This window comes from Lactuca virosa, chromosome 1 (assembly GCF_052849685.1).
Source record: "Lactuca virosa cultivar CGN04683 chromosome 1, Lactuca_virosa_CGN04683_v6, whole genome shotgun sequence".
Classification (NCBI taxonomy): domain Eukaryota; kingdom Viridiplantae; phylum Streptophyta; class Magnoliopsida; order Asterales; family Asteraceae; genus Lactuca; species Lactuca virosa.
This window is the reverse complement of record NC_136426.1, coordinates 331,236,439-331,308,527: the sequence shown is the minus strand read 5'-3', so window position 1 is coordinate 331,308,527 and position 72,089 is coordinate 331,236,439.

Here is a 72,089-nt window from a genome sequence, read left to right as displayed (position 1 = left end):
AAGCATTTATGCTTACAGTGTTTTGTGTTATGTGTTTCAGGTACCAGTGAGGATCGCGGGAAGGCGCCAGCATGATCAGTACACACTATTGGAGTTTTATATATTATGATCTTGGGATGTGTTTTTATGGAGTTGATATGTGATACATTGGAATTCGAGAATATTTATGAATGAAATTATATTTTTAAAAGTGAAAAAATTGTTTTGAAATTTACGGTGTTACAAACAGCGTTGACCCACAAAGGAGCTACTTATGCTTGGAATGAGAAGCATAAGGAAGCCTTTGAGAAGTTGAAGAAGAGATTGTGTGAAGCACCGATTGTTTCGTTACCCGAAGGAGTTGATGACTTCGCAGTCTATAGTGATGCCTCTGGAGTTCGGTTAGGATGTGTTCTGACCCAAAGGGATAAAGTGATAGCTTATGCATCGAGGCAATTGAAAGAGCATGAAAAGAACTACCCCATTCATGGTGTGGAGTTGGCAGCGGTAGTATTCGCCTTAAAGATATGGACGCACTATCTTTATGGTACTAAATGCAAACTTTTCACTGATCATAAGAGTCTTCAATATCTCTTTAATCATAAGGAATTGAACATGAGGCAACGGCGCTGGCTAGAATTACTCAAGGACTACGACTGTGAGATACTTTACCACCCTGGTAAAGCAAATGTTGTTGCTGATGCTCTTAGTCGGAAGGTAAATCTTGAAAAGAAAAGGCCAAGAGCGTTGAAAATTGAAGTTGTCTCTACAATTGTGGAAAGTATAAAGAAAGCTCAAGAGGAAGCTTTAGAGAAAAATGACCGGAAGGAGGAACGTTTGGGTAAAACGTTGGTGTTTGATACAAACGGTCAAGGACTGAAGGTATTCAAAGATAGGATTTGGGTACCTAAGACGGGAGGAGTAAGAGATCTTCTGATGGAAGAAGCTCACAACACCATGTACTCGATTCATCCCGGCAGTATGAAAATGTATAGCGATCTAAAACCCTATTACTGGTGGCCGACGATGAAGCTCGATGTTGCTAAGTATGTGGCCGAGTGTGTAACTTGTGCTAGGGTTAAGTCACAACATCAGAAACTGTATGGGAGTTTAAAACCTTTACATGTACCCATGGGTAAATGGGAAGATATTACCATGTATTTTGTGACTAAACTTCCAAGAACAAGGAACGGTCACGACATGATTTGGGTGGTCGTTGAGCGCTTCACTAAGAGTGCGCATTTCATAACAGCCAACGAGAAATTGTCTATGGATAAACTTGCGAATTCTTACGTGAAGGAAATTGTGAGGCTTCACGGTGTTCCGTTAACGATTGTATCTGATCGTGACAGCCGTTTTACCTCAAGGTTTTGGAGGAGTCTACAAGAGGAATTGGGTACCAAGTTGTGTTTGAGTACAGCTTACCATCTGCAAACTGATGGTTAGAGCGAACGAATAATTCACACAGTGGAGGATATGCTGACAGCATGTACCCGGGAATTCCAAGGTAACTGGGATGAACACTTACCTCTAGTATAATTTTCCTATAATAATAGTTTCCACTCAAGCATCAAGATGGCACCTTATCTCGCTTTGTATGGCGAAAAGTGTCGAACGCCGTCATGTTGGCTGGAAGTTGGGGAAAAGCAGTTTATGGGACCTGAAATAGTCCATCAGACTGCCGAAAAGTTGAAAGTGATTAGGGAAAGGATGTTAGCAGCTCAAGCTCGACAAAAGAGTTATGCTGACAAGAAAAGACAACCGATATCCTTCGAAGTTGGACATTCGGTTTTACTTAAAGTCTCGCCGTGGAAGGGACTTATAAGATTTGGTAAAAGGGGAAAGTTGAGTCCAAGGTTTATTGGACCATTTAAAGTTCTTCAGAGGATCGGGAATCAAGCTTACAAGCTAGAATTACCGGAAGAACTGGAGGGTATTCATAACACCTTTCATGTGTGTTATTTGAGAAAGTTCACGGGAGATGTACCCGACATAATTCCCATTTTTGAATTAAGGTTGGATGAAAACAAGAGGTTGATTGAAGAACCTGAGGCAATCGTTAACCGTAAGACTAAGAAGTTGCGACGCAAGATGGTCGATTTAGTGCTTGTGCGTTGGAAACATACGAATGGGCCAAATCTCACCTGGGAAACGGAGAGTGACATGATGAGTCGCTACCCGCAGTTGTTTGTTGATGTGTGATTCTGGGGACGGAATCATCCTAAGGGGGAGAGAATTGTAAGGCCCGTGTTTCTAGGATAGGCATTAATATTGATATGATAGTCTAGGTTAATCTTTGTAACTCATTTTGAAGAAATGAAAAGGAATTATGTGAGTATTATGTGTTTTATGTGTTTTATGCTTAATTACTAGGAGTTAATTAATTAAGAATAAAAATGAGCGTCGAAAATAAATATTAGATAAAGTCGATATCTATTAAGAAAGTTGTAGTGGTCGTGACAAGGATTACAGATATATAAAGAATACCAAGATCCGAGTTATAACGAAGAAGTTATGACCTGTCGAAGTTTCACGACAAAACCGACACGGTGCCGAATGTCGTAAAAAGTGAGTTTTTGATAAACTACTTTTTGGCCTTAGTGATCTAAACGAAAGTCGTAGTGTTCGTTAAACCGAGAGTATGTATAAAAAGAACGCCCAAATCTGACTTCGTATGAGGAAGTTATGATTTTTCGAAGTTTTAACTTAGTAGTAGACAACTAAAAACTCGAATTTAGATCGAGTGATATTTAGCCGACACGACCTAAACGAGAATCGAAGGTCTCGTCAATAGTAGCACAACGGTAAAAAGACAGACGAAAACGGACGTCGGATGAAGAAGTTATGAATTTTTAACGGATTTCATGTCCCGGTCTGTTAAAAATAATAATATAAAAATTAAAGTCAAAATTAGCCGACTAAGTATAAACGAAAGTTGTAGAGCGTAATTTTAGAAGTTTTGGCACGAAAATCGAGAAATAATGTCAAAACCGAGAAAATTCGCATACGTGGACTTCGGCCACCTCATCCTTGCTTAAATCATGCCACGTGTCCGAAATTGTTGTGTAATCAGAAGCGTGTCCGAACCGGAGAAGCCATCCGAAGTGGTCCAATAAGAATGCGACGCGTGCCTTCTGATGGTCCATCTGAGCTTCGCAGGGTGCCACGGACCCCCCCTCCTCGGACCCAGACTTTGGTCCACTTAGAAGCTACCACCGAGCCCCTCGCATGCGCAGCCCACGTGACCCCTTCACGTATCTAATGCCACCGGGAAGCCTCTCAGCCGTCCGATCAGCAGCCTCGGCCCCTATAAATAGGAGGGTGCGAGACCTCGCAGGTATATTTTGGAAAATTGTCACTTTTAGCCCCTTTCTTCATATTTCATTCATTTTAACATCCCCCAAAGCCCCGGTATCAATTATAACCCCCGGAATACGCCACGAAGTGCTCGAGAAGCCCAAAAAATTTATCTTTTCGGTTTCGAAGCCCGACCTTCGCAGAGCCCGGTTTCTCAATAAAACTCCTGGTTTTATTAGAAACGAACGTTTTAGGAAACGAATTGCTGCCCGATTTTCATGAAATCATGTGAGTGTGTAGTCACTTTCATCTTACACCTAGATATGAAGTATTTTCTATAAAATACGTGTTATGTGTAATTATATTAAGTGTTTATTTGAGGTGACGGTTGAGCAGATGTTTTATACAAGTTTTAAACTGTATATATGTATTTTATCTACAAATATGTTGGGTAGAACACGGGTAGATGAAATAGTCGATGTGTGTTAAAATGGTGAGAGGCCTCGATGTTGTTGTTGTTGTTGTTGTAGTCGTCTAGCGGAGTATAGATGACGACCACAGACCTTTCTATACAGTCCAGTGGCACACTAGCAGGTTCACAACTTGTAGGTGTTGATGAACTAAATGTTCATTGGCGTACTCCATCCCCCTCATGGTTGCCTTTAGGACATGTACGGCTGAGGAGTCCCCTTAGCAGTAGTGTCCATCCCGATGATATTTCTTAGGCTAGGTCCCTTGTGATAGGTGTTTAGGGACGTAAAGTGAGGACAACGGGAATGGGTAATCAGGGTTATTATTGATTGGTGAACTTAATAAGTTTATTATTATTGTGGGTTGAAAACCCTATATGCTTACCAGGCTCCAAAGCCTGACCCACTCAGCTTTTTATGTTACAGGTAGTGGACCCCGAGCATAGTTGGAGGACGATGAGAGATTTTTGATTATAGGCCAGTAGTTGTAAATAACTGTTGTAAGGCTTATAATGTCTTGTTTATGATTTTGATCTGTATCGGAACATGACATCCCGAGGTTTTGATATGAAATGAAACTATACATTCCTAAAGAAAGGTTTTGATAAACTTTTATCATGTTTTGTTTTGGGGACGAATTCCGCAACATCTTTTAAAAAGATTTCTCTGATTTTATTTTAAAAAGCATAAATTAAATCGGTCTTTTCTGGCCGAGAAATTAGGGGATGTCACACATGGTAAGCCCATGCATCTTATAAACCCCATTTTATAGCCTTTTGAGCCAAAAACCCCATGCATGGACATCAAGTTCGTAGGTTTACGTATAAAAGGGGCCCTAGGAGGTTAGATCTATGATTTGGATGCATTAAGACCCAGTATAATCGACTGTTTCGTCTTGGACAAAGAGGGACTCGACAAGTCACTTGGGTGACTCGGCAAGTCGGGATGCTTTTTCCCCCAAAACGTCTTCTGGGAATGGTTTTGGTTCAGTAGAAGGAACACTCAGCCTGCTAGGGGTTTGTCTTGGACCTGGAAATCATAGGACTTGGCGAGTGTATGAACAGACTCGGCGAGTCCAAGGCAATCTCCCAACTTATGAAGACGGACTCGACGAGTTCAATGGGAACTCGGCGAGTCATAGACTGAACATCTTCTTATGGATGAAGATGAACTCGGTGAGTTCAAGAACGAACTCGGCGATTCGGTTGAAGATAGTCCTATGTGTTGTTGAAGGCGAACTCGTCGACCTCTTGCCAGACTCGACGAGTAGGAACGGGGTTATGGCATTTTGTGTGTCACATCCCCTAATTTCTCGGCCAGAAAAGACCGATTTAATTTATGTTTTTTAAAATAAAATCAGAGAAATCTTTTCAAAAGATATTGCGGAATAGGTCCCCAATATAAAACATGATAATGTTTATCAAAACCTTTCTTTAAGAAATATATAATTTCCTTTTATATTAAAACCTCGGGATGTCATGTTCCGATACAGATCAAAAGCATAAACAAGACATTATAAGCCTTACAACAGTTATTTATAACTACTGGCCTATAATCCATAAATCACTCATCATCATCATCCGACTATGCTCGGGGTCCTCTACCTGTAATCATAAAAAGCTGAGTGGGTCGGGCTTGGAAGCCTGGTGAGCATATAGGGTTTTCAACCCACAATAAATAAATTTATTGTACTTAAACATCAATCAATCAACCAAATTACCCCAACCCCATTATCTTATTAATTTCTTAAGGGTTTACCCTAAGATTCAACTATCATTCCTTCCTAAGGATTCATCCTAAGGAATAGGCACAAGGTCACACCATCACCAAGGTTTATACAACAGGGGCTAAATTCATAGCTATTATTTATTAACAGTATTCACCCCTGTCATACATGTCAATGGGTTTTTAGAGTACTCCAAATGAACATATAGTTCATTACACCTACAGGTTGCGGGCCTGCTAGTGTTCCACAGACCATCTAGAATAGTCCATGGTTGTCATCCCTACTCTGCTGAATGATGGGGGCCAACATTTTGGGTAAGTGATTCTCTCAAATTTCACCACTCACCCTCAACTCATGATCAATATTACTGACCATCTTCTTTATCCAACTCACCTATCATCACAAACCCATTATTTCATCTACCCATGTTTTACCCAACATTTTTGTAGATAAAAATACATATACAGTTTAAATTATTTAAAAACATGTATAAATCACACCTTCAACATCCAACTCAAATAAACAAACAATAAATATTCACACATCACATATTTTATGTAAAATACTTCGTATCTATGTGTAAGGTGAAAGTAACTACACACTCACCTGATTTAATGAAAATCGGGTAGCAATTCGTTTCTTAAAACGATCGTTTCTAATAAAACCAGGAGTTTTATTGAGAAACCGGGCTCTGCGAAGGGTCGGGCTTCGAAACCGAAAAGATAAATTTTCCGGGCTTCACGGGCACTTCGTGGCGTATTTCGGGGGTTATAATCGATATCGGGGCTTCGGGGGAAGTTAGAATGAAAGAAATATGGGTTTAGGGGCTAAAATTGACAAGTTTTCAAAATACCCCCGGGAGGTCTCGCACCCTTCTATTTATAGGGGCGAGCCTCCTGATCCAACGGCTGAGAAGCCTCCAGGTGTGCTGATCCGAGGACTCGTAGGGGATGGCTCGCATATGGCTCGCACATGGCTCGCACCTGCGAAGGCTTGCTGGCAGCTCCTTACTGGACCGAGGTCTAGGGTCCGAAGTAGAGGCATCGTGGCATGCTGCGAGGTTTCGGTCTCGTGCAAGAAGGTACGTGTCGCACCGCTATTGGACCACTTCGGATCAGATCAGGTGCTCGGATGACTCAGCAGCTCAGACACGTGGCTTGCCTGATTCACCCATTTCAGACACGTGGCACGTTCTAAGCGAGGGTGACGTGGCAAATCGTGACTATGCGAATTTTCTCGGTTTTTGTGCAAAAACTTCTAAAATCCATAACTTTCGCATACGAGCTCCGTTTTTGACGTTCTGTATGTGCACGCGTAGGTAAAATTACGCTCTACAACTTCCGTTTAGACTTCGTCGGCTAATTTTGATTTAATTTTTATATTATTATTTTTAACAGAACGGGACTGGAAATCCGTTAAAAATTCATAACTTCTTCATCCGACGTCCGTTTTCGTCAGACTTTTTACCGTTGTGCTACTATTTATGAGACCTTCGATTCTTGTTTAGGTCGTGTCGGCTAAAAATCACTCGATCTAAAATTCGAGTTTTTAGCTGTCTACTGCTAAGCTGAAATTTCGAAAAATAATAACTTCCTCATACGAAGTCAGATTTGGGTGTTCTTGTTATACCTACTCTCGGTTTAACGAACACTACAAATTTTGTTTAGATTACTAAGGCTAAAAAGTAGTTTATCAAAAACTCACTTTATACGACATTCGGCACCGTGCCGGTTTGTTGCGAAACTTCGACAGGTCATAACTTCTTCGTTATAACTCGGATTTCGGCATTCTTTATATATCTGTAATCCTTGTCACGCCCACCACAAGTTTCTTAATAGATATCGGCTTTATCTAAAATTTAATTTTTGACGCTCATTTTTATTCTTAATTATTTAAACCCTAATAATTAAGCATAAAACACATAATATTCACATAATTCCTTTTCATTTCTCCAAAATGAGTCACAAAGGTTAACCTAGACCATTATGTTAATATTAATGCCTAGCCTAGAAACACGGGCGTTACAACTCTCTCCCCCTTTGGATGATTCCGTCCCCGGAATCACACAACGACAAACAACTACGGGTAGCGACTCACCATGTCACTCTCCGATTCCCAGGTGAGATTTGGCCCATTTATGTGTTTCCAACGCACAAGCACTAAATCGACTATCTTACGTTACAACTTCTTAGTCTTACGGTCAACGATTGCCTCAGGTTCTCCAATTAACCTCTTGCTCTCATCCAACCTTAATTCAGAAATGGGAATTATGTCGGGCACACCTCCCGTGAACTTCCTCAAATAACACACATGAAATGTGTTATGAATACCCTCCAGTTCTTCCGGTAATTCTAGCTTGTAAGCTTGATTCCCGATCCTCCGAAGAACTTTAAATGTTCCAATAAACCTTGGACTCAACTTTCCCCTTCTACCAAACCTTATAAGTCCCTTCCATGACGAGACTTTAAGTAAAACCGAATCTCCAACTTCGAATGATATCGGTTGTCTTTTCTTGTCAGCATAGCTCTTTTGAGCAGCTAACATCCTTTCCCTAATCTCCAGCAGTCTGATGGACTATTTCAAGTCCCATAAGCTGCTTTTCCCCAGCTTCCAGTCACCATGACGACATTCAACACTTTTCCCCATACAAAGCGTGATAAGGTTCCATCTTGATGCTTGAGTGGAAACTATTACCCTAGAAAAATTCTACTAAAGGCAAATGTTCATCCCAGTTACCTTGGAATTCCGGGGTATAGGTTCTCAGCATATCCTTCAACGTTTGAATCATTTATTCGCTCTGACCATCGGTTTGCGGATGGTAAGCCGTATTCAAACACAACTTGGTACCCAATTCCTCTTACAGACTCCTCCAATACCTTGAGGTAAAACGGCTGTTACAATCGGATACAATCGTTAACGGAACACCGTGAAGCCTCACAATTTCCTTCACGTAAGAATTCGCAAGTTTATCCATAGACCATTTCTCGTTAGCGGCTATGAAATGCGCATTCTTAGTGAAGCGATCAACGACCACCTAAATCATGTCGTGACCGTTCCTTGTTCTGGGCAGTTTAGTCACAAAATCCATAGTGATGTCTTCCCATTTGCCCATAGGTATAGGCAAGGGTTCTAAACTCCCATATGGTTTCTGATGTTGTGCCTTAACCCTAGCACAAGTTACACACACTCGACCACATACTTTGCAACATCGAGCTTCATCGCCGGCCACTAGTAATAGGGTTTTAGATCCCTATACATTTTTGTACTGCCGGGATGAATCGAGTACATGGTTTTGTGAGCTTCTTCCATCAGAAGACCTCTTACTCCTCCCGCCTTAGGTACCCAAATCCTATCTTTGAATACCTTCAGTCCTTGACCGTTTGTATCAAACACCAACGTTTTGCCCAAACGTTCCTCCTTTCGGTCATTTCTCTCTAAATCTTCCTCTTGAGCTTTCACAATTGTCGAGACAACTTTAATTCTCAACACTCTTGGCCTTTTCTTTTCAAGATTTACCTTCCGACTGAGAGCATTAGCAACAACATTTGCTTTACCAGGGTGGTAAAGTATCTCACAGTCGTAATCCTTGAGTAACTCTAGCCAGCGCCGTTGCCAACTCCAGACCTTTAAGGCGAATACTACCGCTGCCAACTCCAGACCATGAGTGGAGTAGTTCTTTTAATGCTCCTTCAATTGCCTCAATGCATACGCTATCACTTTATTCCCTTTGGGTCAGAACACAACCTAACCCAACTTCTTTAACAACGAATGCGTTACTTCTATTGATCGCTTTGATCAGCTTTTACTTCAATTCGGCTTAAGTCAACTGCTACATCGAACTTGGTTCTCTGAACCACATAACAAACTCATCGTAGTGGGACTCAATTCGATATGACCACTAGGGTCGGAATAACAATCATCTTCTTAGTCATTACCGAAACGATGGTAACGATAGACTAGAATAAGAAGGAATCAATTACGAGTTCCTTGGTAACCTTGTGACTTTCCCTGATCCAAGTGTGAGTCCTGTGCTTCCAGTAGTATAGATCTCTACTACTATTCACACCTACTCATACTCGTCCCAAGTACTGTCTCGCAGTCCCCAAGTCCTAAAATCACGAAACAATTTAACACATAAGAATGTGTCCAATTAATCATAAAATTTTCCTAGACTCTACTAGGACTTCTTCCATGCGTATCTTCAATCATCAATTCTTCTTCAACTTGGTTGGTGATGGAAATTCCAGACGATTGGGACAACTTCAAAAATTACACCAACCATTCCATTCATCAGATGACAAAACTAGGGTTTATATTATTTCCTTGAAACGATTACACAAAGGTTCAAGTTTACCCTATACTATGCCTCTAATAGGATAAACTACAAGTTACTAACTACATTGCTACTTTATGTCTTAGTTTTGGGAACATAAGGTCCTTACTCATGATCCCTTATATTTCCATCTGCTTCATTAAGGATCATTTGGAATGACTTTGGTTTTGGTTTTGGTGGAACATTGGGCATTGCTGCCTCCTTCTTCTTTGGGCAATCCCTCAAAATATGCCCTTCTTCATGGCACCCATGACAGACATTATTAGTGCAGGTGCATTTATTGGAATAATGCCCTGGCTTTCCACATTTGTAACAAGTGAGTTCCACGCTGCATTTCCCAGCATGTTTCTTCTTGCACCTGTCACACCACTTGGCTTCGGCTTCACCTCCGAATTTTCTCGAACCAGCCTTCAAGAATTTGTTCTTCTTATTGGAACCTGAAGTTCCTTCAAACTTTCTCTTTTCACCAACTTCAGCCTTGCTGGCGGCTCTCCCCTTTATCATATCTTCAACAAACTTGGCAGCCCAGATAGCTGCCTCCAAAGTAAGTGCCTGACGTATTGGCACCGCATACTCCCATGGAAGTCCCTTTGCGTACCTGTCAATTTTCGCCAGCTCATCTGGGACAATACGCAAAGCAAACTCCATTTTGTCTGTGAAGTTATTCGTATACTCGTCAACGGTCATACTCTCCTTCTTCAACGTTAGAAATTGGTTTTCTAACTCAAGTACTTGCGCTTAAAGTGCACCAAGAACTCTGCCCAAGTCATTTGCAATGGCTCATTAGGGCTTAAGGTTTTCTCCAATGTATTCCACGAACGAGCAGAACTACCCCTGAACTGACGCACTGCAAAGGTAGTTTGTAACTTGCCTTGGCAATCACAAGTCATGAAAGCCAACTCCATTTCCGAGATGCAGTCCATTACTCCGACAGGATCTTCTTTTCCAGTGAAGGTCGATGGCTTGCAAGTCATAAAGTCCTTATACTTGCACCCATTTCCCTCCACTCTACCCTCATGGTTATTCCTTCCAACCATGAGCGGTTCACTATGACCAACCGATCTGCTGTTGTTCCCTTCTTCATATCGATCGTCATTTAGTTCACGTTGTTCAACAGGAACTGAAGGTTCATCCCTGTTGTTCAGCAACATTTGCCTCAACTCCTCCCTCTGTTCAGCCATCATGGTCTGAATCACAGCTCGTACTCTAGCCATGGTGATGGGTTCGGGTGCAGTTCCTACTATAGGCACCTGTTCCACCACTTGAGGTTGAGGTTGTTGGTTTCTGTTTGCATTTCCTGCTCCACTTTGAGTTCTTGCCATTACAATCTATATACCGAATAAGGCGAATTTAGGTATTTATCCTTGTTAGACGTGTCAATTCCCTTATCACTCCGAAACGTTTACATGTTAGTTCTAATCTCGTAATCATACGCTTAGAATCCTATACACATAAGGTTCCCAGATCCGGTCGGCAACAGACCATAGATCCGAACAAATAATGGCATAAATGGCAACATATAGCATTTAGCACATAAAGGCATTTTAGGCACCTTTCCTAAAATAAACTAGTGCTCGTGTCTAAAATATGGTAGACACTCATCTCACAATCATCACTTAGCATTCTAAGTTTAAGTCTAGAAATCCTACAATTTCTTAGTTCGCTTAAACTAATGCTCTGATACCAACTGTGACATCCCCCAATTTCTCGGCCAGAAAAGACCGATTTAATTTATGCTTTTTAAAATAAAATCAGAGAAATCTTTTCAAAAGATATTGCGGAATAGGTCCCCAATATAAAACATGATAATGTTTATCAAAACCTTTCTTTAAGAAATATATAATTTCCTTTTATATTAAAACCTCGGGATGTCATGTTCCGATACAGATCAAAAGCATAAACAAGACATTATAAGCCTTACAACAGTTATTTATAACTACTGGCCTATAATCCATAAATCACTCATCATCATCATCCGACTATGCTCGGGGTCCACTACCTGTAATCATAAAAAGCTGAGTGGGTCAGGCTTGGAAGCCTGGTGAGCATATAGGGTTTCAACCCACAATAAATAAATTTATTGTACTTAAACATCAAGCAATCAACCAAATTACCCCAACCCCATTATCTTATTAATTTCTTAAGGGTTTACCCTAAGATTCAACTATCACTCCTTCCTAAGGATTCATCCTAAGGAATAGGCACAAGGTCACACCATCACCAGGGTTTATACAACAGGGGCTAAATTCATAGCTCTTATTTATTGACAGTATTCACCCCTGTCATACATGTCAATGGGGTTTTAGTGTACTCCAAACGAACATATAGTTCATTACACCTACAGGTTGCGGGCCTGCTAGTGTTCCACAGACCATCTAGAATAGTCCATGGTTGTCATACCTACTCTGCTGAATGACGGGGGCCAACATTTTGGGTAAGTGATTCTCTCAAATTTCACCACTCACCCTCAACTCATGATCAATATTACTGATCATCTCCTTTATCCAACTCACCTATCATCACACACCCATTATTTCATCTACCCATGTTTTACCCAACATTTTTGTAGATAAAAATACATATACAGTTTAAATTATTTAAAAACATGTATAAATCACACCTTCAACATCCAACTCAAATAAACAAACAATAAATATTCACACAGCACGTATTTTATGTAAAATACTTCATATCTATGTGTAAGGTGAAAGTAACTACACACTCACCTGATTTAATGAAAATCGGGCAGCAATTCGTTTCCTAAAACGATCGTTTCTAATAAAACCGGGAGTTTTATTGAGAAATCGGGCTCTGCGAAGGGTCGGGCTTCGAAACCGAAAAGATAAATTTTCCGGGCTTCACAGGCACTTCGTGGCGTATTCCGGGGGTTATAATCGATACCGGGGCTTCGGGGGAAGATAGAATGAAATAAATATGGGTTTAGGGGCTAAAATTGACAAGTTTTCAAAATACCCCCGGGAGGTCTCGCACCCTTCTATTTATAGGGGCGAGCCTCCTGATCCAACGGTTGAGAAGCCTCCAGGTGTGCTGATCTGAGGACTCGCAGGGGATGGCTCGCACATGGCTCGCACCTGCGAAGGCTTGCTGGCAGCTCCTTACTGGACCGAGGTCTAGGGTCCGAAGTTGAGGCATCGTGACATGCTGCGAGGTTTCGGTCTCGTGCAAGAAGGTACGTGTCGCACCGCTATTGGACCACTTCTGATCAGATCAGGTGCTCGGATGACTCAGCAGCTCGGACACGTGGCTCGCCTGACTCACCCATTTCGGACACGTGGCACGTTCTAAGCGAGGGTGACGTGGCAAATCGTGACTATGCGAATTTTCTCGGTTTTTGTGCAAAAACTTCTAAAATCTATAACTTTCGCATACGAGCTCCGTTTTTGACATTATTTATATGCACACGTAGGTAAAATTACGCTCTACAATTTCCGTTTAGACTTCGTCGGCTAATTTTGATTTTAATTTTTATATTATTATTTTTAACAGACCGGGACAGGAAATCCGTTAAAAATTCATAACTTCTTCATCCGACGTCCGTTTTTGTCAGACTTTTTACCGTTGTGATACTATTTACGAGACCTTCGATTCTCGTTTAGGTCGTGTCGGCTAAAAATCACTCGATCTAAAATTCGAGTTTTTAGCTGTCTACTGCTAAGCTGAAACTTCGAAAAATCATAACTTCATCATACGAAATCAGATTTGGGCGTTCTTGTTATACCTACTCTCGGTTTAACGAACACTACAAGTTTCGTTCAGATTACTAAGGCTAAAAAGTAGTTTATCAAAAACTCACTTTTTACGACATTCGGCACCGTGCCGGTTTGTTGCGAAACTGCGACAGGTCATAACTTCTTCGTTATAACTCGGATGTCGGCATTCTTTATATATCTGTAATCCTTGTGACGCCCACCACAAGTTTCTTAATAGATATCGACTTTATCTAAAAATTAATTTTTGATGCTCATTTTTATTCTTAATTATTTAAACCCTAATAATTAAGCATAAAACACATAAAACACATAATATTCACATAATTCCTTTTCATTTCTTCAAAATGAGTCACAAAGGTTAACCTAGACCATTATGTCAGTATTAATGTCTAGCCTAGAAACACGGGCGTTACATTGTGGATGTGGGAACTCGACGAGTTGGCGGGCCAACTCGGCGAGTCGAGTCAACCAGATGTTGACTTTAACCAAAAGTTGAATTTGACCATGGATTTGACTTTGATATTGATTGGGATTTAGTGACCCTTGTAAGGGTTACGAGTATGAGTTGATAACTTAGAAGAGTTTTCGTGTAGGGATTGAGGAGTCGGGGAGGGTCGATTTTCATACCGAGATCAGTGCAGACACTACGCGATAGTGAGGTGAGTTACCTTCCAGTAGCGGTCGGTCTACGGTCACAATGCCGGCCCACCAGAAGGAGCTGTATATTAGATTAATGTCTTTGTGATATTCATCTAGGTTTGCTACTACCTGATATGTTAATGATATGATGTTATGTGGTAGTAGTAGGAGGTGAAATAGTCCTCGTATCTCGGTCGTTAGGACCGAAGGATAGGTCGGGCACCCCAGACATGCCTGACAGTATGATTATGTTATGATATGTGTGATAGTAGTAGTAGGGGGTGAAATAGTTCCCGGAGTTCGGTTGTTAGGAACGAAGGGTAGGTCAGCACCCTAGAATGGCTTGACATGGTTAGGTCAGCACCCCATAATGGCTTGACATGGGTAGGTCAGCACCTCAGAATGGCTTCACATGGGTAGGTCAGCACTCCAGAACTGCTTGACAGGGTAGGTCGGCACCCCAGAATGGTCGGACCGGGTAGGTCGGGCACTCCAGAATTGCCCGATAGTATGTATGCTATGTGATTGTATGGTATGTGGTATGATGGGGGAACTTACAAAGCTTCGTGCTTATAGTTTTCAGTTTTGTTTCAGGTACCTCTTCAGCGAAGGGGAAGGAACCGGCGCGGTAGCGACACATCACACTCACACATGATTCTGCATCGAGTTTTCTGGAATTGTACTCTGATTTTCATTACTTTTGGTGATTTGGTTTTGAGATACGATATTATGGTTTGATGGATTGATTTAACAATGGCGATGTTTTGGTTAACTATTTTATAAATTACTTAATTAAAATGAAATTTTTGGCCTTGAAAATTGGGATGTTACATGAAATCTCTCCCAAATTTCTCCAAGTATGTGAAATCTCTCCCAAATCTCTCTATGTACCTTCCTCAGTCGAAAACAGCCCAAAACCGAAGGAGAAAACCCAAAAGGACCCTCTTGGTCCGAAATGCCCTAGTCATTTCGGAACTCCTCTTACTTCGGATAATCTCAAAAGCAAGATGTAACATCCGGATTTCCAGGGACATTATCGTGTATGTTAATCTTTACATTTGAGGAGGGACTCGATGAGTTGAGGGACTAACTCGCCGATTCGAGTCGAGTTGATCGCGTGAATTTAATGAAGGACTCGACGAGTCCGAGGAGGGACTCGCCGAGTAGGTGCTGGGCAAAGAGACCCTAATTTCCCGGGTTTGAGACCTATTTAAAGGAACTTATAGCCTTATTTACGGCTACCCTTCCCTGAGAGCAAACCCTAAACGTGTATGGAGAGCTATGAGAGTCTTAGAAGCTAAAACTTGGAGTAAGCTAGTGCATCTCTTGAGGAAAAGAGGAGATCACCCATCAAGGGAGCTAGAGAATCAGTGGATCTGGTGTAACTTCGTGCAAGGGCTTGAGTAAGAGGTAAAAGCTTGCACCTTTCTTGTTATTTGGCTTAGATCTTGTAGATATGGAAGATTAGGGTTTCTTCCACCATTTTTGGGACTTTGTATGCATAAGGTCTCTCATGAGGCCTAGACTTCAGATCTGGACCTTGTGAGGTCCAGAGAGTCCAAAGATTATAGCTTTAGTTAACCATAAAAGAGTTATTGTGGTTAATCATCCTTGTTAGAGTTATATTGGCATTATGAGCCTTATATGCCATGTTTAAACGTAAAGCTTGCAGCTTTACGTGACAATCGACCCTCAGGATGGTAGATCTAGTGTTTGGGGTGATGGATCTGCCTTAAATCGTCTGAATGAACATTTTATCTGAATGAACTCGCAGAGTCGATGAGCCGACTCGACGAGTTGGTTAGGGTTTGTCCCGAGGAACCGAATCAGGCGATAGCTCGACGAGTTGGGGGTCAACTCGACGAGCTGAGCTGGACTGTCATGAGCTTTCTGAGGAAAGTAAGTGGACTCGACGAGTCGCAAGGGTGCACTCGGCGAGTCGGGTCAGACATGGACTGTTGACTCGAGTTTGACCTCGGTTGACTTTGGGGCTTTGATCAACATAAGTAGTAGAGACCATGGAGGGATAAAATGGTCTTTTATCCACTTCAAAGAGTTAAAGAGAGGAAGAATAGCCTTTGGTCATTAGAGTTGTGATTAGAGTATCACTTAGAGATATTCATCCCTTGTGTTAGGTGGAGGCTAGTTCGAAATCCGGGAGCGGGGTCTTTACTTGCTGCTGGTCAGGTGAGTCTTCTCACTATACTTTACCATGAGTGGTAATTAGAGTTATGTGACAGAGTATCGTGTATGCTATGTATGTGATGTGCTGCACTACATTATTTCTATGTGATTTATGCTGTGTGTATTCCAGAGTTTACAGAGTTAGGACCGGAAGGTCCACAGAGTTAGGACCAGAGGGTCCACAGAGTTAGGACCAGAGGGTCCACAGAGTTAGGGCCAGTGGGCCCACAGAGTTATAGCCTCGAGTGGCTAATATGTGTTATATGTGGTATTTTAGGGAACTCACTAAGCTTCGTGCTTACCGTGTTATATGTTATGTGTTGCAGGTATCTTAGAGGATCGCGGGAAGGCACCGGCTTGATTGTACACACCAGAGAAAGAGTTATGTTTTGAGGATCCTGGCTTTTTAATGGATTTGTGTTTTGTAATTTGAATAAACGATATTTCCATACAATTTGTTATGAAAAGTATGCGATTTTAAAATGAAAAATCTGTTCGAAAAATTACGGTGTTACAAGTTGGTATCAGAGCCTTGGTTTGAGGGATTCGGATGCACCTTCAGGTAGATCTGGACTCAAACTGAGGATTTTAGAAAAAATTTCAAGGAAATGATTTTTCTAAAACGAGCAAGAGTTTCTAAAAGAGTACGAGTTGGAGCAGTGTGTACAATCAGCTAGAGCCCGAACGGTGATTTCCCAAAATACCCTTACGTTTGTATTATGAGATATTTATGAGATATGCTATGAGATATTATGCATGCTAGCTATAGTGTAGGTATTTCATATGTTAGGACTAAAGTGGCCTGATTTGTGATGCCTTAGCCTAGGAGTTATTGTTATTTGTGATGTGCTTTTGAGCATGTGTTGAGTAAGAGTATCCAGCAGGAATCCTCTAGAGAGGGATTTGAGTAGAGGAGTAATCTAGGAGAGATACCTAGATGATCATATGAGGAGTCTACTGAGAGAGTAGTCAGATGCCCGCGTGGGGTAAAGTTGCTTGAGTTCGGTGGTATCCTTTGAGTATGAGGAGAGCAAGTGGGTAATAACCTATAGTGGTTTTGCATGTTGGTAGAGATTATTCGATGCTCGAATGCTGCTTGCTTCGTGCTTTGTGGAACTCTTGATGATGAGAGTCAGCTACTAAGTGAATATGACGATATTCAGGAGGTAGATGGCTGGCATCATAAGGAGTTCTTCAGCAGCTGATGGCGGAGAAGTATGAGAATCTAGGAAGAGCCTAGGAAAGGGTGACCTTAGTCAGATGAGTACGCTGACAGAGTTGGATATTTCACAAGAGGAGCGAACACGCATGACGGGGCTAGTGATTGAGAAGGCCGAGCAGCTACTTAGGAACTCGGGGATGGTCCGTGTGGAAAGTATGGGTAGATGTGGCAGGTAGTATGGGCCCGTACTACTGAAAGCAGAGGACCCATACTCGATACAGGGAACATTCCGGAGGTTTTAAGTAGCAGATCGAGAGGTGATTTCATGGTTTGAGTACCATGATTTGTAGCAGATCGAGAGGTGATTTCATGGTTTGAGTACCATGATTTGTAGCAGATCGAGAGGTGATTTCATGGTTTGAGTACCATGATTTGTAGTAGATCGAGAGGTGATTTCATGGTTCTAGTACCATGATTTGTAGCAGATCGAGAAGTGATGTCATGGGTCGAGTACCATGACTCGTAGCAGGTTGAGAAGAGATAACATGGTTCGGGTACCAGGATTCATAGCAGATCGAGAGGTGGCCACATGGTTCGAGTACCATGACCCGTGGCGGTTAGTGTTACTGGTTCTACCAGTTATTCCATTGAAATTGGTTAGACTGAGATCAGATGTGAAAGAGTATGGGGCCAGAGGGCCATGATGAACGAGTTTAGTGGAGCATCCCTTGAGAGGGAAATTGAGTTAGCTCTGAGTGATTGTTGGTGAGATGCCAATTGGAGTCGCAAGACTCAAGAATGAGTAGAGATGGCGGTTATGGAGGATTACGGCATGAGTTGAGCAATCAGCCGATAACGGAGATGTCACCTTCTGTGACATGGATGGTATTATTTCCGTTTCCTGTGGGAAACATAAGAGGTGTTGAGAATTTGGTTTCCGAGATTGGGGGTAGAACCCTACGGGTTAGCATTGATGGTGACCTTCCATCAGAGTATTTGGGCAGTATGTCTGCCGAGAGGTAATGTTAGAGCAAGAGCAGGTTGTGAGTCGGGACAGAGATGGTTAAGGACCAGGATACACCCTATTTGAGCATAGTAGGGCATGTATTAGCTGGAGCGGCGGACGATCAAGAAGAGGATATTGGGGCGGTGGCTCTTATTGTCTATGATGAGTATTGAGTGTGGTAATGAGGACTCCACTCTTATTACAACCCATGTGATGGAACGTTGGTTGAAGAGTCGAGGATGAGGAATATGATAGTTCATTATTTTCAGACTGAGAGTCAGGGCTACGACTGGACAGTTGAGATGTCCGGTAGTGGGATAATACGAGGTTCGGAATGACTAGAGGTAGTCATGATGAGAGGTTTCTGAGGACTTCATCGGAGATTCGGGGTATTTGGAATTGCTCGATCCCATTCGGGGAGATCATCGAGCATTGCGTATCACCTTCCAAGAGTAGGTGCGATGGTAGTGGTAAAAGTAGTATGTGTGTTAGATTGTTGGCGAACCAATTGGTGATGGTTCGAACCCTGAGTGGGGGAGAACCGGGTACTTTTGAGGAGATCCGAGATTTGTTCAATAGCGATTAGAGAACTGGATAGAGAGGTCTGCGGTGCGGATTCCTAAAGACCAGGGTTTTTGGTGGTCAAGGAGAGGTGCAGAGTGAAATAGTGCATGTGGCACGTGTTTGAGAAAGGATGAGAGTCTCCACGGCAAGTGGCCGTTGGTTGGAGACCTTGTGGTGGTTAGGAATCCTTCAAGGTTAAAATGGTGAATTCGAGGTGGTTGGCTTGTGAGGTTAGTTCGGTGGTTGAGAATTTCTGGTTCAGAGTATGGTCTATTATATGCAGTATGGGAAGAGAAGAAGTTGATTGGGCAACCAACTTCAGGGTCGTTATGAGTATTCTTGCATGAGTTTTGAGCAATAGAGGAGGAAGTTTCGGATTGTCATGTACGTGTTCTGAGTCGTTGGTAAATTCTCCGTGTTTTAATTTGGGAGATAGAGTATTCCGGGGTTACAAGAGACACGAGAGAAAGACCGGTTGCGAGATTCCGAGGAAGCAATGCGATATCTGAGTATGGGATCAGTGGTAGAGTCAAGATACGACGAGGCGTTGTGATGGTATTCCGGGGTATCCAAGTTCAATGTCCTAAATCTCGGATTATTTTGAGTTTGAGTTTAAGGTGACGAGTGGTGTATCAAGTGTCTATGGTTCCGGTGGGGGGCCCTTCAGCTAATTGACATCAAATGGATTTATTTGAGAAAGTGAATTGCAGTGAGACAGAGAGGTTTTGTCACGACAATGGTCGTCCGAAGTAGTGATGCTTAGCCCGGATGGGTGTGTGTGTACCTATCTATGCTGGGCTGCAGAGCATGAGTTAATGATCGCAGTATGGTGTCAACCTGAGGATGAGATTGTGAAGTGGTAAGAGTAAGTGCGGTAAGACTTCATGGAGCTGCAGTTTCAATGAGTCAGTGCAGAGAGGTGTGGTGATGCTACGGGGAGCCGTAGTACTCACTATTCAGTGAAAGGGTGTGGTGATGCTACGGGGAGCCGTAGTACTCACTATTCAGTGAAAGGTTATGGTGATGCTACGAGGAGCCGTAGTACTCACTATTCAGTGAAAGGTTGTGGTGATGCTATGAGGAGCCGTAGTACTCACTATTCAGTGAGAGGTTGTGGTGATGCTACGGGGAGCTGTAGTACTCACTATTCAGTGAGAGGTGTGGTGATGCTATGGGGAGCCGTAGTACTCATTATTCAGTAAGAGGTTGTGGTGATGCTACGGGGAGCCGTAGTACTCACTATTCAGTGAGAGGTTGTGGTGTTGCTACGGGGAGCCGTAGTACTCACTATTCAGTGATAGGTCGTTGTGATACTGCGGGGAGCCGTAGTACCCACTAGTCAGCTTAGTCAGCGAGAGAATGTTGTGATGAAGTGCTCTCTGATCAGAGCTTGACGCAGAAGAGTTTTAGGCTTGGGTAGCCCTAATATTTGAGTGTGTGGAAGCCTGGGGTCGAACCAGGGGCGAGACTGGGGTCTCCATGTTTGTCGGAATTCGTTATATTCTGAATTGAGTAGTGGTTTTCGTGGCCAAAGAGAAGTGGATCAGTGAGGTTCGCATGGGTTGCGGGTCATGAGTCATGAGTTGAGTGGTTCGTTGGGGCGAGTGGTTCCAGCTCTGGGTCAGATTGAACTCACGAGTTTGAGTTTGGCTCTGGTAGTGCATTGAGTAGGCAGAATGAGATTCCGGATTCAGAGCTGAATTTCATTTGGAAAGGGGTATTGCTCCTATCTGGTGCCTTAGACCTGAGTGGGTCAATTCGTTGGGGTGAGAAAACCGTGAAATGCATGGAACTAATGAGTAGTAGACGACAGAGGTCGAGATTGAAACCTTTGGAGGTTCGTGACTTGTGTGTCACACTGGGCCGAGATAGCTAGTGTGAGGAAAAGCGAACTTCGTGACTTGTGTGTCACACTGGGCCGAGATAGTTAGTGTGGGAATGAAGTCAGTGAGGCATCTTGAGCTGTGTAATGGGTAACCTTTGGAGGTTCAACTGTGGAGTCAGAAGTTGACCTTGTGCTCAGTATCAAAAAGGGGTATGAAGAATGAAGCTGGGACTTGTGATTGTGATGTCTCAGGACACTTCTGAGCGAGCCTGGTTATTCTCTTGTGTTTGAAGGGCAGAGTGTTGAGGATTCTTTGTTCGGATGGGTTCTGATAGCAGTCTAGTGTATGATCCCTGGTGGGGTGTGGACCCTTCCGTTTCTTGGAGCGTGATTTGGATCATTAGCATGATTATATGAGTGAGCGGTAGCCGATTGTTGAATTTGGTCTTGTGAGAATCAGAGGTTCAGTGAGTTATCAGGGTTTGATATTCGAGGAGCGAATATCATGGTGATCGCTGGAGTAGGCGGTATGGCGGCGGTTCAGGCCACTAGAGCTTCCGGATAGTGGGAATGAGTATATTAGCGACGGGAGAGTTGGTTCAGTTATGGTCTTGGGAGTTTTGTGTGGTTTCGGGTGTCCATAGAGAAAGATATCGGTGTAGTATGAGATCCTTTCGGTGGTGCCTTTTTGGGTTGATGATTTCATTATGTGAGTGGTTAAGGAGTGATTTCGAGGGCGAAATCTAATTCAAGTGGGGGAGAATTGTAACATCCGGATTTCCAGGGACATTATCGTGTATGTTAATCTTGAAATTTGAGGAGGGACTCGACGAGTTGAGGGACCAACTCGCCGAGTTGAGTCGAGTTGATCGCATGAATTTAATGAAGGACTCAACGAGTCTGAGGAGGGACTCGTCGAGTAGGTGCTGGGCAGAGAAACCCTAATTTCCCGGGATTGAGACCTATTTAAAGGAACTTATAGCCTCATTTGCGGCTACCCTTCCTTGAGAGCAAACCCTAAACGTGTATGGAGAGCCATGAGAGTCTTAAAAGCTAAAACTTGGAGTAAGCTAGTGCATCTCTTGAGGAGAAGAGGAGATCACCCATCAAGGGAGCTAGAGAATCAGTGGATCTGGTGTAACTTCATGCAAGGTCTTGAGTAAGAGGTAAAAGCTTGCACCTTTCTTGTTATTTGGCTTAGATCTTGTAGATATGGAAGATTAGGGTTTCTTCCACCGTTTTTGGGACTTTCTATGCATAAGGTCTTTCATGAGGCCTAGACTTCAGATCTGGACCTTGTGAGGTCCAGAGAGTCCAAAGATTATAGTTTTAGTTAACCATAGAAGAGTTATTGTGGTTAATCATCCTTGTTAGAGTTATATTGGCATTATGAGCCTTATATGTCATGTTTAAACGTAAAGCTTGCAGCTTTACGTGACAATCGACCCTCAGGATGGTAGATCTAGTGTTTGGGGTGATGGATCTGCCTTAAATCGTCTGAATGAACATTTTGTCTGAATGAACTCGCCGAGTCGATGAGCCGACTCGACGAGTTCGTTAGGGTTTGTCCCGAGGAACCGAATCAGGCGATAGCTCGATGAGTTGGGGGTCAACTCGACGAGTTGAGCTGGACTGTCACGAGATTTCTGAGGAAAGTAAGTGGACTCGACGAGTCGCAACGGTGCACTCGGCGAGTCGGATCAAACATGGACTGTTGACTCGAGTTTGACTTCGGTTGACTTTGGGGCTTTGATCAACATAAGTAGTAGAGACCATGGGGGGGTAAACTGGTCTTTTATCCACTTCAAAGAGTTAAAGAGAGGAAGAATAGCCTTTGGTCATTAGAGTTGTGATTAGAGTATCACTTAGAGATATTCATCCCTTGTGTTAGGTGGAGGCTAGTTCGAAATCCGGGAGTAGGGTCTTTACTTGCTGCTGGTCAGGTGAGTCTTCTCACTATACTTTACCATGAGTGGTAATTAGAGTTATGTGACAGAGTATCTTGTATGCTATGTATGTGATGTGTTGCACTGCATTATTTCTATGTGATTTATGCTGTGTGTATTCCAGAGTTTATAGAGTTAGGACCGGAAGGTCCACAAAGTTAGGACCAGAGGGTCCACAAAGTTAGGACTAGAGGGTCCACAGAGTTAGGGCCAATGGGCCAACAGAGTTATAGCCTCGAGTGGCTAATATGTGTTATATGTGGTATTTTGGGGAACTCACTAAGCTTCGTGCTTACCGTGTTATATGTTATGTGTTTCAGGTATCTCAGAGGATCGCGGGAAGGCACCGGCTTGATTGTACACACCAGAGAAAGAGTTATGTTTTGAGGATCCTGGATTTTTAATGGAGTTGTGTTTTGTAATTTGAATAAACTAGATTTCCATACAATTTGTTATGAAAAGTGTGCGATTTTAAAATGAAAAATATGTTTGAAAAATTACGGTGTTACACAAGAACAAGATCTGGTTGAAAACTAAATTCTCAACTTCTCTCTAGAGTTTTAAGTAAGTTTCTCCACTCGTCTAATTTTTATACAATTTCCAAAATGAATCCATATTATTTTACTCATAATAATATGTGGTGATCACCTTTAGGACAACATTCCACCCAGGAAGTTCCTCATCTCAGCCAAAAGCTTAGGCTTGAAAGCTTCACTCCATCACTCCAAACAACTCATCAACCAACCCAAGGTGAGCTTCATACCCATATTTTTTCTAGATTTCTATTGTTTTTGGGGGAGAATACAAGTCAAAGTCTTGTGTAAATCATGATCTATTTGCTTTTGTGTATGCATGCCATCTTTCATATGCTTAAGTATGAAAACCCTTATAAATAGTCCAAAAACTCGAGATTTTGGTTATGTCTCAAGCGTTTGGATTATACCTAACAAATCACGTCTGGAATCAAGAACTACCATGTTACCAAGTATAAGTCACGAAATTTCATAACAACGATTATAGGGATTTGCTTCAATATTTGCCTGAACAAGTTGTTGGACAAAATATTTTGAAAAATGATTAAAATATGGGAATAATAATATTTTAGATCATTTTTGGCCAAACATAAATACAAGGGTTATCTTGGAATATTATGTCATACTCATGACTTTTTACCAGATTAACAAACTATTTGTGATTATTTATAATTATTTGATATAAATAATTTTATCAAGGAAAATATACGAAACCAGAGTTTCCGTGACAAAAAATTTTGATGGGTTTTATGTACAACAAATAAACTAGAAAACAATTCCTAAGTTCACATGCAACCTACTTTGGATCTAGGTTTTAACTATTGAACATACAACTTTGAATTGCAAAACAAGAACCCTAGAGGAGAGAGGCTAATTTCGAAATTAACAAACTAGGGTTTAGGGTTTACATACCTTTCAATTGTTATAGCAAACAATTGATATTCCTTTGGTCTTGATCTTGATCTTCTTGGAAGCTTTAGCACCACAAGTGTAATGCCTCTAATGGAATCACACCCAAACTAGCAAGAAGGAAATTAGAAGAGAGAGGGGAGAGGGAGTATGCAAAATCTCGGCCTTAGGGTTTCTTCAAAAGAAAGAGTGACCAAAAACATGAACCAGGAGGCTCCTTATATAGCTGAGGGATCTAGGGTTTAAGGGAAACCCTAGTTATCCTTTGCTTAGGGCCTAAGCAAATCCAAAGGCCTTATCCAAGCCCCTATGGACGAAATTATTAGGGTTTCCCCTAAAGATTTCGTCCACCCTCTTCCAAGGGGGTTCTAGAGCCTTCCACTCAACTATTAGATAATTGCAAACTAGTCCCTGCACCTTATAATTAATTCTTTTAACCCCAAAATCAATTTTGATTAATTTCTGGCTAACAATTAATTAAACATAATGATTTCTAATTAATATATTAATCCATTAACATATTAATAAATCATTTATATATATATATATATATATATATATATATATATATATTAATTTATTAATCTTATAAATTAATATCTCTCCTTTCATAATTTCCTTGTCCAGTTGCTAGGTTGAGGGCAACCCAAAAGGATTGTGCTGCTATCAATTCAAGTACATACCAATTATAGTTATGGGCTTAGACACCTAATCCAACAAATTTTGCATGTCATAAACTGCTGTCGTAAAACATTCAGGAACATAAGTAATGTTCTATATGTCATAAAACAGAAAATGCGTGTCATAGTCTGCAGTCATAAATTTACACAAATTATAACTTGACACTTTTTCTCTTGACTAATATGGGCCTAAGCCGACAATTTATAGAAAGGAAAGACCATTTTTATCGATTCCGATAATGTTGGGTCATTTTGATAAACGTTCAAAATGACTTATTTCTCAATAAACGAAACGGAACGAACACGAGCACCCAGTTAACAAGCACAATAAACGATATGGAACGAGAACCATATTTCTATTCAATGAGCACGAATTTCATTATTTATCTAACAAATAATGGATTACAAACGATTGCTCAAAAGGTTGTTAATATTCTAGTCAGACAAATCTCAAAAGTACCTAAATATAAAAATATTAGTGTACATCTAAAGTCCTGTAAGGAGTTATAGCTAGAGTCTCCTGGAGGGAGAGCGGGAATTTGTGTATAGATTTATACGGGGTTGACACCCCGCACCTTCGTTGTTCGCTACATCTAGACAGGCCGGTCTAGGGTGACAAATGTCTTTTCCAAAACGAGGGCGTCTGAGAAATGCCAAAACAGGCTTTCGTCATATTAGTATGGTTTTTACGACTCACTAGAATATGTTATGTTATCTAGAAATTTATGCAAGGAAAAACCTAATCAATAAATTTTGGAACGTTGTGTCTCCTGTCCTACACATGATAAGTGATGGTCTGCATTTGTTGCGTTGACTGTCCTTTTTCATGGCGTAGAACGTCCACAATTGCCATGTTGATTCTTTCATCTAACAAGTATTGAGTCCTAATACTGCTATTTTACAAATCAGAAAACGTAGGACTTATTAGAAAATGTTTGTAAACGATTTTTGAAAACGATAAACTAACACACACACACATATGCAAGTTTACACAGTTGGAAACAGAACTTACGATGTTTATTAGCAGAAAATATAGGATTTTTTGGAGAAAACAATTTTATACGATTCCGATAATGATAAACTAGAATGCACACTCGATTTTACTCGACAAGAAAAACAAGATTTACAACTATATTCTCTTTTGAAAATAGGGGATTTTCTGGAAACGGTTGACTATTACTATTCAAAAGAAATATTCTCGAACACAGCTCGCCTTCACAAATATCACTACTTTTCAAAATCACTCCTTATAAGGAGGAACAAAAGTAACGACATGCACATATATATCCATGATTTTCAAAGCAAGGCTTCAAACAATTTCATAGAAAATATCGGATTTTCTGAAAGTATAATAAGAACGATTCTAAGCAAGTGTAAACGATTTTATAAAAAAATTCTTATGAACTCACCAACTTTTTAGTTGACGCTTTTCAAAACGACTTGTATTCTCAGGGATCTATAAGCAGGTAACAAGGGACGCGGATGCAGGACTATTTAGCTGTAGTTTGGAATTTTCTGCTTATGTCTCTTTTGTATAACTCGAAGAACAAATACAATATGTAAATAATGTAAGTTGGTTATCTCAATGTATGATGTTTGGATTGCTTTGTTTCATTTATATTCAATTGTTATGATACTGCACAATGAAATCACCCGCCTTCGGACGTTTCCGCCGTCTGGTCCGGGGGTGTGACAGATTGGTATCAGAGCATTTTTTATAGTGAACTGGTATATCTAGCCATACAAGATATACAACTATAAACACAATGGGAGTAAAACACACTCTACCTGAAAGTATACTTTAAAAAGACAAGTATTCTATAAAAGTATACATACCTACTAACACAGTATCATAACGAGGAGAAAACAAAAGTAACTAAAGGTTGAACATTACAGTCAAACCTAGGCAGTTATATAATCATATCTAGGATAAATATAGCATGATCAACTATATTTATTTGAGATACGGCCAACATGTTCTTGGGAGTGATGGTGGTGTTGCAACAAACCTAAAACCTACCAACTATGAGTACAAGAGAATATTAGAATCGAATATAAAGTTTAAAATACTATAGGAGTATTTTAGGATACTATAAACCCCTCCCACACCTAAAACTTTCCCCGTATATCTCGTACCTCGATTCTCGCACAAACAACGTAGTTGAAATTCCTCGCCGAGACTTCTACTACCCTGTCACGGTAAATTGCGGATGGGGCAAGGAGAGACCAAAAGAAGTCCATGAGGAAAAACCCAGAAGTGGATCATAAGGAATACCAAGAGATGAATTGTGAAAGGGAGGATTTCGACAAAGGGCCAAACAACGATGAAAGCGCCAAGGGAACTCATAGCAAGCTTATTCCTATTGGCAGAAGACCCTTTCACCTTTCTCTTCCCAGATACATAAACACCCCATATATGTACTCCTGGAATAGACATACCTAGAAACAAAACGATACCCACGCAAAAACGAGTTGAGTAATTAACTCCTATCCAATTCAGGGCGCACCTTCGCGAAAGACACCCCGATCGACAATCGACATGCACCGAACTCCGATAGCCAACACCCTCATGAATCAAGCATCACCTCCGTTTGGGCCACGGGTAATGCAAATTGACTCCTGGTTTCCAACTCTCTGTCATGGAATAATGGAGACCGTAAACAAAGCCCAGTATGCAACAATGTAAATCCGATCCCCCACAAGTAATAAGAACGACATTCCAAATACCTTGTGAAACCCACAAGTAGAACCAGAAAACTATGTAGACCATCTACACTTCTTAAAAGAGGAGGTGGTCATTTAGAGACCACAACTCATTGTAATCAAGGCTAGGGCAGCCTTAGCAGTGTAAAGAACACAAAAAAGCACTCAGGATATAAGTAAAAAGGCCAAGCACCTTGTGCGCCATGTCGATAAAAAAGAATCACCGCACTACTCGCCTTAGATTCATAATGCTTTTAATCGCAACCAGTAGTAGTAAACCAAGAGGAGTACACCCTCCAAGAATCCATACAACCAAATCCATTAACTATATTGCTAACTATGTGCTATTTTGACAAAATTAACGTCATGCAATATCTGTTTCCACTCTCTACCATAACTGCATCGTGGGGATGTAGGTTGACACGATTAACACCAGTACGTTAAGATTATACGAGTAAACCCACATGGAATTAACTACGAATACTTACAAGCTCACTTTTCGTGTGCAACAGATTCATGTCTTCCCATGAAGATAACCAGTACCCCAATAGTGCACCGGCCCGACGAATAGACTCCACCATTTTCCAAGCCACTGTAACAGCTACCGTGGCAGCTGTCATCGCATACTTCAATGCCAACAACACGAACGAAAATGGAAGCAGTATCGATAAATTCAACCGTAACAACAACCAAGGAAACCAACGGAGGACAACTCGCCAGTGCATCCTAAAACCTAAACCTAAGCTCAAGAAACGAAAGTTCAGAACCGAAAAAGGAGGCAGTTCGACTCAGAGGCTTACTAAAAGACAACAAACGGGATCAGTTCCTACCCCTACTAACCCTACTCCTCCCACATCGAGACAACCATACATTGGGAACAATCCACCCTGCAACAAGTGCAAATACCATCATTAGGGAGCCTTCCGGAAATTTCGTTGCAAAAGGTGCCACAAGATGGGGCACACCTCCCGTTACTTTAAGGCCCTGGCCCCATGCGTCACTGCAACCCTCGACCCAGGAGTAAGTTCAGTTTGTCATAAGTACGGTGCAATAGGACATTTCAAGAGAGATTCTCCAACGGAGATGACTAACGAAGGAGTCGACAACTAGACAGGAAGAGACGACAAGAGACCCTACCGAGATTTCTGGTACGTTTCAAACAATAAACTTTATGTATCGAATTTTCACATAAAGGTTTTGCCAATTAAAAACATAACCGAAAACTATTTCCCCATTCGAGCAAATCATGTAAGTCACAGAGAGACTAGAAACCCTAGCGAATGGACCATGATGGTTCCATACGAATGATAGTATCATATGTAGTTAGGATTCCACAAACTAAGAGCGTGCGATTTAACTTATTTTCCTGTCCCTGGGATGCATAAGTGATTAGGACAGCACCCCAAAATCAATTTAAAAATCCTAAGTATGTACGGTTAGGTCATATCCGTGTATAGTGGAAAAACCTGGCAGAATTCGGATTACGAATTCCCTTGCCTTAAAGCAGCACCTTTATGTCGCAAGAACACCTAACAAGCAGAAACAAGATAGACCCAATGGTAACCACGAAAACGAAACTAGCAACGATAAGAACATAAACATCAGAACACCTAACAAGCAGAAACAAGATAGACCCAATGGTAACCACGAAAACGAAACTAGCAACGATAAGAACATAAACATCAGAACACCTAACAAGCAGAAACAAGATAGACCCAATAGTAACAACGAAAACGAAACTAGCAACGATAAGAACATGAACACAGAACATCCTGTCATTCCTAGCAACCAATACTCCCCAAATCGACGTAACGCCTGATGTAACAAGGAGTCCAATGCCATCAGTCGGCACGGACAAGCTTGATTCTCACCTTACAAACCCCGAGCATTACAAATAGACTTTCGTCCTACTTCACCGGGTAACGAAACTCTTTCAGCCGATAATGACGAATCCCTAGGAACCAGACACCTAAGTCCTGGTGTAAGAAATACCACACCCTTCCCTAGCCCCAATAAATATGGAAAAATCAAGAAGCAACATGCATCAAGGGAATCCGAAAGGCTTCCAACCTTTCTCCAGAGATTCCCAAGGATTCCCTTGGAAACCTCAACCAAGTGGTAAACATAAATAAAATCGCTCCGACTCCTGGAACCACCCCAATAATCAAGCACCCGATACTACTTAGCACAGTTACAAAAACAGATAGTATCTGATCATAAGATCGACATAGTAGACAAGGAAACATCAGACCCAGTCCCTAACCACAGGAAACACCTATCTAACTCATAAGGAAGAAAGACGAGACTACCATCAGCACCACCGACTACGAATAAGCCAAACAAACCCATCCTCAAGGATTGATACTCCCTACCCCGAATCGGAGACATGTTCAACCGACAACGAGGAACTGGCTAAGGCCGACCTACCATTAGCTCGGAAAATTGTAGAAAGAAAACTCCCAAGATAGTCTAGGACTCATAAGGTTAACTACACCACACGCAAACTCCACCTTGGTGACCATAGTACCAACTCTTAATGCTCAGAAAACCCTACTCCTAGGACACCAGGATCCCGATCCCTAGGAGACAATTCAAAAGGTCTTGCCAAGATAGGCCCGATAACTCATAGTCTCTGATTAATCAAAGGACCCAGGCTTAAACATTCACATTCCATGTATTCAACGCTCATAAGTGTCAGACCACCGAAATTCTAGAAATTCCACCTGACGAGGTCAAGGTAAACAAGAACCCACATCCCGAAGAGAAGCATGTGTAATGGACATTTACCAAGTTTGGGATACCCACATGCCTCTAATCGAGTATTCATATAACAACAACTACCACTCGAGCGTAGGAGTTGCACCCCTCGAGGCCCTGTGTGGCCAGAGGTGCAGATCATCCTCTGTTGGGCTGAGGTGGGAGATACCCAGCCGACAAGATGACAAACGCCCAATAGCACACTTACTAAACCCGAGATTATTAGAGATACCACAGAAAGGATAGTCCAAACCCGAACACGACCCCAAGCATCGTAACGCCGACAAAAGAGCTATGCAAATAGCAGATTTAAAAGCCTTGGAATCCCAAGTAGAGGATCAGCGTATTATTAAAGATCTTCCCTCGGGGAAGGATGACACGATTTGAAAGAGAAGGTAAACTAAATCCCTGATGCATCAGACCATTCGAGATCCTTGCACGGATCGGTCTGGTAGCCTACAAAATCCAACTACCCTCCGAGCTTAGTGGTGTACACCCTATATTCCATGTGTCAAACCTAGAAAGTGTCTATCGGACAACCCTCCCGGTTCCATTAAACAAGACTAAAGGGAACTAGAACCTACTAATCATTGATTAGCCTATCAACTCAATGAACGGAAAGGTTAAGTACACAAAACGAAGCCATATCCTGATTGTGAAGGTTCGAGAGAACGCTAGACGTGAGTCGGAATTCACTTGGGAACGCGAAGACCAAATAAATTAGTACCTTCACTTATTCCCATATTCAGGACCCTATCTATCGAAAGAATTTCGGGACAAAATTCCCTCTAACGGGGGGATGATGTCACAACTAGCATTTTGGGCTAGGAAATTCCGCCCTCATGTAAGCAATAACTATTGTGAGACTTGTGCTAACACATTAAAAGTGTACTCTATGGTTCCTAATGGACCATGAAAAGATAGAATGCAAATCTCTCCATGTATCTCAAATCTCTCCCAAATCTCTCCAAGTATGTGAAATCTCTCCCAAATCTCTCCAAGAATATGAAATCTCTCCCTAATCTCTACAAGTATATAAAATCTCTCCCAAATATCTCCAAGAATATGAAATCTCTCCCAAATCTCTTTAAGTATGTGAAATCTCTCCCAAATCTCTCTAAGTATGTGAAATCTCTTCCAAATCTCTCCAAGTATGTGAAATCTCTCCCAAATCTCTCTATATACCTTCCTTAGTCGAAAAAAACCCAAAACCAAAGGAGAAAACCTAAAAGGACCCTCTTGGTCCGGAATGCCCTAGTCATTTCGGAACTCCTCTTACTTCGGACAATCTCGCGAGCCCGGAAGGGTGACTCCAGAATAAGCCTCTCATCCGGAAGGACTAGCCCCGCTTTGGAAATCCAAGTCGGCTTTGGAACCCTCCGGTCCGGTCCTCCGGAATTACGCAACAGACTTTGGAAGCTCGTCTGTTGACTCCGGATCTTGGAGAATGACTCCGGATTTTTGCTAAGAGGCTCCGAAACTCCTTTAAGTACTTCGGACCCTCGCAGGAGCAAGGCTACACTCCGGATTTTTGTCCATTTCAGACTTTTTCATCATTTTAAGACATTTTGATGTCGGGTATTCCTCTAAACTCGTATTTTTCATATCTTAGACCCCTTAAACCCCCATTTTATGCCAAAATTTATTATTTAAACATATTATATTAAATAACACCCAAGATTTTTAAAGGGATTCTAAGAGATAAGAGAGTTGACTCTATGATGCAACATTTCAACAAATTCCAAGATAATCACGGATAAACAAGCAATATCCTCCAGTGTCACAACCAGGAAATTCTATGCTTTTGTAAAGATTAACAAGGACAAAATTGTAAACAAAATCTGGAAGCATGCATGATGTTTATTCAATGACAACAAAATTACATCAAAAACTTTATACAAACACTTCAAATGGTCAACAAAAGATTGGAAACCCTAAAAATCCCGGTTTAAGTCCATTATGGACTAAGATTTCCTTATTGGGCCTAATGGACCAATAAGTTTCCACTTTGACTATTTTGGGCTTAGAACCCTTAAATGGGCTCTAATTGGACCCACTTTCATGAAACTTAACATTTTGAACCAAAATGGATCCAGAATGAATTGATTTACCTTAATGGGCCTAATTGGGCCATAATTAACCTAATTAGCTTTAATGGTCCATAAAACCCATTCTTTTATGCTAATTGGGCCGTGAACCATCCAAAGAAGTCCAATGGGCCGAAAAGTAATTATGGGCCTATGAAATTCGAACAAAGCTATGAATGGCCCAAGAAAACCCATTCTTCCCTTTTAAATCCCAACAAAAATCGGCCCATATATATATATATATATATATATATATATATATATATATATATATATATATATATATATATATATATATATATATATATATATATATATATATTTATGCAAAACAAAAAAAAAAGGAAATGAAGTGAATTATGTGCATGAGACACCTCACTATTGCATGGAGGGTATCCATGAACATCACCTCACCCTCTCTCTCCCCCCCCTCTCTTCTTATCCTCGGCCAAAGATAACACACACACACACACACATTTTCAAATCCTCTCCAAACCACCTTCAAGATCATCCTCCATCTTCCATCAAGATATCTCGAATTTTGCTTGAGTTTTTAAGGATCTTCATCAAGTTTTTTTCAACCTTTGGTAAGTTGGTATCAAACACAAACATCTACTTCCATCTTAATACTAAAACTCCTTCTTACATAGCTTTGTTTCATGATCTAATTCACTAGAATCCATCTAAGTTCGAAAGTCCCTCAAGGAGCTTGTTAGGGCCAAAAACAACACCATCTTCTTCCATTCTTCTTCAAAATCGAGAACAACAAGCAAAGGTGAGTTCATACCTCCTTGTTTTCGGTTTTTACGTTTTTCTGGGGGGAGAATACAAGTGTTATGTGTTGATCTATGTGTGTTTGCATGTTATATGTGATATCTTTGTTTTATGTTGTGAAAATGATGTTATTACATGTTATCTCTCGAGAATATATAGCTAAGGTGTGAAAGATTTATAAACAAAACACATAATAAACAACATACTTCATAGATCTAAGAGTCTTTGTGTGTAAGAAGTGAAAAACAAAGCAAAAGACTTTCATAAGTGTCATTTTTGCAAAAATAACAAAGATTTGGTTAAAAGATGTTAATTTCGGTTTTATAACGGTTATATGGTATCTATTTAAATAAAAACTGATTTTTATGAAAATAATACTTTTCAAAGGGTCAAAAACATAAAATTTTGTTTATTGGGCCAACATTTGGGCCTTACGGATTTTGGGCCCATATTTGCGAAAAATGAAGGTTTTGGGCTAAAAATGTAACATTATTTAAAGATCAAGCCATAACAGTAAATAAATAAAAAATGGGGCATAAAATAACATTTGTTTTAAATTTGGAACTATAAATGTAAAGTTTTTGGATTTTCGGCCAAAATTGTAAAGCTTGCGAAGTTTGGGTCAAAATTGTAAACTTTTTGCAAACAAGGGTCGAAAATGTGCAAGGATATAATTTCGGGCTGAAATCACAATTTAAATAATGATTAGGCCGAAAATGTCAAGAAAAATGAATTAAGGACCAAAAACATCAATTTTCATTAAAAAGGACTAAAAATGTCATTTTTATTTAAAAGGGGCTGAAATTGTAACATTTTGTGAAAATGGGACTGAAACGTTCAAATAAAGATTTTTGGTCAAAAATGTCACGAATATAAGGATTTATAATATATGGATATAAAAATTTATATTTCTTTTATAAAGCCATAATATCGTTATGAATCAAACGTCAGATGTTTTAGCTTCGTAATTAAACACCAAGTGTAAAACAAACTCAATACTTCATATATATATATATATATATATATATATATATATATATATATATATATATATATATATATATATATATATATATATATATATATATATATATCGATAAACGGAGAAATAATACAAAGGATTGGGCCTAATGTTACTCATTGTGCTTATTGGGCCTTCGTGGGCCAATTTCACGATTATTGGGCCCAATATAAAGAAAACATGTTTATTGGGCCTTGGTGACCCAATTACATGCCCAATGCGCCTTTATCAGCTTAAACATGCTATTGGGCCTTAGTGGCCCATTTGCATTGCTAATATGGCCCTAAACTTTTATCATATGCTCAATGGGCTATAACGCGTCTGTAGCATACTCGACTGCCTATAATAACATACATGATTAGTGGGTCACCGTTGTCCTCTTTCGTGTCTGTTAGGGTTACTTCATATTCACGTAAACATCAATCGGGTTGTAAAACAATGTTATTCAATTTCATTAGGATTTAGTGAGAAATAACGGGTGGCACCAATAAGTGTCGGCCGTAGCCTGTAGTTATAATCAGAGTCTCCTGGAGTGAGAGCGAGAGTTTGTGTATAGATCTATACGGGGGTGACTCCCCCACACCTGAGCTGTTCGCTACAGTTAGACTCGGCCAGTCTAGGGTGACAAAATCTTTAGCAAAACCGGGGTTTGGAAAAATGCCAAGACAGGTGAAATAGTCAGTATCATGCATGGTTATAATGACTCACATAGAGATCCATTACCATATCATCATTCATGGGAAATCAAATTCATACATGGCGGCTATACAATGTGATTTTATGCGATAATACAAATTACCATACTATTTTAAATCGGAAAATATCGGATTTTCCGGGAAATAACTTTATTCATTTAACATACATCAAATGCTATACAAAGAACTCTTTTGAAAGTCAGTCATTTATACATGTTTTGAAATCACGCATACACATACATGTATTGGATCATCACATCATATTGTGAACAGTTTTTATTACAAAAAATATCGGATTTTCTGGGTTATACAAACAATACAAACCATTTTATTTCAAACATGCTTATGAACTCACCACCATTATATATGTTGACCGTTTTCAAAATAACTTGTATTCTCAGGTAACAGATAAGCTGAAGAAAATTATCAAGTGTGTTAGGATATTATGTTTTGTGACTTTCAAACAATTCATGTTATGAATATGTAATATTTATACAATGTACTTGATGTGAACAATGACAGTTGTACTATGTAATGTTGGTGATGTATGTGTTTAGTTTCATGTATATTCATTGTGATGATATTTCAGTTTAAGTCACACGAGCCCTCAGACGTTTCCGCCGTCTGGTTCGGGGTGTGACAGGTTGGTATCAGAGCTTTGTTTATAGTAAACTAGCATATCTAACCATACATGATATGCAACAATAAACATAATGGGAATAAATAACTATGAACAAAAATGAAATTTCATACTTATGTGCTTATATTAAAAACAACAATATAACAACATTTAAAAGTCTTTGGAGGATTCGAACATTTTCGATTGTGCTCGGACAGTTATGAAGCCGTAATAGGGGTAAATGTAGCCTGATCAACTACATTCACCTAAAGTACGACTGTCATGTGCCCGGGTGTGATTGTGATGATCGATGAAACAATAACTCAAATTTTATGCCAAGAAGAGAAAGCATATAAAAACCAACGTAAACTAACTAAAATACTAAAGGAATAGTCTATGTGTAAATACTTATGCACTTTCGTACAGACGCTATGGCATGATTTCATCTTCCCGGGGACCCCTACTTCCCCAGACAAGGGAATACAGGATGGCTCGAACCCGAAGAAGACCTCGAGGAGGAGTCTGAAGAAGAACCCGAAGAAGACCCCGAGGAGGAGTCTGAAGAAGAACCTGAAATGGAAGTCCAGGGCTGACCTGTCGCGCCAGTGGTAGACTTGGAGGAAGAAGAACCCAGTGATGACGACGATGGTGATTCGGACGCGGAATCCGAAGTCATCAACACACCTTACCCGATTAGGGTGCCCACTCATCGGATGGGCCCAAATGGCCCCACGCCTCCATGGGGTGTTGATATTTGGAGATGGAGCAGGAAGCAGGGGCAGCGACCCCCATATGGGATGGCCAGGGAATTCTATGATCTGAGAGACGGAGGGCCAGTCGACCGGGAACTTCCTATCATGGTGAGGCGGTTACGGAACACTGGCAACCTAGCGCAGGACACAGTTGAGCAACTGAATCAGATGTGAGCCGCAGTGGCAAAAGCGGAACGAGAAACTCAGGAAGTAATCCATAACTTTCATGTACGTCAAGGAATTTGGGAGGATCGACTACGAGCCACAGAACGACAGGTGGCACGTCTTCAGGGCGCATCCACGTCATCAGCCCCACCACCCGACACATCTCGGAGCACTCCGGATCAGTAGACCTCCCTACTAGTGTTATGTTTCTTTTATGAGCACTACATTATGTATTGTCGACTCTATGTTTAAGTGATCACACTACTCATAGAGTCGTTATGCTGCCAAACTTTGTACCCTTATGTATGCCCTTTCGGGCAAATTTTCATGTATCAAAGGCGGATATTATTAGGGGAAAATATTATGTGTTTTATCGTGATGTTGTTATCTGCTATGTGTTTTATATTCTTATTATTTGGTGTAAATCTATGGAACCACTTAGATGCACAATCGATTCACGGAATTCCCAACTTAAATACGATGCGTACTCAACATCTTTCTGTTCCATGACAGCAAGATGCCGCAAAGACCAAACTGTGGAAACAATCAACCACCGCCCCCACCAGAAATCAACTCAGTTGCATTTCAAGCAGCTGTATCTGCTGCAGTCACAGCAGCGCTGGCGCAGTTTCACAATGGAAACAATGGTGGAGGCAACGGACAGGGGGCCGGAAGTTCAAACAACGGAATGAACCAGGGGCCTACCAAGACATGCTCCTACAAAGATTTCACCAACGCCAAACTGCGAACCTTTAATGGCACAGGGGGAGTAATAACCCTGAAAAGATGGATTGAAAAGGTGGAATCGGTGTTCGAGATATGCGGATGCCCTGAAGAATTCAAGGTGAAGTTTGCATCATGTACATTTGTTGATCAAGCCCTCACCTGGTGGAATGGACATGTGGAGGCTATGACTCTTCCGGTGGCTAATGCCATGCCATGGGCGGAATTGAAAGAAATGCTAATGGCTTAATCTTGCCCGCGTGGCGAGGTTCAGAAAATGGAGCAAGGTTATGGAACCTCACAGTCCGAAACTCCGACATCGATGCCTACATATCCAGGTTTAGTGAACTGTCTCTGTTGTGCCCTGGCATGATTACCTCGGAAGGAAAGAATATCGAAGGATTCATGTGGGGATTAACCTCCCCAATTCAAGGAAACATGATAGCCGCAAATCCTGAAACCTTTGACAGCGCCAAGAGGTTGGCCAAGAAGCTGTACGACCACAACAACAAGAAGGGCGAAAAAGCAGGGGAAACTGAAAGCAAGAAGGAGAGTGATAACAAGAAGGGAAAGAATAACAAGCGGAAGGGACGACAAGGCACAAAGTCGTCAAAGAAACAAGAAACAGTGACAGTTCATGCTGCAACCACCCAAGTCCCCTCCACACCACATGCTCCAGCCTCATCCACTCCAAGTGCCCCTAAGCAGTATTCCGGAAATCTCCCAAAGTGCAATAAATTCAATCTCCATCATAATGGTGAATGCAGGGAGATGCATTGTACCAGTTGCAACCGAAAGGGTCATACGGCAAGATACTGTAGGACCTATCCTCCCCAGAACCAGCAACAGGGAAACAACAACAACAACAACAACAACAACCGCAACAACAAAAACAACAACAACAACAACAACAACAACAACAACAACAATAACAACAACAACAACACCAACAACAACAACGGCAACAATGTTGGGGCTAGCCACACTTGTTATGGATGTGGACGGACTGGGCATTTCCGGAGAAACTGCCCTAATGTCAACAATCAAGGAAATGGAGGATTAGGAAGGGTTTTGACTCTGGGACAAGGCGAAGCAGTCCAAGACCCTACCGTTGTCACCGATACGTTCCTACTTAACAACACATATGCATGCATCTTATTCGATAGTGGAGCGGAGCGAAGCTTCGTTAGTAACAAGTTTAAACAATTACTAAATTGACAACCCCATAAGCTCAATGAAGCCTTCACGGTGGAAATGGCTAATGGGAAAATAGAGTCAACTAGGGATATCTATGTAGGGTGCACGTTAACATTTAACCACCACACTTTCCAAATAAACTTGATGCCTGTAAATATTAGGAGTTTCGATGTGATCATCGGCATGGATTGGTTGAGCCCCCATCATGCCGATATTATGTGCCGCGAGAAGGTCGTTCGCCTTCATCTCCCTAACCACGAAACCCTAATCATATACGGAGACAAACCCGGTACGAACCTTCGTCTTATCTCATGTATTAAGGCAAAAAAGTGTCTACAAAAGAAGGACTCTGCGTTTCTGGCTCACATTGTGGATAAATCCAAGGAAGTGGTTAATATTCAAGACAACCCAGTGGCTTGCGATTTCCCTGACATCTTTCCTGAAGATCTTCCGGGGATACCCCCAGAAATACAGGTCGAGTTCCGAATCGACCTTGTGCCAGGAGCTACTCCCATCGCCAAATCACCCTATAGGTTGGCTCTTGCGGAAATGCAGGAACTGTCAAGCCAACTCAGCGAACTCTTGAACAAAGGATTCATCAGACACAACTTCTCGCCTTGGGGAGCTCCGGTCCTTTTTGTTAAGAAGAAGGACGGATCCTTTAGGATGTGTATCGACTATAGAGAGCTGAATAAGCTCACTATCAAGAATCGCTACCCACTTCCACGAATCGACGATCTATTCGACCAACTTCAAGGAGCAAATTATTTCTCTAAGATAGATCTGCGATCCGGCTATCATCAACTCAAGGTCCGAGAGGAGGATATTTCCAAGACAGCTTTCTGAACTCGCTATGGACATTATGAATTTGTTGTAATGCCCTTCAGTCTAACGAATACCCCTGCCGCATTTATGGACCTGATGAATCGAGTTTGCCGTCCATTCCTTGACAACTTTGTAATCGTTTTATCGACGATATCCTGGTCTATTCTCGAAGCGAAGAAGAACATAGTCGACATCTCCGACAAATTTTGGAAACCCTGCGAGCCGAAAAGTTGTACATGAAACTCTCTAAGTGTGAGTTCTGGCTCCGTAGCGTAAACTTTTTAGGTCATGTTGTCAGCCAAGAAGGGATACATGTGGACCCTTCCAAGGTTAAAGCCATTGAAGGATGGGCAGTCCCCACGACACCCATAGAAATTCGTCAATTTTTGGGTCTCGCAGGCTATTATAGAAGATTCATCCAGAACTTCTCCAGGATAGCCATGCCTCTTACCACACTTACACAAAAAGGCGTACCATTCGAATCGACAGAGAAGCAGGAAGTTGCCTTCCAAACCCTGAAGAAAGCCCTCTGCAGTGCACCTATACTATCATTACCAGAGGGAACCGAGGACTTTGTAGTTTACTGTGACGCTTCGAATCAGGGTTTAGGTTGTGTACTCATGCAGCATGGGAAGGTGATAGCTTATGCATCCCGACAACTAAAGACACATGAGGTGAATTATACCACCCATGATTTCGAATTGGGAGCTGTGGTCTTTGCTTTGAAGATTTGGAGGCACTACCTTTATGGTACAAAGTGCACCATTTTCACTGACCACAAAAGCCTCCAACATATTTTAAATCAAAAAGAGTTAAACATGAGGCAGCGAAGATGGGTTGAGCTGCTAAATGAGTATGAGTGTGAAATCAAGTACCACCCAGGAAAGGATAACGTGGTAGCTGATGCCTTGAGTCGAAAAGAATACTCGAATCGTCGTGTGAAAACTCTTTCGATAACCATTCAATCCCATCTATTCTCACAAATCAATGAAGCCCAGTTTGATGCCATGAAGACAGAAAACAAAACAAGCGAAGCGTTACATGGAATGGAAAAGAACTTCGAAGTCAAGGAGAATGGAACATATTATTTCATGAATCGAATTTGGGTCCCTAAACTTGGGGGATTCAGAGAGGTAGTCATGAATGAGGCTCATAAGACACGATACTCCATCCATCCGGGTTCAGATAACATGTACCTATTGGGTTTTGAACATTCTAACACTCCTATGGTGTACATGCAACCCTATAAACCTTGGATCTATGTTTTCTCTATTATACATGCAAATATTAACTAGTCCAAGGTTTCATCCTAACTAGCATATTATGAAGCACCTATACTACAAAGTTCTAGTTAGATGACATACCTTTTGATGTAGCTTGATGTCTTCAAGCTTTAAGAGTTAGCCCCAATAGTGTGGAAGCCTCAAATGGAATCACAAATCACCAAAACACCTTGGAAGAACTTGAGAGAATATGTATGCACACTAAAATCGCCCCACTCTTATTTTCACACACTTGTGCCAATTTTGTGAGCCAAGGACCCCTTTATATATTATGGAGGATTAGGGTTACATCCATGTAAACCCTAATACCCATGACCTTTCATTTACATAGGATCAATGGGTTAAAAGCTCCATGGACCATCCATGAAAGCTTAGCCCAACCTAAATGAACTTGGCCCATTCCATATATATAAGAGTCCATATTTAATTAGTTCTTTTTGATCACTTAATTAATTCTAAATTAATTCTTGATCAATACTAATTAAATAATATGATTCCATATTAATATATTAGAACTTATAATATATTAATATAAATCATAAATATACTATTCTCAAAAGACTATCCATATAAATTGTGTCGGTGAAGTGCAACCCAAATGGACCATGCCGGGTCGGGTCAAGTACATACCAAATATAGTTATGGACTTAGACATTAATCCAACAGTCTCCCACTTGGATAAGTCTAAAACAATTATTGAGTATGACTTCAAAAACCAACTGGCAATCGTAGCTCTTAAAGCCGCTGTCGAACTCTGATCTTGTCAATGAACTCTGACATTTGTCAATGACTTGTCCATTAGATAAGGGATCATATATTCCTCCATTCTAGATATCATATGGATTGAGACATGGATTATTAATCATTCTCTCTGTCCATTTGTTGTTTCCTGATTTCCGATTTATGATGACTGACTGATTGAACAAATCAAATCAGTCCTGGCTTGGCCAAGCACTCACATGTGTCATCGCTAAATCATCGAGGGGCCCACAGATATCGCTTTTATCCCGAAAGTAAAAGGAATGGATAAACTTCGACTCATATGGCTTGTTCTACTACTTGTTGAATCATACACAAAGGCACGTTTTATAACATCGAGTTACCAATGCGTTTTCGTGCAATCAATGTATAACCAACTCATAGTAATAACTCATATCTCTAGGTTTGAAGAATATAAGATATTATCGTCTCATGATCACTCGTGATAAAATCCATGAAGTGATTCAAATGAGCGCGGGTTGAATCCAATACTCAGAACTTATGAGCATTCATGAGTGTTGTAGCACCACTTTGTCCACCAACTTGGACCTCTACAAACCAACCCATGACAGTCTTGATTCATATCTACTTCCAACATATGACCGACTGTAGATGGTTTGAATAACTTAATCATTCAGGAAGAGCGACTTAGTTATTCTGGAAGTCAAAACATGCAAAGTGAAACACAAGAATAAATCAATCAAATATGGTATCATACCCTATGAATATAAATAAACACTTTTATTTATCACCATACTGATTACTCATTATTCATTGTTTCGGTTTTATCAACTTTATACTTGAATTAAAAACACTAGTTGTCCCATGCTCCAAGCATGTACACTATGTTTTTCTTAAACAATAGCTTTGCCATACACCAAGTATGCACTCTATGTTTGTCTATGATCCTTACTTTGTGAAATAAACCAATTGAACATAATTTCAATGATTCTAATTTCACACTCCCAAATCCTTATCGAAAAATGTGAGAATTTCAAATTCCTATCATTTATCGAAATCTGTTTAGATTTTAAACTTATATGCACTGACCCTCCTGTAATAAATATGTACAAAGTCACAAACACTTGTCAACAGTCATTATAAGGTATTCCAATGGAGATCAACTCCATGGAAACTAAGTCTCATATTCAAAGTACATTGCTTTGGACATGCTTCTTGCATTAAGTTTTCTAATCTTACACAGATAACTTCCACCTATGGAGACAACTCTATATTCCCATTTTGACTACCAATTCTGAACAAGAGTTGCCTCTTTTCAGACTATGTCAATATGGTCCTTCCAATATTAACAGTATACTTCCAACTGTCCTTGAGCAACCAATCTTTGGTAAACCTTAGATTGTCCTCGACAATTGCTTAATCACTTTAGTCATATCCAATTCTAGACATTTTCCTCCTTAATGCCGCAAGGCATTTGGAAAATTCAAAAAAGGATAAATATTATAGCACATGTAATCGATCTTTTACCCAAAGCAAATGGGACACGATTCATGATGTCTCACATAAAGACATGATTCTACACCAGTCTTTTGCTACAAAAAAAATTTATTTGCCATGTTCTCTAAATTTGACTATGAAGAGGGATGCCGTAATCCTAATCGAATTTTGAGAACGCAATATATGGAATTTCCTTAAGTTGAACCAATCCAACATGAAATTCATATATATATTCTTGACTAAAGATGATTAAGGTCTCAATCTAAGCCTTTAGAACTGAAATGAAGTATATCCTCTCCCTTAATTATAGCAAAACAACTTTTTCAATCCCTGCAGCCTCACGAATTAAAACTTTTGTTTTCTATAATTAACATTGCTAACTTGCAACACTAATAATAATTATCATGCTCCCACTAACATGATGATTATTAACATAACACTTATGCTCCCACTAGCTTTGACATGTACTCAGAAATTAGCTGGACTTCTAGAAATCAATACGTTATTGACTTTCTTACCAAAGTTCAGATTTCTGATACGGGATGCTTTGATAAAACTTTATCAAAATCATACACCTTTCCTTAGATAGCATGCATGTGTGTCTAAACAATTTCAGAACTATGAAAAGGGATGCCGTAATCATAGTCTCAATTGTTTAGACCTTTTGCCATCTGCTTCAAATCTACTTGGTGGAAGTGTTTCCTCACCATTATTTTCATGAATCGGAGAGAAACCTATGACCCTTAGATTTTATGGTGTATGTGTTCTTATCCATGTGAATCGTCAAAACCATAGTCACAAGACAAGGATAATGACAAATCCAAACTCATATGGACTGAACTTATGCAATCTTAACTTCTTGCCACCTGACAGTACATGGCCTGCCATTGCTTCCAAGTTGTTATGCAACCAATTGAGAACTTTCAGAACTCCTATGCAAAACCAACTTTAACTGGAATGGGCACAGAATATGTCAACACGATAGGTTATAAACCTCAAGTAGTGTGCTAGTGAAGAACCTCAGGTTTTATTCTTGATTAGTTCTTGAAATGCTTTTAAGGATCTTTAAGACTCCCACTATCCTCTTGACATATAAGACTATCTTGCCAAATATTCAAGAGATAGTGCGGATTCTTTATCAAGACAAACACTTCACACAATTGGCCTTAGTTGGTCTTTGTTTTATCCAAAACATCACAACTTACCAATTTCAAATGTACAAGAGTAGGACACTTTTACTCTTACATTTGACAAGTGTTTTAAACCTTTCTTTAAGATATGTCACTCAACTTACAGTCTTGGAGTATGACTCTAAGACTTGTTTTGAAACGAAGTATGACTCATCTTCTTGATTTAACCATTTCAATAATTCATGACTCCTCTTCTTAGTCATAAGAATGCACTAAGATGTCCTTAGAAGACCAATTGTGATGTGGTTCTTTAATCATTAAGATAATCACAAAACATGATACTAAAGTACTCTCCCATCTTTTCAGATTTGAAAAACTTTTATCTTTCTGGCTAATTTGATTCTTCCCATTCGTTCTGCCATACATTGAGACTTTTCCAATGTTTCAGAATTATACTTAAACTTGTAAGTATAACCATATTTACTAAACTATAGTAAATCAAATAGTCTTAACGAGCTTTGTGGTGGACATGACCAGTGCACAAGAATGTGTACTCGATCCCTTTAGTCCTTCACTTGACTCACACATCCATGTGAACAAGTAATTAGTCTTGATTTTCCAATGCTTGAAAGTTCTCACTCATCTTACTATTCAACTTGCATGATTCCAAGTTTCGGTCCAATTGAAACTTGGGCAATGAGGAACTTTCCTGATTTGGTAAATTTAGACACTACCACAAATGAAAGAATCAAATCCATTTTCCAATATTGCTATCAGTGGAATCATATAAGCAACAATTTTCCACAAATGCCATTGTAAGGATACTTCAAATAAATAAAATTAAACAATTTTCTTTTATTTTAAAACTTTGCGGAAAAACTTATCCTTACAATCCACATGGAAAATTGTTGTTATCTATTCCTTAGCAATATATCATAACTTCTTAAGCAACTGCTCAAAATTCTGATGCGATCGAAATCCACTTTCGCGATCAGAATCAACATATACTTCCTTTAAGATTTCTCTCAATTCTTTGATTCTTAAAACATCAACATGTGACTCAGTCACATTATGTAATAAGAATCTCCAAATAGGAGCATAACAGAGTTAGACAATGGACTTTACCTGAAGTAGAGTCAAACTTATTGACTTTAACATCCTTAGGTAAATTTGGCAGCTTCGCAAATAGTGCCCCTTTCCTTTGGCAATTTTAACAAATGGACCCTTTGGTAATGGTACATGGGACTGTCACAGACTTAGCTTTTCTCTTTACCATTTGGTTAACCGAGTTGACTATGGCTGATCCCTTCCATTGGGAAGAGAATGCTTTTTCTGGATTTCCAGTGTCATCATTGTCAATGTCCATAAAGTTTTGGGAAGTCGATCTTCTAATCAAATTTGCTTTACTAGCCTTCCAAATCATAGCTGATTCAGTAGTACCAAGCAAATAGATAAGATCGGGTCTTGTCATAGTCTGTTTCATAGGAGTCCCAAAGGAACTCACTATGTGACTTAGAAAGTGATTGAACCACCAACTTTCTCAAGACTTTGACACCTAACTCTCCCGACTTGTCAATATGTGACTTCATCTCTAAGATGTGATCACACCTAGACCTTGCCTTGCCAATAGGGCTTGAGTGACCTTTAACTTGTGGGTTAGGGAGAATAATTGGAGGAGGTGGAGGAAGTGAAGTTCCAAGAGATTTGGGAAGATCATAGATGTCTGAACTAGATATCTTTTGGGAGATATTCAAGTTTAGTTGATTTAAAGTTCTTAATATAACACCCAATATGAAATATTAAGGCTATGACCCAACAACCTATTTATAACTGGAAGAGGGATGCCGTAATCCAAGTTATAAAATAGTTGAAGGTAGGTAAATGACGATTTACCAATTTCCACCATGAAAAACGAAATATAATTAAGTTTTAATTGGATTTGAAACTCCTAGATCTTTTGAGATACATTGAACTTTTAATGGCATGTTTGAATCTCAAGTGTGCCCTTCAGGTTTTGTGACTGGGATGTCGAGGATCACAAAACAAGGTGTGAATAACCATGCAAATATACTTGGTACCTTTAATATTTACCCCTCAATCGATGTGCCGGTTAACCACACACGCTCCACCGATACTATGATAAACATTAAGTTACCCTTTTCATACCTTGTTAAATCAAGCTAGTGTGCCGGTTAACCACACATGCTCCACTAACTGACTTAAGAAAGTGCAAAGTGTAATTTCATGGGTTAGCACCAAATTCACATTTTCCTAAGTAACTAAGATTGGGAATTTATAAATGTTTAGTTACTTAGTATTTGTCATTAATAATTTTAATGAAGGGAGAATTATAGTCCTTGTCCTACCCGTTCGGCTAACGACCCTCCACCGATCAAGGAAGCGGTGGGTGAGAGTGGACACCCATTAAACTGTCATTTTATAGGCAGTAACCTTATACCCCCCTTATAGACCGGCTTCGTGAATGAGGCCTACTAATGGTAAGACGACTTGCTCTTATACATATATATAAATATTATTAACTTATAATATTATAAAGTATAAGGGTTGAATTTTAACTTTTAAAATTCTAAGGGCTTAACTTGGAATTAAAGTATTCATGGGAAAACTTTACAAATTCCAAAACTTGAGGGCAAGTTTTTGAAACTATTAAAAAAATTTCATTTCATAACTTATAAGTTTAATGGTTCATTAAAATGAAGACTCTTCATTTTTTATGTAACCTCTTATTCTTTAATAACACTTTTAAAGAAGTGACTCTTAAACATCCATAACTTGAGGACAAGTTATGGAGTCATAATACTATTTAATGAAAAAGACTCTTCATTTTTTTTATGTAACCTATGATACTTTTATGAGTTTTAAGATTCATAAATGTGACCTTTTATGTAACTTGAGGACAACTTACAAAAACACATTTTATGAACTACCTCTAGATTAATTAGGATTGAAAACAACTAAAACACAAATTTTTTTTCATTAATCTAAACTAACTCATAAATCAAGGAAACACAAAAAAAATAACTTTTGGATTCCATAACTTATGGAGTTTAATGTTTTGTTTTATGATGAAACTTTTCATGTTCCATAACTTAAGAACAAGTTATGGAATTCTTTAAAACATTACGACCAAGTTTTGTAACTCCATAAAAAATTTTGAATCAATTTTTTTTAAACCTTTTCATATCCATAACCTTTTCATATCCATAACTTATGGAGGTTTTAAAAAACTCTTTAGATCAAACTTTTAAAACTAATAAAATAATCATATCATTTTATCTTTTACTAAATTTGACAAAATTCAACTCATATAGCAAATGATTCAAATTTTACAAATAATTAGTTTTTCACAAAAACAAGTAATTATCTTAAAATTTGACAAACGTTGTGTTTTTTTTCCCTTTTTTTTCCAACTTGAAAATAAAACATTTGCATCAATATAACAGAAAACAACCTGGGGCTCTGATACCACTATTGGGTTTTGAACATTCTAACACTCCTATGGTGTACATGCAACCCTATAAACCTTGGATCTATGTTTTCTCTATTATACATGCAAATATTAACTATTCCAAGGTTTCATCCTAACTAGCATATTATGAAGCACCTATACTACAAAGTTCTAGTTAGATGACATACCTTTTGATGTAGCTTGATGTCTTCAAGCTTTAAGAGCTTAGCCCCAATAGTATGGAAGCCTCAAATGGAATCACAAATCACCAAAACACCTTGGAAGAACTTGAGAGAATATGTATGCACACTAAAATCGGCCCACTCTTATTTTCACACACTTGTGCCAATTTTGTGAGCCAAGGACCCCTTTATATATTATGGAGGATTAGGGTTACATCCATGTAAACCCTAATACCCATGACCTTTCATTTACATAGGATCCATGGGTTAAAAGCTCCATGGACCATCCATGAAAGCTTAGCCCAACCTAAATGAACTTGGCCCATTCCATATATATAAGAGTCCATATTTAATTAGTTTTTTTTTTATCACTTAATTAATTCTAAATTAATTCTTTATCAATACTAATTAAATAATATGATTCCATATTAATATATTAGAACTTATAATATATTAATATAAATCATAAATATACTATTCTCAAAAGACTATCCATATAAATTGTGTCGGTGAAGTGCAACCCAAATGGACCATGCCGGGTCGTGTCAAGTATATATCAAATATAGTTATGGACTTAAACATTAATCCGACAGTACCTGGATATCAAGCAACATTATTGGTGGCCTAACATGAAGTCATAAATTGCCACGTACGTTAGCAAGTGCCTCACTTGCGCTAAAGTGAAGGTAGAATATCAAAAGCCCTTGGGAATATTACAACAGCCGGTAATACCCGAGTGTAAATGGGAAAGGATTACCATGGACTTTGTGACCAAATTACCCAAGACAACTGATGGATTGGATGCCATATGGGTGATAGTCGATAGGTTGACAAAATCTGCCCATTTCCTGCCGATAAAGGAATCATACAAGATGGAACGATTGACTAGAATCTACATCAAGGAAATTATAAGACTCCATGGAGTGCCAATATCTATCATCTCAGTTCGAGATAGTAGATTCACTTCACGCTTTTAGCAATCACTTCAAAAGGCTATGGGAACACAACTCGACATGAGCACTGCTTACCACCCACAGACGGATGGTCAAAGTGAGCGAACCATTCAAGCTCTTGAAGATACGCTTCAAGCATATGTGATAGACTTTGGAAGGTCGTGGGATACCCACTTACCTTTAATTGAGTTTTGGTACAATAACAGTTATCACACAAGCATCAAACTTGCTCCTTTTGAAGCATTATATAGGCGTAAATGTGGATCACCGTTGTGCTGGGCTGAGGTAGGAGACACTCAGCTAGCAAGAGGACAGACACCAAACAACGCTTTAATAGCGCCAGAAATCATACGTGAAACAACAGAAAAGATAGTTCAAATCAGAGCTCGAATTCAAGCATCACGAGACCGACAGAAGAGCTATGCTGATAAACGGCGAAAACCCCTGGAATTTCAAGTCGGGGATCGGGTGTTATTAAAGGTCTCTCCCTGGAAAGGGGTGATTCGTTTTGGTAAACGGGGGAAACTAAACCCACGATACATTGGGCCATTCGAGATTCTAGCCCGAATCGGTCCAGTGGCCTATAGGTTGCAGCTAACTGCCGAGCTCAGCAGCGTACACCCCGTGTTCCATGTTTCCAATTTGAAAAAGTGCTTATCCGATGAAACTCTAGTCATCTCATTAGAAGAAATCGAAATCAACAAGAATCTCCTGTTCATCGAGGAACCAGTTGAAATCATGGACAGGGAAGTGAAGCGTACTAAGCAAAGTCGCATTCCGATTGTGAAAGTTCGATGGAACGCAAAGCGTGGACCGAAATTCACATGGGAATGCGAAGATCAGATGACGCAAAAGTACCCTCAATTATTCTCGCATTCTCAAATCTAGCTTCGAAAAGAATTTCGGGACGAAATTCCCTCTAACGGGGGGATGATGTGACAACCAGGAAATTCTATTCTTTTATAAACATTAACAACGACAAAATTGTAAACAAAATCTGGAAGCATGCATGATGTTTATTCAATGACAACAAAATTACATCAAAAACTCTATACAAACACTTCAAATGGTCAACGAAAGATTGGAAACCCTAAAAATCACGGTTTAAGTCCATTATGGACTAGGATTTCCTTATTGGGCCTAATGGACCAATAAGTTTCCACTTTGACTATTTTGGGCTTAGAACCCTTAAATGGGCTCTAATTGGACCCACTTTCATGAAACTTAACATTTTGAACCAAAATGGATCCAAAATGAATTGGTTTACCTTAATGGGCCTTATTGGGCCATAATTGACCTAATTAGCTTTAATGGGCCATAAAACCCATTATTTTATGCTAATTGGGCCGTGAACCATCCAAAGAAGTCCAATGGGCCGAAAAGTAATTATGGGCCTATGAAATTCGAACAAAGCTGTGAAAGGCCCAAGAAAACCCATTCTTCCCTTTTAAATCCCAACAAAATTCGGCCCATATACATACATATATATATATATATATATACACACATTCATACATATATACATATATATATATATATATATATATATATATATATATATATATATATATATATGCAAAACAAAAAAAAGGGAAATGAAGTGATTATGTGCATGAGACACCTCACTATTTCATGGAGGGTATCCATACACATCACCTCACCCTCTGACTTCCCCCTTCTCTTCTTATCCTCGGCCGAAGATAACACACACACACACATTTTCAAATCCTCTCCAAACCACCTTCAAGATCATCCTCCATCTTCCATCAAGATATCTCGAATTTTGCTTGAGTTTTTAAGGATCTTCATCAAGTTTTTTTCAACCTTTGGTAAGTTGGTATCAAACATGAACATCTACTTCCATCTTAATACTAACACTCCTTCTTACATAGCTTTGTTTGATGATCTAATTCACTAGAACCCATCTAAGTTCGAAATTACCTCAAGGAGCTTGTTAGGGCCAAAAACAACACCATCTTCTTCCATTCTTCTTCAAAATCGAGAACAACAAGTAAAGGTGAGTTCATACCCCCTTTCTTTCGGGTTTTACTTGTTTTTGGGGGGAGAATACAAGTGTTATGTGTTGATCTATATGTGTTTGCATGTTATATGTGATTTCTTTGTTTTATGTTGTGAAAATGATGTTACTACATGTTATATCTCGAGAATATATAGCTAAAGTGTGAAAGATTTATAAAAAAAAGATATAATAAACAACATACTTCATAGATCTAAGAGTCTTTATGTGTAAGAAATGAAAAACAAAGCCAAAGACTTTCATAAGTGTCATTTATACAAAAATAACAAAGATTTGGTTAAAAGATATTAATTTCGGTTTTATAAGGGTTATATGGTATTTATTTAAATAAAAACTGATTTTTATGAAAATAATACTTTTCAAAGGGTCACAAACATAAAATTTTGTTTATTGGGCCAACATTTGGGCTTTACGGATTTTGGGCCGATATTTGCGAAAAATGAAGGTTTTTGGCTAAAAATGTAATATTACTCAAAGATCGAGCCATAACAGTAAATAAATCAAAAATGGGGCAGAAAATAACATTTGTTTTAAATTTGGAACTGAAAATGTAAAGTTTTTGGATTTTGGGCCAAAATTGTAAAGCTTGCGAAGTTTGGGTCAAAATTGTAAAGTTTTTGCAAACAGAGGCTGAAAATGTGCAAGGATATAATTTTGGGCTGAAATCACAATTTAAATAATGATTAGGTCGAAAATGTCAAGAAAAATGAATTAAGGACCAAAAACGTCAATTTTCATTAAAAAGGACTAAAAATGTCATTTTTATTAAAAAGGGGTTGAAATTGTAACATTTTGTGAAAATGGGACTGAAACGGTCAAATAAACATTTTTGGTCAAATATGTCACGAATATAAGGATTTATAATATATGGATATAAAAATTTATATTTCTTTTATAAAGCCATAATGTCGTTATGAATCAAACGTCGGATGTTGTAGCTTCGTAATTAAACACCAAGTGTAAAACAAACCCGATACTTCATATATATATATATATATATATATATATATATATATATCGATAAACAGAGAAATAATACAAAGGATTGGGCCTAATGTTACTTATTGTGCTTATTGGGCCTTCGTGGGCCAATTTCACGATTATTGGGTCCAATATAATCAAAACATGTTTATTAGGCCTTGGTGACCCAGTTACATGCCCAATGGGCCTTCATCAGCTTAAACATGCTATTGGGCCTTAGTGGCCCATTTGTATTACTAATAGGACCCTAAACTTTTATCATATGCTCAATGGGCTATAACGTGTCCGTAGCATATTCGACAGCCTATAATAACATACATGATTAGTGGGTCACCGTTGTCCTCTTTCGTGTCTGTTAGGCTTACTTCATATTCACGTAAATATCAATCGGGTTGTAAAACAATGTTATTCAATTTCATTAGGATTTAGTGAGAAATAACGGGTGGCACCAATAAGTGTCGGCCGTAGCCTGTAGTTATAATTAGAGTCTCCTGGAGGGAGAGCGAGAGTTTGTGTATAGATCTATACGAGGGTGACTCCCCCACACCTGAGTTGTTCGCTACAGTTAGACTCGGCCAGTCTAGGGTGACAAAATCTTTAGCAAAACCGGCGTTTGAAAAAATGCCAAGACAGGTGAAATAGTCAGTATCATGCATGGTTATAACGACTCACATAGAGATCCATTACCATATCATCATTAATGGGAAATCAAATTCATACATGGCGGCTATAGAATGTTATTTATGCGATAATACAAATTACCATACTATTTTAAATCGGAAAATATCAGATTTTCCGGGAAATAACTTTATTCATTTAACATACATCAAATGCTATACAAAGAACTCTTTTGAAAGTCGGTCATTTATACATGTTTTGAAATCACGCATACACATACATGTATTGGATCATCACATCATATTGTGAACCGTTTTTATTACAGAAAATATCGGATTTTCTGGGTTATACAAACAATACAAACCATTTTATTTCAAACATGCTTATGAACTCACGAACATTATATATGTTGACCGTGTTCAAAAAAACTTGTATTCTCAGGTAACAGATAAGCTGAAGAAAATTATCAAGTGTGTTAGGATATTATGTTTTGTGACTTTCAAACAATTCATGTTATGAATATGTAATAATTATACAATGTACTTGATGTGAACAATGACAGTTGTACTATGTAATGTTGGTGATGTATGTGTTTAGTTTCATGTATATTCATTGTGATGATATTTCAATTTAAGTCACACGAGCCCTCGGACGTTTCCGCCGTCTGGTGCGAGGGTGTGACATCCAGATATCCAAGCACACATCAAATCAACTTATTTTCGTTTATTCGAAAGAAATAGAATTCCATCTTACTATCTTCACTTTTACTCCATCTTTCCCCTAGAGGTTTCATCTTTCTTCAAGATCTTTTCCTTCACAAACTCCTCTCATTTTCTCTCAAGAACTCATCTCACAAGCAAGAACTAGATCTGGTTGAAAACTAAATTCTCAACTTCTGTCTAGAGTTTTAAGTAAGTTTCTCCACTCATCTAATTTTTATATAATTTCCAACATGAATCCATATTATTTTACTCGTAATAATATGTAATGATCACCTTTAGGACAACATTCCACCCAAGAAGTTCCTCATCTCAGCCAAAAGTTTAGGCTTGAAAGCTTCACTCCATCACTCCAAACAACTCATCAACCAAGTCAAGGTGAGCTTCATACCCCTATTTTTTTTTTCGAGATTTCTATTGTTTTTGGGGGAGAATACAAGTCAAAGTCTTGTGTAAATCATGATCTATTTGCTTTTGTGTATGCATGCCATCTTTCATATGCTTAATTATGAAAACCCTTATAAATAGTCCAAAAACTCGAGATTTTGGTTAAGTCTCAAGAGTTTGGATTATACCTCACAAATCACGTCTGGAATCAAGAATTACCATGTTACCAAGTATAAGTCACGAAATTTTATAACAACGATTATAAGGATTTGCTACAATATTTGCTTAAACAAGTTGTTGGACAAAATATTTTGAAAAATGATTAAAATATGGGAATAATAATATTTTAGATCATTTTTGGCCAAACATAAATACAAGGGTTATCTTGGAATATTATGTCATACTCATGACTTTTTACCAGATTAACAAACTATTTGTGATTATTTATAATTATTTGATATAAATAATTTTATCAAGGAAAATATACGAAAACAGAGTTTCCGTGACAAAAAATTTTGCATGTCATAAACTGATGTCGTAAAACCTTCAGGAACATAAGTAATGTTCTATATGTCATAAAACAGAAAATGTGTGTCATAGTCTGCACCATAAATTTAAACAAATTATAACTTGACACTTTTTCTCTTGACTAATATGGGCCTGAGCCGACAATTTATAAAAAGGAAAGACCATTTTTGTCGATTCCGATAATGTTGGGTCATTTTGCTAAACGTTCAAAATTACTTATTTCTCAATAAACGAAACGGAACGAACACGAGCACCCAGTTAACAAGCACAATAAACGATATGGAACGAGAACGGTATTTCTATTCAATGAGCACGAATTTGATTATTTATCTAACAAATAATAGATCACAAACGATTGCTCAAAAGGTTGTTAATATTCTAGTCAGCCAAATCTCAAAAGTACCTAAATATAAAAATATTAGTGTACATCTAAAGTCCTGTAAGGACTTATAGTCAGAGTCTCCTGGAGGGAGAGAGGGAATTTGTGTATAGATCTATACGGGGTTGATACCCCGCACCTTTGCTGTTCGCTACAGCTAGACAGGCCGGTCTAGGGTGACAAATGTCTTTTCCAAAATGAGGGCGCCTAAGAAACGCCAAAACAGGCTTCCGTCATATTAGTATGGTTACAATGACTCACTATAATATGTTATGTTATCTAGAAATGTATGCAAGGAAAAACCTCATAAATAAATATTGGCACGTTGTGTCGACTGTCCTACACATGATAAGTGATGGTCCGCATTTGTTGCGTTGACTGTCCTTTTTCATCACGTAGAACGTCCACAATTGCCATGTTGATTATTTCATCTAACAAGTATGGAGTCCTAATACTGCTATTTCACAAATCAGAAAACGTAGGACTTATTGGAAAATGTTTGTAAACGATTTTTGAAAACGATAAACTAACACACACACATATATGCAAGTTTACACAGTTGAAAACAGAACTTACGAATATTTATTAGCAGAAAATATAGGATTTTCTGGAGAAAACGATTTTATACGATTCCGATAATGATAAACTAGAACGCACACTCGATTTTAATCGACAAGAAAAACAAGATTTACAACTATATTTTATTTTGAAAATTGAGGATTTTCTGGAAACGGTTGACTATTACTATTCAAAAGAACTATTCTCGAACACATCTCTCCTTTACAAATTTCACTACTTTTCAAAATCACTCCTTATAAGGAGGAACAAAAGTAACGACATGCACACATATATCCATGATTTTCAAAGCAAGGCTTCAAACGATTTCATAGAAAATATCGGAGTTTCTGAAAGTACAATAAGAACGATTCTAAACAAGTGTAAACGATTTTATACAAAAATGTGTATGAACTCACAAACTTTTTAGTTGACGCTTTTCAAAACGACTTGTATTCTCAGGGATCTAGTAAGCAGGTAACAAGGGACGCGGATGCAGGACTATTTAGCTGTAGTTTGGAATTTTCTGCTTATGTCTCTTTTGTATAACTCGAAGAACAAATACAATATGTAAACAATGTAAGTTTGTTATCTCAATGTATGATGTTTGGATTGCTCTGTTTCATTTATATTCAATTGTTATGATACTGCGCAATGAAGTCACCCGCCTCCGGACGTTTCCGCCGTCTGGTCCGGGGGTGTGACACTTTTCAAAACGACTTGTCTTCTCAGGGGTCTAGTAAGCAGGTTAAAGGGACGTGGATTCAGGATTATTATGCTGTAGTTTGGAATTTATTTACTTATGTCTCTTTTCTATAATTTGAAGAACAAATACAATATGTAAACAATTTAAGTTTGTTATCTCAATGTATGATGTTTGGATTTGCTATGTTTCATTTATATTCAGTTGTTATGATACTACACAATGAAGTCACCCGCTTCCGGACGTTGTCGCCGTCTGGTCCGTGGGTGTGACATATTTAATTAGTCTCTTTTTTATCACAAAATTAATAAATTAATTATTGATCAATACTAATTAAATAATTCTGTATTAATATATTATACTTATAATATATTAATAAACCATAAATAACCTTATTCTCAAAATTCATCCTATCAAAGTGCACTGGTGAAAGCAACCCTAAACGACCATGCTACAATCTGTTTAAGTACATACCAGTTATAGTTATGGGCTTAGACACCAAATCGAACACTTTGGACTTAGACCGTGACTTTGGAACATGTCACACCCCGAACCCGATGGCGGAAACGTTCCGGGGCGGAGGACGTCATGTGTAGCATCACAACCAATGAAAAATAGCAATCATAGCAGCTCAACCAGTACAGTGAATACCAAAATAAAAATGTTTACATCAGTTTGAAACTTTGTTTGAATTACATTCAATAGCTTTGTATAGTATAAACTTAAAAGTCTTATTGCTCCATTTCATCGAAAATCCAGCAAGTACCTGTCTACTGATTTCCTAAGAATACAAGCAGTTTAAAAGAGTATCAGCATAAAGCTGGTGAGTTCATAAGCGGTGGTTTGTAGTGAAAATCGTTGATGAGTTCGTAAAATATTTGTATAGTTCCAAGAAAATCCGATATTTTCTTTAGTGAGAAAGTAGTGCTTTCAATTCTGTATAAAACCATGAATGTTTGTCACAGAAAACTGTAGTGATATGCGAAATTATTACTTCATGTGACTAGCTAATGCTAATCCTGATGTAATAGTATTTCGTGCGTGACACCATTGCATGCTCGTTTCTGTTTGAAAACCCTGAAAGTTCTCCAGTTGTAGTGTGTATTAGTTCTATTTAATGTAAATAAAACTGTTGAAGAGTGTTAAGTTGTAAACTAAAGGTGATTTATACATATTGTGAGTCGTATAACCCGGCTTTATATGACTAGAGACCTTTCCAACGTTCTTCAGGCGTCGCGTTAAATGACATTTGTACATCTCAGGCGTGCCCACCTAACTGTAGCAAGCAGTCCAGATGTGGGATTGTCAGTGCCGAATAGATCTATTCACAAATCTCATGCTCTCCCTCCAAGAGACTCTGGTTATACTATGATAGGATTTATCCCTGTACACCTAAGGGTACAGTAGTGAAGTAGCACCTCACAGTATCGTACAATCTAGTTTACATGTAGTGTAGTAGTGTTCTACCATAGTGAAAATCCGTATGTATACCGTATGTAGTGATAATTATAGTTATGAAAACCATGATAAGGTAGTGAGGTAACTGTAAACTGTTTCTGTCATAGCGCATATGTTTAGTAGTGAAAGTTTTTGTACTTGTTATGTTTAGAAGAATCCCAAACTATACCGATTATAGTTTACATGTATAGTGAATAGCGTGTCCAGAAAACTATGCCATTTTAGTGAAAACGCCCCTTATGCTCAACAGAGTACAAAAGGGTTAAAGTATGAGAATTGCATGAGTTTTGAAAGCATTTATGTTTTGCATTGTATTCCCCCCTGAAAACATTAAAAAAATGGAAAATGTAGTGGTATGAACTCAGAGTTGTTGCGTGAAAACGTTGACTGAAATGAAGATCCTTGAGTTGTTGCACGTGACACTTAACGGAATCCTATTATCAAATCAATACATATATGTATCTAAATTAGCGATTTCGTTAGATAATGTGTTAGAGCAACACTTGTATTCGGTAGAGGAATGTTACCGGGACTTGATCGAATCGATGAAAGTGGGTTTTCAGCCAAATGCACCACTTAAAATGTGTTTACGGCCGTGAACAAGAGTTTACGGTCGACTGATAGTTTACGGTTTCTGAAGGCTTGGTGAGTTTACGGCCGTAAACTCAAGAACAGGGTTTACGGTCTTTGAAGATGGACCGCAAACTCAAGAACAGGGTTTACGGTCTTTGAAGATGGACCGTAAACTCAAGAACAACGGTGTTGTTTTCGAAGAGATAAGTGCTCCAGAAGTTCCGAAGTGACTCCAAACAGTGTTTTTCGATGTTTCCCGAAGTTTGAAGGTGTTTTTAGGTGTTTACGGTCAAGGTTCTTAGAGAGAGAAGGAGAGAGTTTTCGGCCAGAAGTGTTCAAATGAAGGTGGAGGTCTCGTATTGTAACGCCCGTAGATCCGGGCTAGTCAATTTAGAGACGATAAGCATCAACAATGACTTTTTGATGGAAGATTATTTAGAAGGATTAATCTTAACCAAGTTGTAGTATATGTCTCAAGGTTTCCGGATATATAAAGAATGCCGAAATCCGAGTTATAACGAAAAAGTTATGACCTGTAGAAGTTTCGTGACAAACCGGCACGGTGCCGAATGTCGTAAAAAGTGAGTTTTTGATAAACTACTTTTTAGCCTTAGTAATCTAAACGAAACTCGTAGTATTCGTTAAACCGAGAAGTTCGATAAAAAGAACGCCCAAATCTGACTTCGTATTAGGAAGTTATGATTTTTCTAAGTTTCAGCGTAGCAGTAGACAGCTAAAAACTCGAATTTTAGATCGAGTGATTTTTAGCCGACACGACCTAAACGAGAATCGAAGGTCTCGTAAATAGTTGCACAACGGTAAAAAGTCTGACGAAAACGGACGTCGGATGAAGAAGTTATGAATTTTTAACGGATTTCCTGTCCCGGTCTATTAAAAATAATAATATCAAAATTAATAACAAAATTAGCCGACGAAGTCTAAACAAAAGTTGTAGAGCGTAATTTTACCTACGCGTGCATATAAAGAACGTCAAAAACGGAGCTCGTATACGAAAGTTATGGATTTTAGAAGTTTTGGCGCGAAAACCGAGAAATTTCGCATAGGTGGCTTTGGCCACGTCACCTTCGCTTAGAGCATGCCACGTGTCCGAAAATGTGTTGAGTCATCCGAGCTGCTGAGCAAATCCGAAGTGGTCCAATGCCTGTCCGACGCGTGTCCCATTCCTCGTGTCCGAGTCTCGCAGGAGGAGCCACGAACCCCCCTACTTCGGACCCTAGGCCGCGGTCCAATCAGAGACTGACACCGAGCCCTCGCACGCGCAGCCCATGTGCAGCCACCTGCGCGCCTTTGCCTCCTGCTACCGCGTGTCCCTCGCTGTTGACTCCCCTTCTCGGCCGACCTTCGGATCTTCCCTATAAATAGAGGGCATGCGAGATTGCCCGGGTACTTTTGGAAATTAGCCATTTTTCACCCCTTTTGCAACATTTTAGCCATTTCCACTTCCCCCAAAGCCCCGGTATCAATTATAACCCCCGGAATACGCCACGGAGTGCCCGAGAAGCCCGGAAAATTTATTTTTTCGGTTTCGAAGCCCGACCCTTCGCAGAGCCCGGTTTCTCAATAAAACTCCCGGTTTTATTAGAAACGATCGTTTTAGGAAGCGAATTGCTGCCCGATTTTCATTAAATCAGGTGAGTGTGTAGTCACTTTCATCTTACACATAGATATGAAGTATTTTATATAAAATATGTGATATGTGTATATATTATTTTATATAAAATACGTGATATGTGTATATATTATTTTATATAAAATACGTGATATGTGTATATATGTTGTTTGTTTATTTGAGATGGATGTTGAATGAATGTTTTATACATGTTTAAAATGATTTAAAATGTATATATATTTTATCTTCAAATATGTTGGGTAAAACACAGGTAGATAAAGTATCAGGTATAGAAGTACAGTATAGATGTACGTTGGTAGCTATGAATTTAGTACAGTATAGATGTACGTTAGTAGCTATGAATTTAGTACAGTATTAGATAAACCTTGGCGACGATGTGACTTCGTGCCTATTAGATAAACCCTGGCGACTATGAGACGTAGTGCCTATTGTATAAACCCTGGCGACTATGTGACGTAGTGCCTGTTGTATAAACCTTGGCGACGATGTGACTTCGTGCCTATTTGACATAAATTGCTGAGGGAAAGGAATGTTGTCACCCCGGTGTTTGTTTTATTTGACATAAATTGCTGAGGAAAAGCAATGTTGTCACCCTTTTGACATAAATTACTGAGAGAAAAGCAATGTTGTCACCTCGATGTTTGTTTGACATAAATTGCTGAGGAAAGCAATGTTGTCACCATTTTGGTTGTTTATTTGACATAAATTGCTGAAAGAAAGCAATGTTGTCACCTTATTGGTTGTTTTATGTTAGGTTGTTTTGTTTGACATAAATTGCTGAGGGAAAGCAATGTTGTCACCCTGATGTTTGTCTTGTTTGACATAATTTGCTGAGGAAAGCAAAGTTGTCACCTTATTGGTTGTCTTGTTTGACATAAATTGTTGAGGAAAACAATGTTGTCACCCCTAATGAAAATCCTTAGGCTAGGTCCCTTGTGATAGTTGTTTTAGGGACGTAAGGTGAGGATAACGGGAACGGGTAATTAGGGTTGTTTTTGGTTGATGAAATTAATAAATTATTTGTTGATTGATAAACTTAAAGAGTTTATTATTTATTGTGGGTTGAAAACCCTATATGCTCACCAGGCTTCCAAGCCTGACCCACTCAGCTTTTTATATTACAGGTAGTGGACCCTGAGCATAGTCGGATGATGACAATGAGTATTTTTTGATTATAGGCCAGTAGTTGTAAATAACTATGTAAGGCTTATAATGTCTTGTTTATGCTTTTGATCTGTATCGGAACATGACATCCCGAGGTTTTGTTATGAAATAAAAATATATATTTCTTAAAGAAAGGTTTTGATAAACTTTTATCATGTTTTGTTTTGGGGACCAATTCCGCAACATATTTTAAAAAGATTTCTCTGATTTTATTTTAAAAAGCATAAACGAAATCGGTCTTTTCTGGCCGTGAAATTGGGGATGTCACACGTATTTATAGGGGTTTTGTGGTCGGTGGTGGGGTCCACTCTTTTCTAGCCGTAAACGGGTTTACGGCCATAAACGAGTTTACGGTCGTAAACTAGTTTACGGTCGTAACCCTACTTAGGCCGAAATTGTTTGGTTTTCGAGATATTCAGGTTTCCGCGCGACTTTTGGTTCTGACTCGTAAATAATTTAATTATATATAACTAGATCATTTTCTAAACCAAGAAGTTTGACAGGAAAAGTTAATGAATTCGAAATTTTATTAACAGAAATCACGTAACGGAAACGGACAAAGTTTTGGGTTGTCACATCATCCCTCCGTTAGAGGGAATTTCGTCCCGAAATTCGAACATAGAATGCAAATCATGGATTAGGAAAGACATGCGGATATTTCTGTTTCATCTGATCTTCGAGCTCCCAAGTGAATTCAGGTCCCCGCTTGGCATTCCAGCGAACCTTCACTATCGGGATGCGACTTTATTTCGTTCGTTTGATCTATCTGTCCGTGATTTCGACCGGTTCTTCCACGAAGTTGAGGTTCTCGTTGATTTCAATCTCATCGAGAGGAATCACAAGTGTCTCATCGGACACACACTTCTTTAGGTTCGATACGTGGAAAACAGGGTGGATGTTGCTGAGCTCTCGCGGTAATTGGAGTTTGTATGCTACGGGACCGATCCTAGCAAGGATTTCAAACAGTCCAATGTACCTTGGGTTTAGCTTTCCACGCTTCCCAAAGCGTATCATGCCTTTCCAGGGTGAGACCTTCAAAAGGACGTGGTCACCAACCTGTAACTCCAAGAGTTTTCGTCTCTTATCGGCGTAGCTCTTTTGTCTATCTCGTGAGGCTTTCAGTCGTTCCCGGATTTGTACAATCTTCTCAGTTGTCTCTCGGATGATCTCAGGACCAGTGAGAGTACTGTCGGGGACTTAACCCCTGGCTAGCTGCGTGTCACCCACCTCAGCCCAGCACAGAGGGGATCTGCACTTACGGCCATAGAGGGCTTCAAACGGCGCGACCTTGATGCTGGTATGGTAGTTGTTGTTGTAGGAAAATTCAACCAAAGGAAGATGAGTGTCCCATGATGCGCCGAAATCGATGACGCAGGCTCTCAACATGTCTTCCAATGTTTGAATTGTTCTCTCACTCTGTCCATCAGTCTGCGGATGATAAGCCGTGCTCATCTCCAATTTAGTTCCAAGAGCTTTCTATAGTGACTGCCAGAACCTCGATGTAAACCTGATATCTCGATCGGAGATAATGGATGCAGGTACACCATGAAGGCGAACTATCTCTTGAAGGTAGATCCGTGTGAGTCTCTCCATCTTGAAGCTTTCTTTGATTGGCAGGAAGTGGGCGAACTTCGTCAACCGATCGACAATTACCCAGATGGCATCGTGCCCAATCGGAGATATGGGTAACTTGGTGATAAAATCCATGGTTATCCTTTCCCACTTCCACTCAGGTATTTCCAGCTGTTGAAGTAGACCTGAGGGATTCTGATATTCGCCCTTCACCTTGGCGCAAGTCAGGCACTTGCCCACGAAGGTAGCGATCTCTGCTTTCATGTTTGGCCACCAATAAAGCTGTTTGAGATCCAAGTACATCTTATCCGACCCTGGGTGAACGGAGTATTTCGTCCTGTGAGTTTCGTTCATTACAACCTCTCTATAACCGCCGAACTTTGGGGTCCAGATCCGGTCCATGAAATAATAAACTCCGTCTCCCTTGATCTCTAGGTTCTTTTCCCTTCCTCTCAAGGCTTCACCCGACATGTTCTCTGGTTTTAAGGCTTCCAGTTGAGCCTCCTTGATTTGTGCGGATAAATGGGAATGGATGGTCATTGTTAGTGCCTTTGATGGGTTTAGGTACAATAAATAAACTAGAAAACAATTCCTAAGTTCACATGCAACCTACTTTGGATCTATGTTTTAACTATTGAACATACAACTTTGAATTGCAAAACAAGAACCCAAGAGGAGAGAGGCTAATTTCAAAATTAACAAACTAGGGTTTAGGGTTTACATACCTTTCAATTGCTATAGCAAACAATTGATATTCCCTTGATCTTGATCTTGATCTTCTTGGAAGCTTTAGCACCACAAGTGTAATGCCTCTAATGGAATCACACCCAAACTAGCAAGAAGGAAAGTAGAAGAAGAGAGGGGAGAGGGAGTATGCAAAATCTCGGCCTTAGGGTTTCTTCAAAAGAAAGAGTGACCAAAAACATGAACCAGGAGGCTCCTTATATAGCTGAGGGATCTAGGGTTTAAGGGAAACCCTAGTTATCCTTTGCTTAGGGCCTAAGCAAACCCAAGGGCCTTATCCAAGCCCCTATGGACGAAATTATTAGGGTTTCCCCTAAAGATTTCGTCCACCCTCTTCCAAGGGGGTTCTAGAGCCTTCCACTCAACTATTAGATAATTGCAAACTAGTCCCTGCACCTTATAATTAATTCTTTTAACCCCAAAATCAATTCTGATTAATTTCTGGTTAACAATTAATTAAACATAATGATTTCTTATTAATATATTAATCTTTTAACATATTAATAAATCATTTATATTAATTCATTAATCTTATAAATTAATATCTCTCCTTTCATAATTTCCTTGTCCAGTTGCTAGGTTGAGGGCAACCCAAAAGGACTGTGCTGCTATCAATTCAAGTACATACCAATTATAGTTATGGGCTTAGACACCTAATCCAACAGTCTCCCACTTGGATAAGTCTGTAACTATAATTGCTAGTATGCCTTCTAAATTTGACCAGCAAATTGTAGCTTCCAAAAAGCTGCTGCCGAACTCTGACCCAGTCAGTTACGTGTCCTAAGATAAGTGATCATATAACCCTTCGTTCTGCTTGATATCCCCAGACAAAAGACATGGAATGTAATCAATCTGTTTGTCCAGAATCTATGTTTCCCGATTCCTGATTTGTGATGATGTAGGACTTCTAATCGAACACATCAATTTAGTCCTGGCTGGGCCCAGCACATAAGTCAACACCAAATCATCGAGGGGCCCACAGATATCGCTTTTCCTGTTAGGGCAAAAGGAACGAATAAACGTTGACTCATATGCTTGTATCTTTTACTCATCAAATTATGCATGACAATACGTTTTATAACACCAAGTTACTGATGCGTTTTCGTATCACCAATACACAACTGACTTGTAAATTACAACTCATATATCTTCGTTTCAAGATTATAAGATATTATCGTCTCAGTATTACTCGTGATGAATTCCATGAAGTAATACTCTGAGCGAGGGTTTATCCAATACTCAAATCTCAATTTCTGAGTACTCATGAACGTTGCAGCAATTCCATTGCCATGTCTATCCTTAGACAATCTGCAATCCAATTCATGACAGTCTTAATTCACTACTTACTTCCAAGAGTACGAGCGACTGTGGAGTTTGAATAATCTCATTATTCAGGAAGTAAAACATGCAAAATATGAAACACAATAATAAACAATTGACAAAAGGTAGTAGCCAAACTTATAAATAATACTTTATTATTTAATCACCAAAAGTCAATTACATTTACTTTGTTACAAGTTTCAAAAACTAATCTAACTACTAAAACTAATATCATCTTTCAGTCCTATGCTCCGAGCATGCTGAATATGCTTAGCCCTACTCAGACCCTTTGTGAGGGGATCTGCTGGGTTATCTTCAGATGACACCCTCTTTACTATAAGATGGCCTTCTTCAACTCTATGTCTAATGAAATGGTACTTTCTGTCGATATGTCTGGTCTTACCATGATCTCTCGGTTCCTTTGTCAAGGCAACCGCTCCTTCATTATCGCAGAACAGTTCCATAGGCTCCTGGATGGTTGGAACAACTCCGAGATCCCCGATGAAGTTCCTCAACCAAGCTGCTTCTTTCGACGCTTCACTTGCTGCAATGTACTCTGATTCACAACTAGAATCAGCCACCGTATTTTGCTTGGAACTCTTCCAAGTAACTGCTCCTCCATTCAGTAAAAACACCCAGCCTGACTGAGAACGGAAGTTATCTCTATCCGTCTGAAAGCTGGCATCACTGTAACCATCTACTCTCAAAGTATCACTGCCACCAAGCACAAGGACCCAGTCCTTTGTCCTTCGCAAATACTTGAGTATATTCTTAACTGCTATCCAATGAGCTCTACCTGGGTTTCCCTGATAGCGACTGACCATGCTCAAAGCAAATGCCACATCAGGACGAGTACATGTCATAGCGTACATGATCGATCCGACAGCGGAAGCATAAGGTACACGACTCATGTCATCTATTTCAACATCTGTACTCGGGCATTGAGTCTTACTCAATTTGGTATTGCTCAGGATAGGTAGCTCTCCCTTCTTGGAATTTTCCATACTAAACCTTTTTAGTACCTTATCCAAGTATGTGCTCTGACTAAGTCCAATTAGTCTCTTCTTTCTATCTCTCAATATTCTAATCCCAAGAATATAGGCAGCTTCTCCAAGGTCTTTCATGGCAAAACACTTTCCAAGCCAAGACTTAACTTCTTTCAAGGTTGGAACGTCGTTACCAATGAGTAATATGTCATCGACATACAACACCAGAAAAGTTACTATACTCCCACTAGCCTTGATATACACACAGAACTCATCTTCACTTCTAGAGAAACCAAACTCTTTGACTTTCTCATGGAAGCAAAGATTCCAACTGCGAGATGCTTGTTTCAATCCATAAATGGATTTCTCAAGCTTGCACACTCTATTGAGGAACTTTGCATCAACAAAACCCTCTGGCTGACTCATGAAAACATCTTCAGCCAACTTCCCATTAAGGAAAGCAGTTTTGACATCCATCTGCCAGATTTCATAATCATGAAAGGCAGCTATGGCGAGCAATATCCTAATAGATTTAATCTTAGCCACTGGCGAGAAGGTCTCATCATAGTCAACCCCTGGGGTTTGAGTGAAACCTTTTGCAACCAGTCGAGCCTTGAATGTGTGCACATTTCCATCCATGTCTGTCTTCTTCTTGAAGATCCATTTGCACCCAACTGTCTTACGACCTGGTGCACTATCAACCAAATTCCAAACTTGGTTGTCATACATGGACTTAATCTCGCTGTCCATTGCCTCTTTCCACTTGGAAGCCTCTGGGCCTGCCATTGCTTCCTTATAAGTGACTGGTTCATCTAAGTTTACCAGTGTTCTGTCACTTATGAATGTGTCACCATCTGAAGTAATATGAAAACCATACAACTCAGGTGGCACACTCACCCTAGTGGATCTTCTAAGAGGTAATGAGTTATCGATTGGTTCAACAGGAACTGTTTCCTCTGGTTGAGTGCTAGTGTCATCTAAGGTTCCTTCATTGGCTGACTCTTGAATTTCTTCAAGATCAATAGTGCTCCCACTGTCCTCTTTGAATATGAGCTCTCTTTCAAGAAAGACTCCTCTTCGTGCTACAAAGACCACGTTCTCACTAGGCCTGTAGAACAAATAACCAAAAGACTGCTTTGGGTAACCAATGAAAACACATTTCTCACTTCTAGCTGCTAGCTTGTCGTGAGTCTCTCGTCTTACAAAAGCTTCACAACCCCAGACTTTAATATGTGCTAACGAGGGAACTTTCCCTGTCCACATTTCGTGAGGTGTTTTGGCAACCTTCTTTGTAGGGACAAGATTGAGGATGTGGGCGGCTGTCTCTAAGGCATACCCCCAGAAGTGAATAGGAAGCGAAGCCCGACTCATCATAGAACGAACCATGTCTAACAAGGTTCGATTGCGCCTCTGAGCTACACCATTTAACTGTGGTGTCCTAGGAGGAGTCAATTGTGAGACTATCCCACATTCTTTCAGATAGTCGTTAAACTCGATACTAAGATACTCCCCGCCTCTATCGGATCTAAGTATCTTTATCTTTCTGCCTAATTGATTTTCGACTTCATGCTTGAATTCTTTGAACTTTTCAAAAGTTTCTGACTTATGCTTGATCAAGTAGATATATCCATATCTGCTATAATCGTCAGTGAAAGTCACATAGAATCGATTAGCATCTCTTGTAGTTGATCTGAAGGGCCCACACACATCTGTGTGTATGAGATCCAACAGACCTTCACCTCTTTCACAAGACCCTGTGAATGGTGATTTTGTCATCTTTCCCAAAAGACAAGATTCACACATATCATCTGATTTTAGGTCAAATGATTCCAACACTCCATTCTTTTGGAGTTAGGCTATGCGTTTCTTGTTAATGTGTCCAAGACGACAATGCCACAAGCATGCCTTGTCTACACTATTAGACAAGTCAATATTAAGTACACTATTTCCTAGGCTATCAACACAAGTCACTGTTTCATACACACCATTACAAGGCAAAGCTTCAAACATAAAAACACCATTCTTATAAACAGAAATTGAACCATTCAAATCATTAAAAGAATATGTAAAACCTTGTCTGAACAATGCATGAAATGAAATAATGTTTCTCGTCATCTCAGACGAATAGCAACAATTTATTAAATCTAATCTAACATCATTACTAAGCAGAAGCTGATAAACTCCGATCTTGGTTACTGGTGAAGACTTTCTGTTTCCCATGATCAGGTTTATCCTTCCTCGCTCTATCTCCTCACTTTCCTTTAGACCCTGCAAATCAGAACAGATATGAAAACCACATCCTGTATCAAGGACCCATTAACGAGAAGATAATGAGTTATTAGCAGAAATAATGTAAATACCTGCCGAAGATGGCTTCACTTTGCCATCCTTGATATCTTGCAGATATTGTGGGCAAGATCTCTTCCAATGCCCCTTTTGGTTGCAGTAAAAGCAAACTGCCTCTTTTGGATCAGAAACATGGGGAGTGGAACCATTGGGCTTAGCCTTTGGGCCATTACTAGATGACCCAGCTTGAGCCTTGCTCTTCCAGTTTTGCTTGGGAGGACCTTTCCTCTTTTTCCCCTTTCCCTGTCCAATAGCCAAAATAGGGGCACTCATAGGTGTGGAGGGTATACTTTTACCCTTCATCCCTGCCTCAGCTGTCTGCAACAAGTTGTGCAATTGGGCCAAGGTCTGCTCAGTATTGTTCAAATGGTAAGTTAGAATAAACTGACCATAACATTCAGGAAGTGAGTTCAAGACCATGTCAATGGCCAATTCCTCATCAAAGTGAATGTTGAGCTTGACCAAACGCTCTATGTAGCGTTGCATTCTTTGCATATGTGACACCACCGACTCCCCATCTTTCATCTTGCAAGCCATGAGTGACTTGACTACTTCAAACTTTTCTTGACGAGCTCGCTTATGGTACTTTTCCATAAGGTCCTTGTTCATCTCGAAAGGCCAGTAGTCCTCATAGTACCTCTGCAGTTCTGGGGACATAGTTGCCACCATGATGCATGCCACTTTGGTAGCATCATCGTAATGTTTCTTGTAGGCAGCAAGATCTTCAGGAGTAGCCTCATTCTCATCAAGCTCTTTGAGCTCCTTTTCAAGAACATATTCTTTGTTCTCGAAACGAAGAGCCATCTTGATGTTGCGCATCCAATCGTTATAGTTTGAGCCATCCATAACGACTTTGGAGCAGATATTGAGCAAAGAGAAGTTTTGGTTGGAGGAGGACGAAGCAGAAGTGTTTCCAGGAGTAGACATCTGAAAAGAAAGAAAGTTTTAGTTAGATTTCAAGATACCTTAATAAAATAACCCAAAGATATAATATCAAGGTTAGGATCCAACTATGAAGATTCACAACTTAGAAATGGGATGCCGAGATCCAAGTGCAAATTTCATAAAGGTAGGTGAATGACGATTCACCAATTCCACCATTAGACGAAACAAACGAAGTGAAATTCCTAATTCTTTTGAGATACATTGAAACTATTCAATGGCATGTTTTGATCTCAGATTATGCTCTTCTATTTGTGACTGGGATGCCGAGGATCACAAACAAGATGTGAATAACCATGCAAATGTGCTTGGTAACCTCATTGTCTTTATCATTAACTATTGATGTGCTGGTAAACCACACACGCTCCATCAAAATGACAATTGTGAGATACCCATTACTACTCTTTATTAGTGCCTTTTAGTGTGCTGGTTAACCACACACGCTCCACTAACGACCAATAAAGCATAATGTGCAATTTCATGGATTAGCATACTTTTCACATTTTTCCTAAAGTAACTAGAGTTGGGATTTTGAAAAATAATGTTCTAGTACTTTCTTTAATATCATTATACTTTTAATGAGAAGTAGTTGTCCTATCAAATCCGTTCTGCTAACGACCCTCCACTAATCAAGGAAGCGGTGGGTGAGAGTGGACACCCATTCAACTACCATTTTATAGGCAGTTTCCTTATACCCCCCTTATAGATTAGCTTCGTGAATGAGGCATACTAGCGATTTGACTGACCATATTCTTATACATATATAATATTAAACTTTTAATTATAATATATATATAAGGTGTGTTTTAAAACATTTTAAAACTTCAAGGGTTTATAAATTTCGAAATTTAAGCTATTAAATTTAAATTTAAATAAACCAATTAACTAGATTTAATATTTATCTTTTAATTAACTATTAATCAAATTATTAAATCTTGTAAGGATTATCTAATTAAATTAATCCATTAATTTAATCCTAATCCTTATCCCTCTAAATTTCGAAAAATAGGGTAAGGATAATTATCCAATTAATCTAATTAAGTAACAATTATCCAAAACAAGAAACCCTAAAACTTCTAAGCAAATTTCGAAATTTACAAGGGAGGAGGCTAGGGTTTTCAAAACCCTAACCCTAATTTCGATTAGGGTTCTTTGGAGGCTAGGGTTTTCGAAAAAAACCCTTTGATCCAAAACCCTAGAAATCGAAAATTTGGCCTTTAGGGTTTAATAGCTATAAACCCTAATTTGCAATTCAACAATTGTAGCAATTCAATTTAAAACAACAATGGCTCTGATACCACTGATGGGTTTAGGTACAATAAATAAACTAGAAAACAATTCCTAAGTTCACATGCAACCTACTTTGGATCTATGTTTTAACTATTGAACATACAACTTTGAATTGCAAAACAAGAACCCTAGAGGAGAGAGGCTAATTTCAAAATTAACAAACTAGGGTTTAGGGTTTACATACCTTTCAATTGCTATAGCAAACAATTGATATTCCCTTGATCTTGATCTTGATCTTCTTGGAAGCTTTAGCACCACAAGTGTAATGCCTCTAATGGAATCACACCCAAACTAGCAAGAAGGAAAGTAGAAGAAGAGAGGGGAGAGGGAGTATGCAAAATCTCGGCCTTAGGGTTTCTTCAAAAGAAAGAGTGACCAAAAACATGAACCAGGAGGCTCCTTATATAGCTGAGGGATCTAGGGTTTAAGGGAAACCCTAGTTATCCTTTGCTTAGGGCCTAAGCAAACCTAAGGGCCTTATCCAAGCCCCTATGGACGAAATTATTAGGGTTTCCCCTAAAGATTTCGTCCACCCTCTTCCAAGGGGGTTCTAGAGCCTTCCACTCAACTATTAGATAATTGCAAACTAGTCCCTGCACCTTATAATTAATTCTTTTAACCCCAAAATCAATTCTGATTAATTTCTGGTTAACAATTAATTAAACATAATGATTTCTTATTAATATATTAATCTTTTAACATATTAATAAATCATTTATATTAATTCATTAATCTTATAAATTAATATCTCTCCTTTCATAATTTCCTTGTCCAGTTGCTAGGTTGAGGGCAACCCAAAAGGACTGTGCTGCTATCAATTCAAGTACATACCAATTATAGTTATGGGCTTAGACACCTAATCCAACAGCCTTCACCATACGTCCTGAATACTCCTTTCGACTGAGGGCATCTGCTACCACATTGGCCTTGCCAGGATGATAGCGAATTTCGCACTCGTAGTCACTGAGTAGCTCTACCCATCGCCGTTGTCTCATGTTTAACTCCTTTTGATCAAAAATATGTTGCAAGCTCTTATGGTCGGTGAAGATAGTGCACTTGGTTCCATAGAGATAGTGTCTCCAAATCTTTAACGCAAAGACCACTGCTCCCAACTCCAAATCATGAGTTGTGTAATTGACCTCGTGTGTTTTCAACTGCCTCGAGGCATAGGCGATGACCTTTCCCCTCTGCATGAGCACACACCCTAGGCCCTGATTGGATGCATCACAATAGACTACGAAGTCTTCCGTTCCTTCGGCCAGGGACAAGATAGGTGCGCTGCATAGGTCCTGTTTCAAGGTTTGAAACGCAGTGTCTTCTTTAACTACTCAACTAAAGGTTACACCCTTTTGTTTCAGGGTAGTTAAAGGCTTTGCGATTTTGGAAAATTCTGAATAAACCGGCGATAATAGCCCGCGAGACCCAAGAATTGTCGGATTTCTGTGGGTGTCTTTGGTGCAGAACAATTCTCTATCGCTTTGATCTTGGAAGGGTCCACGTGTATTCCTTCCTTGCTAATCACGTGTCCAAGGAAAATTACCTTCCTGATCCAGAATTCGCACTTCGAGAATTTCGCGTATAGCTTTTCTGCCCTTAATGTTTCCAACACCTGCCTTAAGTGCTGTTTATGATCATTCTCACTCCGCGAATAGACAAGTATATCGTCGATGAACACAATCATGAACTTGTCTAAGAATGGGCGGCACACCCAATTCATCAGGTCCATGAATACTGCCAGTGCGTTGGTTAGACCAAAAGGCATTACTACAAACTCGTAGTGTCCATAGCGAGTTCGGAATGCTGTTTTGGGCACATCATTCTCATGAACTCGCAACTGATGGTACCCTGATCTTAGATCTATCTTTGAGAAATAACTGGCTCCCTGAAGTTGGTCGAAGAGATCGTCGATTCTGGGTAAGGGATATCGGTTCTTGATGGTAAGCTTATTCAGCTCTCGGTAGTCAATGCACATCCGAAAGGATCCATCTTTCTTTTTCATGAATAAGATCGGAGCTCCCCAGGGTGAGGAACTCGGCCTTATGAACCCTTTGCTGATCAGTTCATTGAGCTGACTGGATAATTCTTGCATTTCTGCTGGCGCTAAACGGTAAGGAGATTTAGCTACAGGAGTAGCTCCGGGGATTAAGTCGATACGAAACTCGACTTGGCGCTCGGGAGGGATTCCTGGGAGATCTTCGGGGAATACCTCAGGAACGTTACAGATTTCGGGGATGCTCTCGAGGTCTCTAACTTTTTGCATCTCGTCAACAACATGAGCTAGGAATGCATGACATTCCTTCCGCAGATACTTCTGAGCTTTGATGCACGAAATGATACGGAGGTTCGAACTGAGCTTATCACCATAAATCATAAGGGTTTCGCCAGAGGGAAGATTGAGACGGATAACCTTCTCGAAGCAAAGAATATCAGCACGATTGGAACTCAACCAATCCATGCTGATAATGACATCGAAGCTCTTGATGGACACAGGCATAAGATCGATGGGAAAAGAATAATTGACTAGAGTAAGAGTACATCCTATGAATATGTCGTTAGTGCTCTCCTTCTTTCCGTTAGCCATCTCGACAGTAAATGTTTC